Here is a 53,710-nt window from a genome sequence, read left to right on the forward strand (position 1 = left end):
GGATGGGAAAGTTTATATTCCATATGATTAATAGAGATAACATTAAGAGGATTAGCTAAGACTCAAGAAGATAGTAATACAATTCAAAATAATCTTGATAGATTGTAGGAATGGACTGAAAAGAATGAAACTGGGACAAAGTACAAAAGAATTCACTTAGAAAGAGAAATGAAATGCACAGCTAAAGGATGGAAAACAACTAATTTGGCAATATTACTAGTAAGAAAAATCTTGAAATAGTAGTTGCAAAGTAAATTATGAGTCAGCTATGTGTTATGACAACAAAGAGCAATGCATCTAAAGAAGTTCTATATCACTGGAAGTAATAATTTCACTTTATCCTGTGTTGACTAGACCTCCTTTTTAAAGATTGGGTTCAGTTCTGGTCACAATACTTTAAAAAGTATTCAGATGAATTGGAGAAAATTTAGACAGAAAAATAAAAAGTATTGGAGACAAAAAAACCAAAATCTCATAAAGACAAATTCCAGTAGCTGAGGTGAAGAGATTTCACACAGAATAATATCAAGCACTGTTTGCATAAGGCAGAACATGAAATAATGGTTTTAAGATAAGGACAGTCAGATTCCAGACAAATGTTAGGGGAGGAATATCTAAGAGTAACAGGAGTTTGATAGTGCAAGTACACAGAGAAGAGATAGGATCCCCTTCAGTGTATTTATACAAACAAAAGCAGGATGGACAATTGTTCTTTGCTTTGATCTAACTTCTCTATTGAGCAAAGATGGCCTAAATGGTGCCTTTCAACTTTAGGATTATATGATTTATTGGCTAATTTTTTTTGGAAATATTTAAAAGCTGAAAAAATAGCTATCTACTTCCAATATGGGCAAATTTGTTCCTACTGCAGTTATGTATATAGAATTGACAGGTTTGAATCAGCCCTCAATAGCATCCTGTTAAAATGGAGAATTATGGTAACAGCAGTCACAGAGTAGTTCCAATAGAAATGCAAAGGGGAAGACCCATTCACAATACTAAAAAAAAAAAAGTAGAACTCTTCTTACTGTATTGTTTGTGAACGTGTAAATGAGTGGAATGGAACAGAATGGAACGGAACAGAATACAGTAGAAGTTTATTTCTCTTTTGGAGGAATAACAGGAGCAGAATGGACTATGCCTGGCCGTCAAATAGAAGAGAAAATGACAAAAAAACAAGTAAGTCAGAGATATTGTTGATTTATGATAGAAAATTGTTTTATATTTGCTTTATAGACCCAGGAATTTTTTAAGATCTGGTGGAAATGTGCCAGAGAAGATTTATTTTGCCCTTACTCAACAAACTACTACAATAACAAGTAAACACTACAATGGAATACAACAGTGCAGAGCTAGAAATAGCAGCAGGAAACCCAATTCTGTGATATAGAAAAATAGTTGACAGAAAATATGCTGATAAAAATATTTCAGATGGGTAGCAGAAAATAACAAAACCGTATTTGGGTTCTTAAAGACATGTTTTTGGTGAACTAAATTGCTTATGTTGCTCTCCAGATCTGTTAGCCTACCAACCCCATAATCCCCAGACGGGGGCTTTTTATCTAACATAACTGAAGGGTAAAAAGCTGGGGCAGACCAGCAATCTCCTTTTATAAACTTCACTTGTTTTTTTTTTAAAAAAAATATTTATTAAATTATCCAGAAAGAAATCCTTAGCAAACACTGGGAAGAAAAAGCAAAGGGTTCTTTTTACTGAGGAAGCCGCTTTATAAAAATCTACTCCATAGCAGTTACAACTGTACAGCTGGAGGAGCCCACCAACTACAATAACATACCAGTGGAATTTAAATTGGTTCCAGGCACTGTGGTTCCTTCTCTCAAATACATCACCATCTGGAATGCAACAAGCCCTCAAACTGTATTGCTTCTCCAGCTTGGCTCAGAAGGAGATATTGGAGTCTCTAGAGTCACGGAAGTGAGCAGAGCAACATCCAGGGTCGGGGATGGGAATCTTCAAATGAGAGAAGTTAGACTGTGTGTATTTGAGACTTTCTGGAGCTTCAAAGCCTATGGGCAGTAGGTTAAGGATGGAAACAGATTGACTACGTGGCTTGGATGGTCAGTCAGAACTTTCCCAATGTGCAGAAGACAATGATCCCAAACCCCCAAACTCTGCACGCACATGATAACTGCTGCTTTTCTCTGAAAACAGAATCTGGATGAGAGATTGCTTTCAGAGGTCTTTGATACAAAACATTAAATAGCAGTTGCTATAACAGCAAAAGCCATCAAATTATTCTATCACTTCTGAAACTGAATAACAGTGCTACTTCATTAAAAAAAAGTTTCCATGAATATAGAGATGGAAATTCACTCAGATTTGTTTATTCCTCAAATTTCCCATTATTCCTGGGGAATTCTATATTCTCAATTTCCCCTTTTTCCTTATACATTCTATAAACACTTTTGTCTTTGGCTCATGATTCATTTTAGACCATTTTAGATTAGGTCAGATTAGATCTACCATTTTTAACCTAATTCCTGCATCTCTCCAAAGCCATTGAAGAACTATTTAGATGCCCAGCAAAAATCAACACAGCTATTTACTATGCTTTTTACTTGCCTTGAAGAACTGATAGCCTACAAAGGTGTGCCAACATACTTTTTGAAAAAAAATGACTGGGAGAGAAATGACCTGCCCAAATCCATATTTTCATAGGAGCTGAATGACGAAAAACAAATAGGATAGGATAAGCTTATTGCCTGATGGCAGCCTGATTTAAATTTGAAAAGTATTGATTAATGGGAAGATGTGTGTGAGTGTTTTAGTGGTAAAGAGCTTGACTGCTAGTATTTTGTTGAGTTAATGCTGGAGAGATGAATTGTACCCTGGGGACACATACTCAGGACCTGAGCTAGGAAATGTTTATCTGATACAATTCACACACAAAATTATTTGGAACTGATAAGAGTATTTCTCTCTCATAACCTTTCACAACCTTTTACTTCTCCATTTTTAGGTGTATGTGTATGGCATTACAATTATTACCTTGTATAACCCTCTTTTGCTCTGCTACCTATTGTTTAATCCTCTTCTTTGAACACTCCCCAACATTTTCCAGGTTGATTATGATTTAAGGACATTTCCCAACCTGGTGTTCACCAGATATGTTAGGCTGTAGCTCTCAGAATTCCTTCCTGGCCAGGTAGGGGCCCTCCTGGCTGAACATTCTTGGAATTAGCTTCCAATATACCTGAGGATATAGAACTGGGGAAGTCTTGCTTAAAGCAACAGTTTATTCTCAGGATAAAGATCAGGACTGTCAGTTCATGGGGCTAAATAAGATGACTCATCAAAAGATGCGTTCAGGTTCTATGGGACTCCGGATCTTGGTGTAAATATTAATGCACGTTGATGTTTCCACATGCAATAAACCCATGCACTTTAGCCACCTAGCTCCTCTGAGGGATCAGAGCACATGACTCCAGTCTTTGCTTCCCTCAAGGACTAGTCAAAAAGATGAGGAATGAATCACCAGATAAATGACACTCCTGTCATTTATTAGCCTGTATAATAATTAACTTCCAGACTTAATTATCATTGTACAACTTCCTAGATCTTTGGAGTCTAGCAAATTAAAAATTAGCAAACTAGGCTAGAAGCAGGAGTGTAAGGACATGTATAGGCAGTCCAGCTACTAAAATAAGTATTAGCAACCATTATTTCTATGAAGGCATCTATAAAAGTGATTGTGAAAATTAAAACAGTTCATTGGGAATTTGGTGAGGCATCTACTGAAAAGAAGTAGTATTCATCATGTTGGATTTCTCAATAAAGGATTATGATACTGCCTGGCCAAGGCTTGTTAGCATCTGATAATGTCCTGGATATTGTTATTTTTTGTTAGTTTTACTATTGCTTCAGTGTAAGTTTTTATGGTCTCAGCATGATAGGACTTTGCCAAAACTGACTTCCCTCTGATCTTTCTGCTTCTGCTCCTCCTTTTGTTCCTGCCTCTTAATGTGCAGGGAGTAAAACAAAGTAAGAGTGGAAAATGCCCCTGGCTGTGTTTCAGGGCCGCTTTGGCTATCAAATAGCCCAGTTTTCTGGGTTTCCTACATTCCTATATTTTTATCATAGTTGGTCACATAGCCAGCCAGGTGTTTAGACTGGATTTGGCATTTTTTATCCACCTATTGAGCCCTTTCCAAGGATCTGAAATAGGCAAATTATTATTTACTTATTTTATTTAATTTGTATACTGCCCTTCTCCAACAGGACTCAGGGCGTGAACAGCCAAGATAAACATAACATATAAAATTTAAAAGCAGTTTAAAAGACATAAAATAATTTTGGCCCTCAATTTAAAACAACCCAATTAAAACCAATTATAAATTAAAACTGAAAGGATGGGCTCAAGCCAGCCCGGCTAGATGAAATAGATGTGTTTTCAGGGCCCGACGAAAAGTCCGGAGGTCTGGTATCGTGTGTATCTCTGGGGGTAGGTCGTTCCAGAGGGCAGGTGCCGCCACAGAGAAGGGTCTCCCCCTGGGGTCGCCAACCAACATTGTCTGGCCGACGGCACCCTGAGGAGGCCCTCTCTGTGCGAGCTAACTGGCCAGTGGGAGGCTATTGGCAGCAGAAGGCGGTCTCGTAGATACCCCAGCCCTAAGCCATGGAGCGCTTTAAAGGTGGTAAGCAACACCTTGAAGCGCACCCAGAAGACCACCAGAAGCCAGTGCAGCTCGCGCAGGAGAGGTGTCACATGGGAGCGCCCCGTCACTCCTATAATCCCCCACGCGGCCGCATTCTGGACCAACTGGAGACTCCAGGTGCACCCCAAGGGGAGCCCCATGTAGACAGCATTGCAGTAGTCCAGGTGGGAAGTGACGAGTGCCTGAGTGACTGTGCGTAGGGAGTCCCAATCTAGAAAGGGACGCAACTGGCATATCAGGCGAACCTGATAAAAAGCCCCCCTGGCCACAGCCGTCATATGCTCTTCTAAAGACAGCCGTGCATCCAGGAGGACACCCAAGTTGCGAGCCCTTTCCGTGGGGGCCAATGATTCGCCCCCAATAACAAGCGATGGCACCAGCTGGCTATATCGGGACGCCGGAAGCTACAGCCACTCGGTCTTGGAAGGGTTGAGTCGGAGCTTGTTTCTCCTCATCCAGGCCCGCACAGCCTTCAGGCACTGGGACATCACTTCAAGGGCATCGTTGGGGTGGCCTGGGGTGGAGATGTACAGCTGAGTGTCATCAGCATACTGATGGAACTCCACCCCAAAGCCACGGATGATCTCACCCAGTGGCTTTACATAAATGTTGAACAGAAGGGGCGAGAGGACCGACCCTTGCAGCACCCCACAAACAAGGCGCCTCGGGGTCGACCGCTGCCCCCCTGCGAACACAGATTGCGACCAGTCAGAGAGGTAGGAGGAGAACCACTGCAAAACAGTGCCCCCCACCCCCAACCCCTCCAACCGGTGCAACATGATACCATGGTCGATGGTATCAAAAACCGCTGAGAGATCTAAGAGACCAGGATGGAGGAACAACCCCTATCCCAAGTCCTCCAGAGATCATCCACCAACGCGACCAATGCCGTTTCCGTGCTGTGCCCAGGCCTGAAGCTGGACTGGAGCGGATCTAGATAGACAGCTTCATCCAGGTACTGTGGAAGCTGCCACGCCACCACACTCTCAACAACCTTCGCAATAAAACGAAGGTTGGAGATTGGACGATAGTTAGCCAAAACAGCCGGATCCAGAGAGGGCTTCTTGAGGAGGGGCCTCACCACCGCTTCTTTCAAGGCAGCCGATAGGACACCTTGAAAGATGTTGTTTGATGGTGCTAAAGTTATCTTCACAGGATGTAAGCTGTTCCATCACTATTATTATTATTGGTTGCACATTCATCCAGATGTTTAGACTGAATTTGGCATTTTCATCCCACCTATTGAATCCTTTCCAAGGACCTCAGATATTTATTATTATTACTATTAATTAAATTTATATGCCACCCATCTCACTATCAAGTGGCTCTGGGGAATTTACACTGGATTACCCCAATAAACCAAGCCAAAACATGGATAACCAGTTTAGTTTTATATGCATGAGAACTCAACTGCTGATAAATAAGATCTGGAAAGTGGACCCAAGCTGTTAATTAGGGGCAATGAGGAGACAAGTTGGAAGAGACGGAGGAATTCAAAAGAATGCTTATTTTGAAATGTGTATTCAGGGGTTATTTTATCTGTTTGTTTCCTGCCTTATACTTTTTATAAATAAGTCAAAGTGGTGAATACACCTACAATTCCTTCTTCCTCCTATTTTCCCCACAACAACAATCCTGTGAGACAGTTGGGCTGAGAGAAAGTGACTGGCTCAAAGTCACCCAACTGACTTCAATAGTTAAGGTGGGACTAGAATCAGTGGTGAAATCTGAACCGGTTTGCTACCAGTTGCTGGCCGTGCATGCTTGCTGCGCACCAAGCACGCGCTGTGCACATGCATGCACAGTTCACACCAAACATGCGCTGCACACGCATGAGCATTACATGCCAAAAGTAGGCTTGGGAAGGTAAGTAGAACAGTGGGGGGGAATCAACTCTGGTGCACGGTCTTGGGAACCTTTTGAAAAACTTTGTTAAAGCATTTTTTACTATCGGTTCAGGCGAATAGGTAGGAAAAAGTGCTTTAAAAAAGTAGGAAAAAGGTTCCGACGATCACAGCTGTGATCATTCGAGCCTTTTTTTTACTTTTTAAAATAATTTTTTTATTACCTATTCGCCCGAACCGGTAGTAAAAAAAATGCTTAAAAAGTAAAAAAAAAAAAGTTCCAACACTCAGCTAAGCGATGCACGATCATCGGAACTTTTTTTTTTTACTTTTTAAGCATTTTTTTACTACCAGTTCTCTGGAATGCTTTAAAAATGCTTTTAAAAGTTGAAAATGCTTTTAAAAGTAAAAAAAAAAAAGTTCCGACGATCACGCATCACTCAGCTGATCATTGGAATGGTTTTTTTTTTTACCTTTTTTTTACTACCAGTTCGGCGAACCAGTAGCAGATTTTGCTACCGGTTTGGGCAAATCAGCCCGAACCAGTAGCATTTCACCCCTGACTAGAATCTTCTGTTATTTGCTGTTTGGCAGGATTATTTTGCTGCCATAGCAAAGAAGAAGATGGCAAAACAAGATATTTTGCTGCATAGCAAAGAAGAAGATGACATGATACTCACTCACTCCTCCAAATTGCAAGTGGTAACCAAATCAGCTCTGAATGTTTCTTCAACTCTGATAAAGAGATGAAGTTCTCTACCAGAATGCAAACAGCTAGTTAATGGAGCACAGAGTAAATCAGACATCATTCATAACCATTATCTTCCAGCAGAAATGAAGTCATGGAACTCAAGAGGACCCTTCCACCTCCTAACTTTCCCCACCATCTCACACAGCTGACTCACTGGCCTTAAAAACTGAAACCCAAATGAAGGGCAGGGGTGGTTGTTACAAGAGAGAGACAGGGGGCAAGACAAGTACTGTACTTCATCTTTCCAATGCAGGGAGATTGCTATAATTGGTCATACTTTGAATTTTAAGCTGCACAAATACATGGATTCAGAGAAGGGAGAGGTGGGGGAAACAGTTGGAGGCTCGTATGTAGGAAAAAACGGCAGAGATGGAAATGGACAACACCTTTCCCCAGTCTGATGAGTTCTCCCCCCCCAAATGCCCCCCTCCTACCTTCACCAAAACAGAAACAGAGAAGAGGTCCAGAACTGCCTCATAATATAGACTTCTGCTCTGGTTTTGTTCATACAGGCAAGGCAAAATAACAACTGATATAACCCTAACCCTGCACCCTTTCTTAAAAGTTTGTTTTTACATCTCAGATTTACACATTCTACAGATTACAACTCTGAAACCTTTGTTTATAAAATACACTTGCATCATTTTCTCTAACATGGCCTGAGATGTACAGTTCCCCTTATTTTGCTAGGGAAAAGGCAAGACACCCAAGTTCCTTCTTTTAATTGCTGTGTCATCAAAATCCATTGGCAGATTTGAGCCAGAACTTGACAACAGCAGCTGGGCCAAAGTCAGCAAGAATTTGGACTTTTCAAGATCCTGCCCTCCCAAAGTGAAGTTATGGGAAACTCAGAACTTAGGAACATAGAATCTGAACTTCAGAGATCGAGGATCCATGATTCCTTGGTGGAAATATGAATTGTATCTCAAAGTTATTTAGAAAATAACAAGGGTATAGTTGTCAAGAGAAGTGGAGGAAGGGAAGGAGGGAGGGAGGGAGGGAGGGAGGGAGGGAGGGAGGAGAGAGAGAGAGAGAGAGAGAGAGAGAGAGAGAGAGAGAGAGAGAGAGAGAGAGAGAGAATAAAATAAAAACAAAGGCCTTGGAAATAGAAGCTCTTACTACCTCCACTTCTCCTGATCCAGTTCTGAACGTTTACCCAATTGGTTGGAAAGGTTTCGTGAAGAATCCTCCCAAGATCCTTGAAACTAGAGAGGGTATGAAAGAAGAATCACAGCATTATGTCCTAGTCACCATTAATTACCATACTCTCTTGACAAACTAAGACTCTGCAATAGGAAAAAGAGAGATGCTTAGATTTGAATTCTCAAATTGAATTCAGAATTCTCACTTCATCCATAAAGTGCATGGAAAGAACTTAACCCACTCAGTCATAGGCATCACAGTGCGATTAAAAGTTAACTGACAGATAATGAAGGATGGATCTGCACACTGAGGTTCCTGACTTTGTATTGCTTGCAGTCACAGTGCTCCCTGCTAGCCATGTAAAAGTGATCACTTCCAGGATTCCAATTACAATGAGCTCCCTATGGAGTTAGCTTTGCAGAGGAATCTAGCTCTAGTTTTTCTAGGTACTTATATTCTTAAAATACTGTATATAAATGAAAGTAGATAAGAAATGTCCAAGAATTTGCACAGTCTTAAATTGGCCTATTTTTAAGATTAGAGTCAGAGGGCATTTTTGAGATGAGAATAATCAAATGGTTCTTGGAGACATGCTCAGCAAAGGTTTCTAAACATGACCCTCCCAAAACTCTGTGTCTTGCATATGCAAAGGAAGGGGCAAGCATGCAAATCATAGTTCTTTCTCTCCTATTTTATCTTCATAACATCCCTTTAAGTAAGCTGGCAAAATATGGCCAAAATTAATGGGAACCATCTAAACATCAATCTCGTTCAAATCTTCTAATGCAGGGGTATCAAACTCAAGGTCCATGGGCCGTGGCCAGCCTGCCTGCAGGGTGCTTAAATCCAGCCTGCGGGGCCAGCCTGGAAATAGCAAAATACCAGCCTGAGGTGCCTCTAGCAGCTTCCTGCATCCCGTTTTAACCAGCAAAGTGCTGCAGGAGGCCGTCCAGGTCAAAAATGGGGCATGGGGGCACACACAGGTCCTCTGCACCTCATTTTGGCCAGCAGGCTGCTGCAGGAGGAGTCCATCCCGTCTCCCCACCTCCTTCCCCGGCCAGCCCATGGAGAACTACAGGGATGCTGATTCATCCCTCAAAGAGATCCAGTTTGACACCGCTGTTCTAATGCATTTCATTGCACTGGTTTAGACAACCGAAAAAGGAAAGGAAGAGTAGGAAAAAGTTGTCTAGAGGCTGCTAGTGAGATGAGATTAGTTTCATGTTTGAACAAGAACTGATTAGGTGAAATCTCATCAGCCCAGTTCTTGCCTTCTAGTCCTGGCTGCATCCTTATGCAAGGCAGAAATAGGACTTTCTCTCAAGAAATCCATGAAACTCAATAATAGTGCAAAACCCTGCTTTGTTCTATGTGTGAGTTGAATGATAATTCCCAAGTCCCAGCCCAAGTCTTTCTAATACCACTTCAGATGTCAGGTAGGGAATCCCATGCTGACACAGACACAACTGGAAACCTAACATGTATAAAAAAATAATTATCCCATAATGATGCAAAAAGTTGTTTTCTAATGGCTTTTCTTCCAATGAGAAAAGTGGTTTGTGTTTGTTAAGAATTGGTTGAGAATTATAGCCTGCCTTTTATCCAGGACTTCAAAATAACTTAAGACTAGAGATCTCCCTCAACAATAACCCAATGAGACTGGTGAGGCTGAGAGAGTTACTGGCCCAAAATCATCCAATATATTTCCATTGCTGAGTGGACTTAAACTTGACTTTGTCCCTAGTCTTTGTCCAATAAGTTGACCACAATACCACACTCTCATTCAGCTGGTTTGTACTAAAGTACATACAGCTATTTGTGACATATTTAAAATAAATCAAAAGTCTTTCTTGAGCCAACTTTGAGTCTAAAGATTGGCTAACAATTAGACTGCTCTGGGAAATTGAAAAATTATCCTGGAAGAAAGCAAGGCAAGCCACTTCTCTGTTATTGCCAAGAAAACAACAGCAAGGATTGAGTTTGACTTGAATCCAAAACTTTTTATTTAAAATTGTACATTGAATCCACTATCTGGCATGCTTTCTCAGCACTAACAGATTGCCTGTACCATGCAAGATTTCACAAATGGGGCCAAACACAGCAGACAGTTTTACATATCCCAAAAATGGGTATAGTCCACAAGTGAAAGAAAGATTATCAGGCATTCTTGACTGATAATGGTATCCTAGTTACTTATTTCTTATTTGGAAAGACCTCCTGTGAAGAGTAAATCTTTTCAGAGGTAAAAGTTCAACAAGGCAGGAAGATAATGCAAGGAACACAGTCTTCTCTACATCTCTGCATCTGCCAAAGACCAAAAACCTGCAGCTATAATAGAATATCTCCTCTTTCATCTTGGCACTCATTAATTAGGCTGAAACCTATGCTGGTCTCTGGGCGCAGGAGGCACCTAAGAAGGATTCTGCTGCTGAATCAGCTGAAAGGCTTGCCTGCTTCTTCTGGCAAATGGAGCGCAACAGCACCTTCCCACCCTTGTTCCTCTACTAATCTATAGAATTTATCTGAAAACTTCTTAAAGCCATCTGAGTTGGTGGTAATCACAATAGCACTTTTTCTGAAGACACTGCAAATCATAGGCTAGTCTCAGCCTCCGCTAATCTAGGCTGGGTTAAAACCAGTATGCAAGTACCTTTTGCTCTCCACCAATAATCCTATTCTTTTTTTTTAATCTATGAACGGTCTTTGGAGCCCCCTTGTGGTAAAACTTCCCCTTTTCATGTTTAAAATATGGAATAGACTGGAAAGAAGGGATTTCCTGCAGAAAGTTTGGTGGTTTTGTATTCTGAGCAATAATCTTTTGCTTAGTGGAGCATGAACAGGCAACCAAAGGCCGAGGGCTATTTTCAGTCATCTTTGAGCAGAGGATTCCACAGTCTTCACTATCACCACTATCATTTATGTTGGAGTTTTTCAAGCTTGGTAACTTTAAGATGTGAGGAATTCTGGGAGTTGAAGTCCACACATTTTAAAAATACCAAGTTTGAAAAACACTGATTTAGATAGTTCAGTCCCTAGCTACTAAATTTTTAAAACTGTATGAAAGGAAGCAGATTTTGAGCCAAGAGATAGACAAATATAGGTGTTTCAGTTACAGAGAATTTTAAAAAATCCAAACCATTTCAGGTGCATTATGAGAGTCAGCGTGTTTCTGTGAATCTGTTCTATTTATTAGGAATCTATCTCAACACTTGCATGACAATCTCACAACATCAGGCTTGCAACCAGAGGTGGGTTTCAGCAGGTTCTGACCAGTTCTGGAGAACCGATAGCGGAAATTTTGAGTAGTTCGGAGAACTGGTAGTAAAAATTCTGACTGGCCCCACTCCCATCTATTCTCTGCCTCCCAAGTCCCAGCTGATGGGGAGGAAATGGGGATTTTGCAGTAACCTTCCCCTGGATTGGGGGCAGAATGGAGATTTTACAGTATCCTTCCCCTGGAGTGGGGTGGGAATGGAGATTTTACAGTATCCCTCCCCTGCCACGCCCACCAAGCCACGCCCACCAAGCTAAGCCATGCCACCAAGCCACGCCCACAGAACCGGTAGTAAAAAAATTTGAAACCCACCACTGCTTGCAACCTTATTAGTATTGGACATACACTCATTCCTGGAAGCCATGTTTTGTTTGCCTGAGGTGTATTTTGAATTATAACCTGGGAAATTGTTTGAACAAAGGCAGCAATTGAACAAGAAGGTACAAAGGAAGATTTGTACTAATATAGCAAGAATAATAGGTCTGTCACTTTAAAGACTCTGGAAACCTTGAAGGTTTTATCAACTCACAATTTTCCAGCAAGGTCTGAATCTCTCAGGTTCCCTTGACATGTTCACTCCCACAGGAGATCTTTTGCTTTTTTGATAATATTTGATCACTGGTTGTATGTTAATTACTAATTTCAGTAGCAATTTGGTGAATATTTTTTTATTCACTATGCTCTGTTTATTTGCTGTTTGTTCAGCTCATTGTTTGCTCAGATTGATAGCATATTTCTTGTGTCTGGATTGTTTGTCATTTAATGTTGGTGCTTTGAGTGTCTTGAATTTCTAACTGCAAAGGAGAGCTATAAATATTTTGAATACTTTATGGCACTGTGCATCCCATTTCCTGTTCTATTATGAGTACAATGATCATATTTTCTTGGTGAAAAAATAAAGGACGAAGTTGAAAAAGGGAAAATTGAAAGAGTTCATCTAGATAAAAAATAATAATTGTTTATATTTTTAACTTTGCTTCAGAAAGGAAAATTTAAGAGCAAAATCAAGAAAATAAATAAGGAAATTAAATAAACCTAAAGGATAGTTTCTGGAAGAAAAGACTGCCCTTTATAATTAAGAACGTATGGCTGCTGGAACTATGAGTGATTAAAAATATAGTAAAGAATAACAAGAAATATTATAACAGCTCTCATGTAGATTACATTTTATCTACAGACTCTCAGCCACATTTACTCTCAAAAAATTTCAAACACTTTTCAAATTGACAACCAGTTAATGTGTAAACCATTTTCTACACATATATTTCTAAATAATGATATTGTATTATTGATTTACTCAACACTGTATATCCTGCTTCTCAGACAGTTGTCTACACAAAGTGGCATGCCAACAGTAAACGGGGAAGTACAAACATATAAGAAATGATTTAAAAACAACCCAGTTTGAACCAAAGAAATTCATCTAAGATTAAAGTTGCCAAAATGGACAAATACATTCTTCAAACTATTTCTTCATGATTCAATTCCCAGTATTTGATAGTTGTCTTCAAATGTCCTCCATCACCACCAAATTGCTCTACTTGATGTGGGGGTAGGGAATGTCCATTGCATTTGCATCTATTTTTAATTGCTAAATTTCCATGAATCCTCTTTAAAACAAAAAAATCCCTCTGATATTTCTTTTTCTTTCCAATTGCTTGAAACATACTTCCAAAATCACAAAAGTCAGAATGGAAATCATCTTTCCTAATCTAAGGAAAAGTATATCAACATTTTTATATGAGATCAGTCAGCCTTTCTTTTTACACAGGTGCATAGAATTACTTGGTGTAGTTTGTTTTCACATTGCTGACAAAAGCAGCTCCACAACTCCCCATGAGATGGAGCTGAGTTGTGTACCCAGTTGTGTACCTCACTCACTCTTTCAATCTGAATAAAGAGCGATCACAATTTCTTTTTCTCTGGCTGCTTTTCAGTATATCCTTGGGTTTCTTCCAGAAACGTGACTGCTAGCAATAATAGGTGTTGATTCTTCAGTGAAATCTGCAATACTGTATATTATAGACTACAGTGGAAAAGCCCAAATTGCCCCATAAATTTAGAGTTTGTGTTCTGATCACACATTTATCCACAAAGTTGGTTAAGAATTCCCAGATAATTTGTGTCTGGTTCTAATGAAAAACACAAAGATAGCTCATTATGAAAGGATAGTTATGTTAAAATTAGATTGAAGCTAAGAAGAAAGACAAAGGATGAGCTCTATTTTTGCAGATAGTACTAACAATTCATATTACTGTGACAGTTTTGGTTTTCATTTGCTTCAGATCCTGGCCAGATGGTTTTTTGTTTTTGTTTTTTTAATTTGATTTATATGCCGCCCTTCTCCGGAGACTCAGGGCGGCTTACAATGCGTTAAGCAATAGCCTTCATACTTTTGTATATTTTATACAAAGTCAGCTTAGTGCCCCCACAAACTGGGTCCTCAATTTACCTACCTTAGAAAGGATGGAAGGCTGAGTCAACCTTGAGCCTGGTGAGATTCAAATTTAAATCTAAGAAAAGAAGGAGATTTTGGAAAAGCAACTTGTTTGGAGTTACAGGTTCCAGTTGTTTCTTTTCACTCAAGCTTCTTTTGGCAAATATGAACAATCCAAAACATAGGTCTTTAAATTTGTGTGCACTTGATACTGAGGGCAAAAAAAAAATCTCTTTTCCTACTCAGAAATCCTTTAGAAGAAGCTTTGCAATTTCTAATGAATTTCTCAATTTAATCTGATCTGAAAACCCAATCCAGTCAATTTTATAATAACTTAATTTCAAGATACTAGTAGAAAGTCACATATTTCTTTATGCCAGTGCTATGTCCACAACTAAACTAATAATATGCAACTCTGAAACTCACTGTATGCTGCAGCACCCAGAAGTCATGATGATTCTTTAGCCAGTATAAAGAATACATTTTTAAGGAGAAAGAGCAGGGGTGAAATCCAGCAGGTTCTGACAGGTTCTGGAGAACCAGTAGCGGAAATTTTGAACAGTTCAGAGAACCGGTAGCGGAAATTTTGAGTAGTTCGGAGAACCGGTAGTGAAAATTTTGAGTAATTTGGAGAACTGGTAGCGGAAATTTTGAGTAGTTCAGAGAACCGGTAGCAGAAATTTTGAGCAGTTTGGAGAACCGGTAGCAGAAATTTTGAGCAGTTCGGAGAACCGGTAGCGGAAATTTTGAGTAGTTCGGAGAACCGGTAGCGAAAATTTTGAGTAATTCGGAGAACCGGTAGCGAAAATTTTGAGTAATTCGGAGAACTGGCAAATACCACCTCTGCCTGGCCCCAGAGTGGGTTGGGAATGGAGATTTTGCAATATCCTTCCTCTAGGAGTGGGAAGGGAATGGGGATTTTGCAGTATCGTTTCCCTGGAGTGGGGTGGGAATGGAGATTTTGCAGTATCCTTCCCCTGCCACACCCACCAAGCCATGCTCACCAAGCCACACCATGCCCACCAAGCCACACCCACAGAACCGGTAGTAAAAAAAATTGGATTTCACCACTGAGAAAGATCATTAAGAAGATTGGACTACATGTCATATATTATGTTAGTTTGATACTATAATTACAAAGAGACATGTGTAGATCCTTCCATTTGCAAAATAGATTTCTCAAAACCAATTCCTCAAACAGAACTCTATCACATCTTCTCAAACACACTATGAAGAAGATTTACCTTCTATTGGGTAGAAATGGCTGGAAATTGTACAGATATAAAGAGAAACTTTCAAAAAGTATGGTAAGGTTTTAATAGTTGAACAAGCTGCCAAGGTATACTCTTCTTTGCAGAAAGTATTGAACAGTTGTATGAACAGCTGAAGAGTTAATTTAACATAATAGAACCTGCTTTGAACAGCAGATTTTGACTAGATGACTTCTCAGTTCCTCTCCAATGCTACAATTCTATGATTGAGTATATAAAACATTTAACTGAACAAGTGATGTGATAGCACATCAAGATAAGCATGCCCCTGGGTTCAAGATTTTGGAGGCCGCAATGTCCTAGCTCATAGCAAGATATAGTCTGCATCTGTTTGAGTTGAGCTCCATCCAATATGACAAACGCTCTATAAACATCGTGGAAAATTCCCGCCCCACTTAATCCCTGGGGTTTCTTAAAAATGACATTTCAGAAAGATCCAAACAGGAAAGAATTAGTGTGTTAAATGCCTTTCTTCTTGTGGAGGCCACGGCTGTGCCAGGAGTCCGCCAACAGGAGCCGCCTCAGCTGAAGGGCCACCCCGTTTCCCCTCTCCCAGGCTGCTGCCTCTCTAAACACATAAGGCTTACTCAGAAGATTAGGAAAGAGCACAGGAAAAGACCACAGAGTGCCTTTTGTAATGGGAGTGGGATTAAGACACCAGGTGACCAGCTGTGGCTCCCAAGTGGGTTTCAGGCTTCTTAGTGCACCAGGTCACTGTCAGGTTCAATTAGCCACACGCCACAGAGGTGGGAAGAGGTGGAGTGTTAAGCGTGTTGCAAAAGAACCTTTCTGGAATCCACACCAGGCCCATCTTCTCAGCTTTGAAGGACAGGGACGGAAGCTATTGTTGTAAGTAGTTCTTCTGTTGTTGTTCTATGTGGAGAACTTGTTCGATGTTTCTGTGTTTTTTACTTGGGCAAATGTATTTGCGACAGAGGAGAGGAGTACAAACTCTGTTAATCAGCTCATTATTATGAGATGCATGACTTCAGAAATGAATGATTTGAAATGAAGAGAGGAGGAAAGGGGCAGAACAGATCCTGCATTTTTTCAGGATGCATAAAAGAGATGGGAGCTTCAGCAAGGCAAGCCTGTCCTGCTCACACTACTAAAACGACACCTGTCATGCTCATATTCATCCTGCAACCTTGTCTCATTCTGCAACCTTGTATAAAGTGGATCATTTTGGAGTACCTGGTCACCTTACTGAGAATCTACAGTTGTGTTGTTTAATTTTGTTTGATGAATCATTGGCTTTTTCAATTGTTATTAGTGTTCTCCAAAATATAAATATTCTTATTAAACATTTATATTGAATTAATTAAATTAAGAATTATTTTTAACTTTTTGGAGCTGCTTCCTTCTGCACCTAAATAATCATGTTTATAATTGGCTTGGTTCAATAAGATCTATAAAACATTTTGAATCTAACAGCTTCTGTTTGAGATCATGGTTCTTTGCTCCAGACTGCCAAATCTGGGGGGGAAATATCCTATCAGAATATGGTATATATAAAATATTAAACTTAAACAGTCACCATTCCATGTGGAGAATCCACACATGAAATCAGTAGAAAAATCTGTTTTTACCACATTGGTTATATTTAGGAATGTCAATGTAGACGGTACCCTTATAAGTAAAAAAAAAATGAAAGCTTTAAAAGAAGATGGATTTGTGTGGTATAATTTTTGAAGTGAACCCTTCTTTTTTGAAGATTATCTGCCTTGATAAGATAATTCATAGGATTGTTGGTCATAGAATTGGTCACTCCTAATATTTATGAGGAATTTGCCAGGGGAGAGTCTTGCAAAAGAAATCACTACAACTATATGATCTAAGATTGATCTGTCTACCAATCAGCTGAGCAGCCTGCCTTTTTACCTTTAGATAATATCGTGATCATTCCCTCATCAGCTGTCTCTTTCTCACTCCCAATGTCTTTGTGTTGGGAGGAGGAGATCTCGGGCTTTAGCATTGTTCCACAGAAAAGCTATGCATTGGTAATCAAAGGTGCTTCCCATGGTAAAAGGCGAAAGATTTATACGATCTGAAGAGAAACCAGAGTATTTCAGAAGATTTCAGCATATTTAAAAGATTGTTCACAAGAGACTTATGAATGGGAATGGAAAAGGTGGATAGAATATGTTCAGAACAAATATCAAACTAGAAAGTATCAAATAGCTTTTATTTGAAAATAATGTATTGGATATATTTTAATGTAATGAGGTAAAGAGAAAAACTATACAGGGGAGGGAGGGGTTCAAGTTTATATATAAGTGTTATATTAAGGGTTTTTTATGAGTATGAGTATATTATAGGGAAGTCTGGGGGTGGGGAGGGTTAGGGGGGGTTAGGGAGGTTGGGAAGTTTGGGGGGGGAGGTGGGGGGGAAAAAGGGGTGAAAATGTAATTGTAAAACTTTTGCAATAAAAAAAAAAAAAGGTGCTTCCCATGGTGAATTTTTACTATCATAAAGTGGGAATGTAGCCTTTCCTTCCATAACAGATTTTTTTTTGTTCTAAAGAAGGAACTAATGGGAGAAACAGCAGGGTTATCAACGGAAAATGAGGTTTGCCTCTCTGCTTATAAAATTCTATGAATGGAATGGGGCAACTTTGTCCCGAAGTATCTTCTGTCTCTTTTTCTCAGCTCTGCAAGATGCAGTTAAAGGATATCCTATTTGCTAGCAGCCTGAGTTCCAATAAGCTGAAGGAGGTACTGTAGCTCTGCTGCATTACATACAGGAGGCAGTATAGCTTTTGAATCTGTGCTCCCTACTCTGTCCCTAGAAATATCATCTGGCAAAAATTCATGGGCGTTATTCTCACAGACATGATTTGAAGTTTTCCATGTTTGGTAAAAATAAGAATTCTGCATGTGAATTTCATGGCAACAAATTTACCTGCATGCAGTGGAAAAACAAAAGAAATAATAAAATAACTACACAAACCAGTAATATATGTAAATGATTCTCAAGTCTGCATGAAAAGCATTTTTTATCATTACTCTATTATTTATACCTGTACTTTAAGATTCTTCTAGTAAGATTCAATGCATGCAGTATTTCTGACTGTAATAACACTGATATATTTTTCTTAAAATACAGAAAGGCAGTAAAAATATAAAGTACTGTACACAAGAGTTTCTCACCAAATAATGCTGCCAAGACAAAGAGTGTGCGTACAAAGTGTCCAATGCTACACAATTTGTACAATGCCAAGTTACCTGTTATATGATAAGGAGACAACCCTCCAACATTTAAGAACTGAGTAATCTGCATATCTGAAAGATTGTAACAATGCATTTCTATTTGTAATACAGATGCCCTAAACATTATTCTCTTTCTGGGTAAGCAATGATAGACAAAGTGTAAAAAAAAAGGGGTGGGTGGGAAGCAAGAAATACTAATCTGAAGAGATTAAAATATGAGATAAGAAACAGAAGAAAATACAGATACATTTGGTTTGCATCAAAGCATGGATTATACTTTTTGGAAACCTCTTATGGACTTTTTTGCTGAAATTGGAAAAAAATGAATTGATGATTTATGGATTTGCTGATTAAAATGGATTGAATATGGGATAAAGAGGACCATGTTGTAACTTTAAAGAGGGAAGAGAAATAATGAAGTTGTTTATAACTGTTGTAAAGAAAATTGGAAGCTGCTTCTTTATGCCCTATATATCTTTCCTGTTTCCTACCTGAAATGTCTTTTCTACTTCTTCTTTTCTCTCTTCTTCTTTATTAATTTCATTCTATGTAATTTCCTATTTATCTTTTACTTATGTGAAATTTTTTTTAAACTTTCATTATCCTTATCCTTATCATTTTATCTCCAAGGCCATTCTTCCTTAACCTTTCTCATATACTAATTCGTACATTGCCTCTTCTTTAAATTTGGGCTTCTTTTTTTCTTTCTTCTTCACCCTTTTGTTCTATATTTGTTTTGAAATTTGATCCTTGTTCATTCTCAATATAGGCACAAACTCACTTTTCTATTCAGCACCCATTCATTCTTGACACCATCCCTTCTTGTTTTATCACATACACATAACCCATTACTACTGCATTCAATTAACCTAAATATTTCTTGTGATATATCCAATTTTTACTTCCACATAACAATGAACAGTTTGGACAGTTTCAAAAGCATTTTCATACACAACCCTTTTCACTTCTTTTGACAAACATGTATTCTTTACAACAGCAGATCACATTTAAGAAGAGAGAGAGAGAGATACTCCCATCTTTAGTAAATATTTTACCAAGGCATACAAATTCATTTACTTGCTCTAGTTTTCCCCCAATTATATATAATATATCATTTAATATTTCTGGGTGGTGGTCATCATCTCTCTCCAGCAAACTTTAAGATGAAACACAGTATAAACATTAGAACTTTATGAAAAGCATGTAATCCATCATGTTGAGCAACTCCAGGCATGATGCAACTGAGCCAGGAGAGCTGTCTCAAAGGAAAATTATGACACTTACATAATCAAGGGAAAAATGATGTCAAATGTTGTATTCTATTGCATTCTGTCTTAATCATTTGTCCCTTGTTTGTCTCTTTGAGACAGAGAGACAGTGTAGAAATTCTCTCCCATCTCATACTTTATTTTTTTCACTCTGCAACACAGGGTGGACAGAATCACCCACTCCAGTCATTGTTAGCCAAAAACAGTACTTCAGAGCAGTGTTGCTGTTTGCTTGGGGCAATGTAGAAAGGCCCTTTGAGGGATCAACATGCTTTAATCTTGCTTTTAAATCTGTAAACTTTTTCCTGGGCAGCAGTTCCAACCATAGTCATGGTACTGCCTAATAAATGACTTTTTCTGCATTGTCTTTTTTTTTTAATTCTGTGCTTCAATTATGCCCCAATTTGGAGAGGTTTCTCTATAGTGTTACCTCTTTTTTTACTCTTTGCTACAGAATTACTACCTCAGAATTATTCTTAAATTCTTTCCTTGTCTGCAAATAAATGCTCCGGCATTTTTCATGTTTATCTGCCTTTCTCTCTGTGAAATTCTGTTTTTGGTCTCTGAAATTGCCTAAAACACCATGGGCTGATGCATAGGCTAATTGGTTTGCAATTACTTTAAAATACTGTTTAGGTGCCTTTATCATCAGATTTTTTTTTTATTTTCTGGAAAGTACTTTATAATATAAGGAGATATAGAGCTAGTTTTTCTCTCCTCCCCTTTTCTTTTTCCCCTCATTTTGTCCAGAGGTTTGCTGATTTACTCTGACTAGAACTCTTGCCTGATCACTTGCAGATGACTTTTGGAAATAAATTGGGAGTTTATGCAGTTAGACTAGGATTATGGCTGCCCACACTGGATATAAGATTTCTGCAATGCATGGTATATCAGGAAGAATTGAGTTTGACTTAGCCCAAAGTTTGCATTGACCATTATTTGAGATAGTGTACTTGAAGATATATTTATGTATGATGGACTCTGTTTGTTTCATTCTTGAGTTCACGGTGAATTTTTGGGAATGGTGGTAGTCTTTCTATGGGTCTTTCTTCTGGTTTAATTCTTGTCATGCTGCTGTTTGTTTCTAGCAGGCCCTGTGATGACAGTGACCTACACATACCGTGTAGCTGAGGCCCGCCTGGGCACTTTCTCACAGCTTCTGCTACAATGGAAAGGCAGCATTTACAAGCTCCTCTATTGTGAGTTATTAATCTTCGTATCACTTTACTTTGGGATCAGCCTCATCTACAGGTGAGCATTTCCAGTTCTCTAAACCCGAACAGTGTTGTTGTTGGGGGGGGGGATTCTTTGGGGGGGGTTGTGAAAAAGAGATCAGTAGGGTAGCTTTGTTCCTCTTGGTCTGGTTGTTACTTCTGTATCTTCTGAAGATAGTGAGCCAACGCCTCTCAAAAATTGTTTTCCACTCTCCTTTCTGCTCTCCATGCACTTCTTACCAGATAAACTATGTGGTCTAATCTTAAACAACAGTACTTGCTTCTAGGAACACATTTCATTAAAAAAAATCTTTGGAGGGCAATTTATACGATGTAATCTCCCATTCCTTATTTCTGCTTTCTGACTGCTTCTTTAGTCTTTTTTCCCCATACAAATGTTTAAAATATGCTGTAATAGAGTTGAAGGACTTGAAACAATACAATTGCAAAATAATGTAGCCTATTGTGGCAGTTGCAATTCATTGTTATTATTCAGGCATACATTCTCATATATGACCACTTTTTTTAACAGAATCAAAATAGCTAGTTGATGATTGATCAAACAGGGTATCTGATCTGATACAAAAGAACTAATGTGAATCATAATTGGTAACATTCCTATAATAAAACCACAAAGAAATTGCCATATGCAGTAAAAATTACATATCCCTTGGTTTAAAGAATAGTCTTTTGATTGGTTAAAAAAGTGGTACTTTCCTATAGCAAAAGTGCTGCATTAGCACATGTAACCTCTATGGAACAAAGAAAAAAGATTGCAATTTTGTAAAACCGCAATAACAATACTTAATTCCCAGTATGTACAGGAATGCACCTGAGTCTGTATTCATAGAGCAATTAATATTTTGTTTGTTCTCACCAATAAGAAATGTTTTTGCTGTTTTGAGACATCACAATGTGCTTGATTGCAGGTTAATTCTGAATGAGAGTCAAAGGCTGATGTTTGAAAAATTAGCCCTTTACTGCAATAGCTATGCTGAATTGATTCCTGTGTCTTTTGTCTTAGGTAAGATTGCAAAAATGTGAGACAAATGCTATGAATGTGAAGTCTCTCTCTATATGTTAATTAACTGATTTATCTACAACAAGCAGTAGCTTTAACTTTAGTGCTTAGGGCAAAAAATCCAAATGGTGTTTCTGATTTTTCTATGTAACCTTTTAAAAATGAAATTAATTAATTCGTGTTTAATGAAACCACTAAACCAAAGTCCAGTTGAACCGGCTGTCTCTAAGCTTATTTATAGTCCATTATCTCCAGTGGGTTCAACTCACTTCATTCTCAACAGAGGCAAAATAGAGATTGAAAGATGAAGCCATTTGTGTTGAGATCATGTCCTGGTGACTTCAGGGACAGAGCCTTCATTTTTATATTGATAACATTATGGAAGCAGGTTATTGTTTTCTTTTTTCTTTTTCCTTTTTTTTTTTTGCTTTCCCCAAAATGTGTAATGTAGCCCTTAGGTTTTATTGCTCTTTTTAAAAAGATCATAAGAACTGCGGAAGATGGGAGAAAGATGAATTATACTATTATTATTTTTAATTTATAGCACATGAGATGATTTACAACCTTTCCCTATTGCAGAATGTTACTGCAAGACAATTTTACAGTGCCTTTTTATTTATGGCCAGTATTTTTATCTCCAGGTGATCAAAAAGTTGAAAAACGAATGATAGTTCTTAGCAAGAGTTTAATTGAAGCATTACTGATATCATTCTGCCATTCAGGCAGTTATTTCTCCCAACACAAATTCTTTAGGATAATAATTTTGATTATTATTATTATATATTCTGAAAAGAAATGTGGGGCTTTCATCAAAGCCTTGGTTTTGTTACCATAGAAAAGCATGTATTTTCTGGACAATCAAATACAAAAAAATTGGATTCTATCCACAGAGAACTGGCTGATTTTGAGCTGTGTCTCGCTGTCCTTGTTCCTTTCTAGGTTTTTATGTAACTTTAGTGGTATCTCGCTGGTGGGGACAGTACGAGAGTATCCCATGGCCTGATCGCATTATGAATCTGGTTTCAAGTGGTGTGGATGGGAAGGACGAGTATGGGCGTCTTCTGCGGCGCACACTCATGCGCTACATTAATCTACTGAGTGTGCTGATCTTGCGCTCAGTCAGCACTGCAGTCTTCAAGCGGTTTCCCAGCATGGAACATGTAGTGACAGCAGGTAGGCATTGCCAAGACAACTCAGCAGAGGCTAACTAGGATAAAATGCCATGGAAGTTGGTGCACCTAATGATACTTCTGGGAGCTCTGAAGTTGATTGAATTATTTCCAACAGTAAGTCCTTCAGACTGTAACTCATGCCAGATCTTCTAGGAGGAGATGATGGAAGTTATATTCCAATACATCTGGGGATACATGATTAGGGAGAAATGGCTTACCAAGATGCAGACGGGAAGAATAAATAAATAATGTTTATTCATTACAGTCCCATCCTATTTGCCTTTTGTCCAAAGGATTCACAGCATCATACGTAGTTTTCTCTCTTTATTTTATTCTACAAAATAGCTTAGAAAGAAAGATAATGCTTGCCAAATAAGGCCACTCCATGAGTTATAGGACTGACAATCTAAAATGATCTTTGCCTGATAACCCCTTCCTAACACTGCCTCTCAGTATCACATTCAATCTATGGAGGGTTCAGTCCCTTGGAACAGTTGCAACTGTTGTTTACAGCACATCTCATATCATAAGTAACTGGGTTTGATTTTCTTTGGGAGAATATTACTGAGTCCTTGTGAGGTTTATAACAGTCAGCCCCCCTTGAATACTACCATTTAAAAACCCAAGTGCTTAACATTCCCTAGTCAAGACCAAGATTCTAGCCACATACCCACATAGATAATCCTATGAATATCCATTCATTTTATTGCAGTACTGGGTGATATACTCAGTCAAATGAGGATGGCTATGCAGACTCAAATGATCACTAATTGTGTAAAGGCATTCTTTTAAAAAGGATTATTCCAAGTAGCTTCGGCAGTTTTCCCAGATCATTAAGACTCCAGTCCTTTTGGCTTCCTTTAGGTTATTTTACCCTCCCTCCCCCTCCCCATCCAATTGTGTCTGATTGTCAGAGACTGCCTGGACAAGTCCCTGCAATTTTTTTGACAAGGTTTTTCATAAGTAGTTTGCCATTGCCTCCTTCCCAGAGCTGAAAGAAAGTGACTGGCCCAAGGTCACCCATCAGCTGTGTGCCCAAGGTGAAACTTGAAGTCAGGGTCTCCCACTTTCTGGATTAATGTGTTAACCACTTCACAAACTAGCTCTGTATAATTATTTGATAAACAGTCTTCTCTGTGATAATCCCTTTACCGGCTTGACTGTTTCTGTCCTACAGTACTATTTTTAAAAAAACAATAAAAGTAATTAGAGTAAGATCCATTCAGTTCTGAAATCAGATCCTAGATTTAACAAGGAATCGTTCTCAGTGAAGATTCTCAATCATCTAGTCAGACATGTCTAACAATTGTCTGAAGTTGTCTGAAGGTTGAATCATTGCAACCGGACTAATGTTTAGTTTCAGAGATGTTTCACTGCCCATCCAAGCAGCATTCTCAGTCAGCGCAAGGCAGTTAGGCAGAGAGTCGTTGGAATGTACCAACCCCTGCCACACCCACCTGAGGGGATTCCAACATCTCTGAAACTAGAAATTAGTTCAGCTGCAATGATTCCACTTTTAGATAATTTCAGACAATCTTCAGACATCTCTGTCTGGATGACTGAGAATCTTCATCAACATTTTGCAATGCATTTTGGGGAAGAATCCCCTGAGGTTGGTGTGGCAGGAGTTGGTACATCCCAACAACTCTGCCTAACTCTCTGCCTTGCACAGACTGAGGAAGCTGCCTGGATGGGCAGTGAAATTACTAATTACTAAAAATTAGTCCAGCTGCAATTATTCAACCTTCTGACAACCTTCAAACAAGGAATCTTGTAATCCAGTAACATGTAACCAGGTGGATGCATTGCTTCATCCCTAGATCTACAGGCAAGCGTGAAAGTTGGAGGCTGTTTTGAGAGGTTGTTTAAGCAGCAAAGCCATGCATTAACCAAAGGATTAGTTGTATCAGCTCAAAGACTGATGGATCTCATGGAGGCCACTCTGGGGTATCTAAAGGCAGCTTTTTCCAACCAAGAGAACATTTTATGTCAGGAATTTCTGCAATCAATCACTATGGGAAGGAAAACCAGCAGCAGTTTTCTATGATAACCAAACCACACCCTTACTGTCAGTCTCTACTTGACTAATAGGGCCAAGTAGAAATAATAGCAGCAAACTATCCTATGCCTTCCAACAATCAGCTTGGGTGGGTACAAAATGGGATTTTAAATTTCAGTTGCAATGTTTTATTTCTTTTGGCTTTTGTCTGTTGTTCTAATGTTTCCATTTTTCCTCATTCTGTTATACTCTGTATTTTTATTGTTCTGAGATTGACTGAAAAAGTTTTACACTGATGAGCTTTATGAAAATGTTATTAATAAATCAATCCAAGAGATGCTACCACTGCAGTCCAATATTTCTGTTCTGGAGAATAAATCAAGTTAAATTCTCTATAGCTAATTCTGAATAAGAACAGTTAGTTGGACCTGATGGCCTAAATGACCCCTTCTAACTATACAATTTTTGTGTAAATGGATGTGAGGTATAACCTAAAACTACTCAAACTCAGCTCTGCATTGCCCAGGGGAAAAAAAATCTGTTGGACTCATATTCAATTCATATATTGAAAAATGTTCTCCTCCCCTCTCCCTCACCCCAGAAGTGATTATTCATACAAGTGGAAGATATAGAAATGAATTCCATATTCATTTCAGTTCAAGGTTTGTTCTTTGAACTATCCCTGATGTGTCCGAGAGGGGTTAGCTCTCCAATGCAACTTCCATTCCAATCAATACTGCAGATTGCTCCATTTTCAGCATTGTTCCATAAAGCTGGTGCCTTTCCATGGCCCTTCTTGCTTTCATTTCTCAGCTGAAAGCTTATTGCCTACTTCCTTGGGAAAGTAGCAGACTCTCAGAACTATCTAGAACTGGCCTTAGTCTGAGTAGACCTAATGATTTCATGAGAGGGCTTCTTCAGTTGACCTTTCAGTTTCTGTTAGGCAGGCCCTGCTGGTTTGAGTCCCTCCTGCTTACTCTGCAGAAAGATGCTTTGGCTCTCAGTCCCCAAATCTTTGCTTGATGGCACCACTATCTTTGTCTTTCTGTATTCATTTTTGTCATTTTTTTAATTCCTCCCTGCAGGCCAATAACTCTTCTTACTTCATAAATTCTAAGTTGTCTTTAAAATGTTGAATAACCTTAGTTGTTGGGTCCCCTGCAAACTTATATTTAACTATAGACTGACTTCCCAGCTAAACTTAAGAGTTGCACCCAACACTCAAAAGTATCTCCTAATAAATAATGTTGCTATATAATTTTAATAATAAGCTGATTCACCACAGGATGGTTTTGTAGCAGAGGTGGGTTTCAGCAGGTTCTGACCAGTTCTGGAGAACCAGTAGTGGAAATTTTGAGGAGTTCGGAGAATCGGTAGTAAAAATTCTGACTGGCCCCGCCCCCATCTATTCTCTGCCTCCCAGGTCCCATTTCCGGGAGGAAATGGGGATTTTGCAGTAATCTTCCCCTGGATTGGGGACGGAGTGGAGATTTTACAGTATCCTTCCCCTGCCACCCCCACCAAGCCATGCCATGCCATGCCACGCCCGCCAAGCCACACCCACAGAACCAGTAGTAAAAAAATTTGAAACCCACCACTGTTTTGTTGTCCCCTTAAGCATGAAACCTATGTATGATAAGTCCTTCAGATGAGCTATAGCTCATAAAGTGAATTGTTCTATCTCATGAGGTATAACCTGTTTCAGTTGGCTGTTCAGCTTCATAAACACTTTAGAAGTGAGGAAACAAATCTACATCTCTGCTTCATTGTCAGAATGGGAATTTAATTAGACTTCCTGGTCTCATGAATTCCAATGAAGTGAAACATCTTTTGAAAGATCAGCACAGCCCCAATAAAGATGGATCAATGAGCATCAGAGTAACAAGCGAAAGCGAAATTTTCTCTATATGTGTGTCTTTCTCCAATACCATTTGTAGTAATGAGGCACTATCTAGAGGCCATTCTTCACTCTACTTCTGCCTTTTATTTTCCATTGCTGTGATCGCCCCCTCTTTGGCTTAGAAACATTTATTTTTTTTAAAAAAAATATTTTTTCAACAGTGCACAAGAGTGTGACATATGAAAGAGCAATTGACTCTTTTTTTAGAGTTGAAATCTGAAAATATCATTTGTTACTAAGGAAACAGAAACTTCATAATAAAATTCAATTTTAGCATAAAAATAAATATATAACTTTAAAAAATAGTAAGACTGTTTAAGTTTTTTTCCCTTTGAGATTCAGTCAATGGAGTCCAGTTTCATAGGGGTAAATGAGGCAATTGGGAGTACTGTAACTGGCTTTTTTCTTCCACTCAGTGGGAGTATAAAGGTAGAGATAAAGCAGGAGTAAGAGTCCCATTTACCTCCAAGTACTATGGTTATAGATCCTAATTCTCTGTGTGTAGAGCCATAGTTTGTGCTAAGCCACAATGTGAATTTGGTTGTGAATCCTTGTTGAAAAAGGTGTAAATGCAACCATTTATTAGTTTATTCAGTTTATTCAGCAAATCACAAGACTTAGAAAAATGTCTGAACTTGAATATGTGGGAATGAAGGCTTAAGACACCAGGAAGAGCCACAGTCACAGGAATGGTAGAATAAGAGGTAGCTTAGCCTATGAGACAGGAATATGGGCATGGCAAACATTTCGGAAAGGACCATTTCTAGTTTCTTGAGCTGTAAAGGTCAGAAGAGAGAGATGTACATATTTACAAACTTACAAGACTTGTTTAATGTAATTTTACAATAAATATAATTGATGCATCTGGGAGTGCTTCCTGTCTGGACTATCTTGCAGGGCTGACAGAACTTAGGTATTTGTTTTAACCAGAGATTGTTGAACAAGCTAAAGTGATCTGGTTCATATATAACACTAAGCCATAAATCATTAATTTACAAGCCATAGTAGCTGGACTCATATCTCTTGGTAAGCCAAAACAAGCAGATCCTATTGTGGTGTAATAGAATGAATCAAACTAATAGTGCAATCTGTGCAATTAGACTACAAAACTAATCTGATCAACATTTATTTTGATTTTAGATTTTGAAAAAACATTTAAATTTTTTGATGAAGGAAAGGAAAAATTCAATGAAATTATCATAGAGTGAGGATTTTGTGCCTAAAAGATAAACAAGGGATGTGTACGAATATTTTGTTTTTCATTGATTATCACCTATCTAATAGATGGATGGTTTCAGTTGTATCCCAAAGGAAGTTGTATCCCAAAGGAACTGAAGTCTCCTCTCAGGAGATTTTCTACAATCAGGAAATATGATTAAGTATAGCTGATGGAGAGATGAGTGAAGAGAAAAACAAATTGCCCAGTCTCATTACCCTACAATAATAAAATCAACATATAAATATACTATTAAAAATTTGAAAGATACCTAAAACACCTTGAGAATGATATAGAAAGAAGTCAAGATCATTTTTAAAATGGAAGATCAGAGTTTGACTAAGCATTGAATTACTGGTGTTCTATGTTTCATACAGATTTATTTATTCAATTTCTATAGCTGCCCATCTCAAACAAATTACTCCGGGCAGTGAACAATTATGAACTCAATTAATACAAAAAAAAAAAAATTCAAGGCTCAAATTGTAAATAAAGAGCAGAATTAGTAGAAGGTTGAGAATTCTGTACCCTGCATTCATTGTCAAAAATAAAGTACTGCTTCTGTCTAGATTGTAGTATTAATTTTTACCATATCTTTCTGGTGAATTTAAACTTGATTTGAGCAAGGTTCTAGTGAAGAAGCTCTTTTTAACTTTAATAGCAAGTATCCAAGGATACAGCATACCCAGTTTACCAGCTGAGCCAAGTAATAGACTACACAGATGCAAATAGAACAAGAGGCACAACAGACTGTGAGTTTACAGCTGGACAACTGCTCCTCAATGGAAATGGGCCAATCAGTTAGCGAAGCTGAAAGCGGTCAGTTGATGCTCTGCCATCCACAGAAGTGGAATACACATCAGCAACACAAGTGTGATAAGAAACTGTGTGGCTACATAAATTGTTAATGGGCTATGGAATAGATATACCAAAGCCAAGAGTATTGACTGAACACAATAAGGAATGCATTCACGATGAACACAAATAAATCCAGGACAAAGCACAAAGGCACACATGTGCAACACACAAGAAAGGGGACATGGACCTGAAATACTGCCCATTGGCAGAGATGATGGCAGATGAATTCACTAAGCTTTTATTCAGAGATTGACTCAGACCACTTTGAGAGATGATGGGAGTGGTAAATTATTGCATGAGTTGAGAAGGAACATTGCAAGTGTGACTTTAGTTGTACTAACTCTTAGCACCTCACAATCTATCGCCCACTTAGATGCATTGGGGTATAAATAGATAGTTTAACATTTCCTCTGTGTTCTTTCTTTAGCTCTTACTGCACTTTTCTCATGAGTTTTCAAACTTCTTCCTGCCTGTTTCTCAAGCATAGTTGCTCGCTTGATTCTCACTTGAAAGAATATAGTTAGTTGAAGTTAGCCTGTCCTCCATGTATTTCCTACAGTAAATTTCTACCATCTCTATCTATGTAGGCCTGATGACACCAGAAGAGCACAAGAAGTTTGACAGTTTAAATTCAGCCCATAACAAGTTTTGGATCCCATGTGTCTGGTTCTCAAACTTGGCAGTGAAGGCACGTAATGAGGGGCGAATCCGTGACAGTGTACTCCTTCAAGGCATCTTGAATGTGAGTCAGATATACATACATTGCATGTGTCAAGCTTTGAATTCATTATCTGACATTTTTAGTATTTTAGCAGAGGAGACGCTCCAGCAAAACAGTTGTTATAGTTCAGCATGCTGGAAGGCCTACTATTATCAGATAGGGCTGTACAGCAATTTAGAAGGGAAAAGGTAATTTGGTTTATTTGTGGACACTGACAGAGCAATTGCCAGTGGTCCCTTAAAGAAGCTGTATCTTTTTGTGAGTTTGCATTGCTGCCCTCCAGAATTCACTCCTGGGAAAAGACAAATTGGGTTTAAGGAAAAGTTCTGAACCTCCATTAAATCTAGATCTCTAGATCTCTCTCATATTGCAACATTCATCATTTCAACTATTGGACCTGCTAACTATAGGCTGTGGAGGAGCTAATAGCTCGATAGCACCATGGTGGGAATAGTTGCCATAAATCAGTGTTTCTCAACTTCAGACAAGATCTCAACAACTTTTAGATGTGTGAACTTCAACTCCCAGAATTCCTCAGGCAGTATACTGATGCTGGCTAGGAAATTCTGGGAGTCAAGACCACACACCTTAAAGCTCCTGAGGTTGAGAAACTGTTGTACACAATTCAGAATGGGTAGCATGACAGGAAACCTAGAATCAAAGAGGCCTTTGGTACAAAGGAAAGTGGAGGATTAATATAGAGAAGTTATCAAGTTCTTACAATTCTACTACTTGTACAACAAGACCTTTTGACTGTGCTCACTGTTATACTCTCCTAGCGGCAAAATACCCTGGTCTAAATAAAAACACTTTAGTAACACACTTTTCAGAGATTGCTGACAGAGACATGGATAACAAAATACACATTGAAATCCTGAACTGAAAGTCCTATGGTGAAATTTTATTTCCTCTAATGGTACTTTTCCTTCTTTCCAACAGGAAATGAACACATTGCGCAGCCAGTGTGGGCGTCTCTATGGATATGATTGGATTAGTATTCCCTTGGTCTACACACAGGTGAGAATTGTACTTCCACTGTATTTTTGTCTGACTGAAGCCAAAATTACAGTACATTCCATTTATAAGAAAATAGATCTCATATGTGCTTCATATTAAGGCTTTCTTATAATTTAGTTAAACTCTTATCTGACTTTCCTATAGGGTTGGTATGTTCCAGATATTTTTAATTAAACAATGTCATCTATTCAGACCTTAGACATGTACCTTCTCTGTAGTAGCACAGTCTTCTGGGACAAGGTTCCCTCCCAAGATCCAGATAGTCTCCATTTTGCTGTTGTTTAGAAGGGCCTTTAAGATTTATCTCTTAACTTGACAAGAGAGAATGAGATCCCTTCCTTCCTTGTGTTTGCCAATTTTTAATTGATTTTGTTATAATTACTTTTGTTGTGAGCCACTCAGAATTATTGAGAGTCGGGCAGCATACAAGTTTCATATGAAATGTTCTGTTCCCATTACAGATCCCATGGCTTGTTCCCATTGATCTTATTTGCCTCTGTTTCTGATCACTGCCACTCTGCTGATTATCTTGCAAGGGAAAGGATATAAAACCTCACATTTTGAAATATGCTTGGATGGTGGTGGAATAAGGAGAACTACTTTTAACACTAACAATATCCCTAAGCCAGCTTCAGTTATGGGCTGGGGATGAGATAAAGCCAATATCAGAAAGTTTGAGCAGAAAAATAAACTAAATAAACATGTTTGTGCTACAGTTAAGAATAAATGGGGAATGACCACTATGTACGGTTACATGTGTGCTATGTACCAACTGTCACAAAGCAAGGACACTTTTTTCTGTATCTATGCTTTCCTTAGGACAAACAGGAAGCTTTGCATGACTTTCCATGAGGTCATGTTTTTTCTGGAGTCTTAAGGGCAGTTTCTCAGCTATTGGCAAACATTCTATGGCCTTTAATGATAGCAGCCTGCATGCAGAACACACTTTTATCTTCTTCAAGCACCAAGCAGATTAGTTGTTCAGCTCCACCCAAACCCCAGCCTACTGTTCAGATAATGAACTTAAACTCTATGGGGTGGGAGCAGAATCCATTCCTTGTGGACCAATAAGTATAATGGGAAATTCATACTCAGCACAGCTAGGTCTCCTACAAATCACATTCAAAGTAGATGAAACCAAGATCTAATGCCCAATTTGCTTGGTCACAGCAAGTCAAAGCTGGAAGCCTTTATGGAAGCCAGCCACAGTGTCTTTGTTGCTAGAAACAGAATTGAGTAGAGTGATTGAAAGGCAGCTTGTGTTTTGCATGACGTCTTTACATTCATGTTCTTTTGAATATAAGGCAGCACTTGCTTCTTCTACCCATTTCACCTCTATCCCTTTGTTTATGCGCTTTTCTCACTGGCTGGGTTGTGCCCCTGGAATCCTGTTTGCTTTTTCAGGTGGAGTAAAAAGTAAAACAGCAGAAGCTGTTGCTTTAAACTATCTGCTTAAAGAAACATGTAATTAGGCAACAAGGCAGCCTTAATTAACAAGTCTATTAGTGCAATATAGAACAATAATAAATTTTGCCACATTTTACTAGCACACACTCCAAATAATGGTTTTATTTCTAGTGGTCTACAAATCTCTTATTGCAGGATGGCATTTGAGTTTAAGTTGCTAACAAAAAAATTATTAAAAGAGATTAGCACATAGTCACATGTAGCTTCTAGCCAAGGTTCAAATTGTGGAGTTCTTCTGGACTGCAACAGAATGGGTAATATAATGTCTGCAAACAAACAACCAAGCTTAGAGAGCACCAAAGGCTCCACAGTTCAACCCATATATTTTATTTTATTTGTTTATATCTTGCCCTATATTATTTTTTTTACAAATAACTCAAGGCACCAAACATATACAATGTATCTTCCTCCTCCTACTTTCTCCACAAAAACAGTCCTGTGAGGTGGGTTTGTCTGAGAGAGAGACTGACTGGACCAAAGTCACCAGCTGGCTTTCATGGCTAAAGTGGACTCTTGGCTAAGGTGGGATTTGAACTCATGGTCTCTAGCCAAGTGCTTTCATCACTAGACCAAACTGGCTTTGAAAACCAAAACAGGTTGTTGATGTAGAATTTATATGGAATATTAGCACTGGTAGCCTAGGAATGTGTCATCTGGGATGTGAAACTATAGAACAGCGTACAAATTGTAGTGTATTTTAAAATCTGGATTAAGCAGAAAACCTCCTCACAAAAACGGGATGTAGCTCTTCAAAATCTTTATAGCTTTCCAAGGAATTTTTTTCCCTCCAGACAGCAATTCTATTTCATTTTATTACCTTAGTAGTCCTAGCTGTACCATGAAAGATCTTTATTTCCCCATAAAGAAAGGGAGTGAATCAGGTAAATACAGGAAGATATAAATTTAAGGCTGTAAATGGAATGAAATATGCATTAAGATACTGCAGAAAGTAGGCAATATTGGGAAAAGGTTTCATGAAATGAGTTTAAATGAACATGGTTTAAATAAGCAAAAGTGAGGCCTACATCATGTGGCTGCAGCAGACATTTAGATATCTGTGGCTCAGAGGTGACAGGACTTTTGCAAAGCACACACAACAAAAGAGATATGAGAAGCTGTGCTTGTCGAGGATATTGAATTGTTGAACTAGTGACTGGAGTGTAAATCAGGAGTGGGCAACTATGGCCTCTTTACAACCTGTGGACTTCAGTTCAACACCCAGAATTCCTGAGGCACACAGGGACCTTAATTGCCCACTCCTGATGTAGATAATAGTATTTCTGCTCCTATAGAAGCATGTTTTGGAATGATTCCTAGTTCAATACTGCTCCTCAATAGAAACCTATCTTAGTAAATCAGGGTTTTTAAAGAGTTCCTAACAATGTTTCTTTCTCCAAGGTTGTGACGGTAGCTGTTTACAGTTTCTTCCTTGCATGTTTAATTGGTCGGCAGTTCCTGGATCCAGCCAAGGGATATCCTGGCCATGAAATGGACCTCTATGTGCCCATTTTCACATTCTTGCAGTTTTTCTTCTATGCTGGCTGGCTAAAGGTCAGTTTAACATGGAATTGTCCTCCAGAGAATTTCTGTTCGTTGGGATAATATTCTGGAGTTCGTTCTTGAATTTCAAGTGCCAAAACTATGTTCTACATTAGGTAGGACCAGCTCAAAATTTAATGAGAATCAAATAACATGTAATAGTGGTACAGCTATGGTTTTTTAATATATATGATGAAGTAAATGATGAAAGGAAGGTGATGTAGCCACCTCATCTACTCTTCTTTTACCTCAGCAATCCTTAACTCCAGCGATATTTTTTCCAAGCAGTTTCTAAATTCAGAAGTGAGACTGATAAAAAATTGATGAAGATAGGAAATCTGCAAGGTCTTTAATAAATACAAATATATTGTTGCTTCCTTTTCTAAGAGTCTTAGATTACCCTACCCTATTCTACTAATCTTACTCCTTTTTCCACTAACAGGTAATGTCACTTTAAATATAAGAGTGCAATATATTTTGCTGGACCACCACTGATGTTTTTTTCTGATCTTCTCCTTATTCCTATTTCACAGGTAGCAGAACAGCTCATCAATCCATTTGGGGAGGATGATGATGACTTTGAAACTAATTGGCTTATTGATAGGAATCTGCAGGTGAATTGAAGAGCTTAGGATATATCCTGCGATGTCACAAAAAAATTCTGTCATGTAACTTTAAAATGAAGAAATGATAGCACAAATTAGAACTTAATTTATCTTCTTTCTCAGCAATGCAATAGATAATATTCAAAAGAAATATGGCTGTGAAAAGTTTTATGTTAAGCTCCTCTTCTTTGAGTATATTACTTGTCAGATATGTTACTTTGTCATAAAAACCTAAGTGACTGGCGTAAGATCAGCTACTAAAAACCTGCATTTTCATCTTTTACATGTAGTAATTTTCAACATATATTCTTTTACTTGCTTTCTGTGGGTGGATGATTTCTGAAAACGTGAAATTTAAACTCTCCCATAGAGAGTTCTGACCAAGCATTAAAAGAATAATAGAATGGCAAAGTTGGAAGGAACCTTGGAGGTATTCTGGTCCAACTCCCTGCTCAAGCAGGAATCTCTATACTGTTTCATACCATTTTCGACAAATGGTTGTCCAATCTTCATTAATGCTTTCTTGCCTGTTACTCATTCGTATTAATCATGAAGTCATATTTTTTTCTAAATGCAAAAGGACCAATAGCCTAAGTGCTTAGAAAGAGCTGCACAGTCTATGGAACATCTAACTATGAAGTGAACCTTTTGGGTTTAACAGGCCTCCTTGTTTTGCTGCCAGCTTGGGGCTTGGGGCCTTATCAAGCCATAATTCATTCTTATCTTCATGCAGAACCTATTATCATAAGCTATCCAGTTACTAAATGGCAGCAAGTCCATAATTGTTTCTTAGATTGCAGCTGTCCCTAAATTATTAGAAATGGGTGCTTTCTCAGAAATGGAGAAATAAAGAACAAACACCTTCAACTACTGCGGCTGAGATAGTGTGCCATATCTTGGCAGGTCTCCCTTATGGCTGTGGATGAAATGCACCAGGACTTACCAGCATTGCAGAAGGATCCATATTGGAATGAATCAGACCCCCAGCCACCTTATACTGCAGCAACAGCAGAATATAAGAGGACATCGTTCCTTGGATCAACTTTTGACATCAGGCGAGTGAAGCTACAGAAAATAGCTTCTATGACAAGAAAGGGATCCCTTTCTTGTCATAGAATATACATCTGCAGTAGACTCTCCCCTGTGGAACAGCAAGACTCTCTAGTTTTGTAGGAGGACTTATATACAACTCTGCAGTATGATTGCACCTGTTCAGGGTTTCAGCCAGCCATGCCAAGCTTGGATATTACTGCTTCTTCTCCCTCCCTAACTTCAATAGTCAGAAATAATTCCACATTATTAGCATGCACATTAAACATGCTCATTTATCATTTGACTATCCCAAAGGTGCTTTTTTTCCCCCTCAAAAGGCAACTGGACTTCCTTAGTTTTTTTCTTTGAAAATGTTTTGCTTCTCATCCAAGGAGCTTCAGAACATCGTTCTTTGTCACTAATTTCTTGTTTTTCTTTTGTTGGTGAGTGCCACCACTTTATCTACAGTAGGATTCACTCTCAGTAAATATATATCAGATTGACACACACCTCTATTTTACATCAGATTAGCAACCCAAATTGTTTCACTTGACTAGTTTAAGACTTGAAGCTTTTTGATACGATACCCATTACAACTTTATTCATCCCAACACAATTTTGTGAAGCTGATTTTGTCAAATTACCAGAGCAAATTGTTTCCTTTAGCCCTGTGCAGTTTTCTCCCTGAACACTTCATAAAACAAATATTGTTAACCAAATATATCAGGTTATTGATATGAGGGGAATGGGTGCTTAAGAAATAAGAAATCTAAAGAAACAAACAAAATATCACAACATTATATCTAAAAGGATTACGTTACTATGCTCTGAGGGATGAGATTATCAGGACATATCACCACATTCAGCTTTTCTTGGTGTGATATTTAATTGTTCATGGGGTTATTTTTTAAGCATCTACAATATTGCTCATAGTTAAACTATTCAAACCAGGATTACCCCTATATAAGTAGGCAGAATCAGGCAGTCACCTCACATAAGTAATTTGGTATAACATGAAAGGAAAGCAAATTATTACACTCTTCTACTATAGCAATAACAGAAATAATGTTCCTGCTTGGAGTTGGCAGGGGTGGGTGGGTGGGTAGTTGGGAAGTTGTGAGCTTCTCTACCTAAGTGCTAAAATAACTTGGCCAACCATAGATGCAATGCATTTTGAATGGATTTTATAAAATGCACAGTATTGTGATATGCATTTGATGGAGTTAGTTTATATATATTGCATGGATTTTACAACTGGAAAGCCCTTCACTTAGTTAAAAAAAGTAGGGGGATACATAAATACACATTGATATACATATACACACTCATTAGATTGGGAGTACTTTGTTGTTCTGCCAAAATGTCTTAGGCAATCAAGAATGATGAATGTAGGCATATTAATATTAACAAGCACAGACAGCATTGGCCTTAGGAGTTGGCATGGACAGGCACACTTGTGAGCTTCTTGGGCCTGCTTCATCTCCTTCCTCCCCACTTTTCCCCTATCTTCTCCTCTATCATTCTCCTCTCTAAGAGGAAAATGTAAAGGGAACATCAATGACAGAGAGGAGGAGCAGGAGGAGGAAGAAGAGGAGGAGAAAGAGGAGTTGCATTCAGCTATTTTTCCTCATTGGGTCTCAGGTGATAAGCAACAATGAGCAATAATAGGGAGGGATAAGTAAAAGCAACTGCCTTGAGAAAGAGGTGGACTCTTTGAGCTACATAGGCAATGCTGAAGGACAGGGGGACCACTGAACCTGGAGACGGTGCTGCTGAGAGTCATCATGGCCTTTGAAGGATTTTAAGAAGGTTGGGAACAGAATGTTCATATAACATTCCCTTCCCTTCCTTGTATATCTTTTGTTGATATCATTTTCATTTCTTCATTGTAGTTTGATCATTGGAGTCAATGATTCAGTAAACAAAAGTATATGGAGAAATCTGAAGCATTGGAATGATTCTTGGGGTTTATATTTGCACTTGTCACTTCCCCTCCCTTGAATGAAAAGTGTTGATATGTCTGTCATATCAAGTGCAGAGTCCCAGGTGCATCCTCCCCAACCCCCAAAGTTTCCCCTGCAGACTTTTGATTTCAATTCTCTTTTTCAATACATCATTGTATTCTACTATCTGTTTCCTTTCTACAGCATGCAGAAAGAAGAGATGGAATTCCAACCCCTGGAAAAGATCAAAGAGAATGAGGAAGCAAATCACTCAACACCATTGCTGGGGCACATAAGCCGCTTTCTGAATGTACAATCCCCCAATTTTACCAGGTCACCAAAAATGAGCCTGATACGTCGGAGGAATGAAAATGTCTCTCCTTCTTGTTATGCTTATATGGATGGGGTTAAGCCTGGGAACCTCCAAAGTATTAACCAGCTAAGGGGAGACAGCTCCCCAGTAGGCATCGGTTCTCAAGATCAATGGGACACTGCCGCCAGTAAACTAAGAGAATTTGATGCCTTCACATCAAGCCCTTTCTATGAAAGACCTGGATTCTACAGTGCTCCTCAGACACCCATCAGCTCAGTCCCAATGATCTTGCCATCCCAGCGTCAAAACCGGAAAAAACCTCCTGCTCTCTCCAATATTGCTGCCTGTCCCACTTTTCCGAAGGACAATACTACCAGCCAGTCTCCTTGCAAAGCCAGTGATTTGGATAGGAGTGAGAACTTGGTTGGTTCAAAATCAAAGGAGTCTTTTCCGTGGCCAGCTGAAAAAAGCCATGTTTCAGATTCATTAATCATACCAGTTAAAGAAGATACAAAAAACATAAGTTGGTCAAAAGAAACATCTCCTCTTGGAAGCCCAGAAGGACCTCTGTCCTCAGGGGATTCTGTAAATACCAAGTTCCCCTTTGTGGAGTGCACGGGCCCTGAGATACAAACCAGTTTCAAAAGCTTGAATAACCTGAAAAGCCACCAGCAACTTCCAGATAACGTATCTCCAGACCATTCCAGCTTCCTTTATACTCATAACATCAAGACTGCTAATAGCAATGGTCCTGCTACTTTCTTTCCCTTCACCTCTTTGACTCCCCCAGGGGCTGAGCCATCTCATTGGAGCAAAGGGAATGCTGTTGTTGTCCCTAGTTCAGAAGCTTCTCCTGGAGTTACAAAGCAAGATAGTTCAGCTGCTTCTGAAGCTGCAAACGATCCAGGAAGTATTTATTACACTGAGGAGCAGAGAAAGCCCACCAACTCTTCACCTAATGACTCTGGCATCTCCCTAGCAGAAAGAGACTTTGTGGGATTAATGGAAGTGATCATGGAAATAAGTGAGAACACAAGTGATGAAGGGAAGGGAGAGAAGGGACAGTTCAGTTAAGAAGGCTCAAAGTCTTTTCATGTAGATGTGATGGGAGGGATTGCTTTATTATATTTAACATTATTATTCAACTTTTTAAGAGTAGCAAAAGCCCACACTACAGACTACAAAACAAGTGGAAATCAACATTTAGGCTGGGCAGCTGATTCCATAAATGCGTAAGTGCTGTCACTAACAAGCAAGTTAAGGGCCACTCATGGAATTTCGGCACCACACAACTAAGGAAATAACTTTAATTTCAGCAGAGTTACTTTGGTTCCATGTTTAATCTTTTGTTTGCTATTTTATTTGAAAGTACCAAAGAATGGGACCTTGCTGCCAGTGTTGCAAATACACATCCAACTTCAGGGAGAGACAATTTAATTGGGATAAATCATATACCCAGTTGTATGGTCATTGCCCAAGGACACAATGACTTCTTTTCCCCATCCTCCAATTACTTACAAAGGGGATTTTTTTTCCTCTTGTGAATATTACCAGTTCGCTTAGCCAAACTATATTTATTAGATCCTAGAAGGATTCTGTTACACAAGATCATACTTCATGTGGATATTATCAGACAATAATTACAGATGAAGATTTGATAGTGGCATAGTACACTCCATTCGAATTGGGCAACAGCAATATGACTCAACTCAGCCAGTCAGTTTATAGCACCAAACTTTCCAACCCAAACCCTAACATTTTTTAAAATAGAAGTTAATATGGCCTTGGTATTAAGGACGTGATGGCATGGCCTGTACTCCAGATGGCAGGAGAGGATGCAAATATTGGGGGCCTTTCTGTTGCCTTACAGTACAATTCTACCTTGACTGACTGAGGAAAAAAGAAGTTGAGATGTCAGAGGACAATATTATTTGGTCACTTTAGCAAACAAGATGCCTACTGAAGGTCAATTGGAAAATATGTAGGAGATGTATTGCTAGTTTCAATACGTTAAAAATGGGCCAGTGTTTCAACAGTTTGAGAAATGTTGTTTTACTTGTATAAGACAACTTGAAAATAAATGGAGAAGTAGAAAATTGGAAGCTTCTTCTCTGATAAAGTTTGAAGGGTTTACATTGGGCTAAATCAGTGGTAGAATGCAAAACAGTGTTGTTGTCTGGCAGCTTGTTCATTTTAAATACTAATTAGATATTGTATTCTTTTTCTGGGCAAAGGATTAGCAAGAAAAAGTCATTTTTTCATGCATGTTTGTTTATAATCTATTGGTAAAAAGCAGGTGACAGTAACACCTGAAACCAACTGAAGAAAAGGTTTCAGTTCCTCCTAACATAAACTGCAGAGATAGAAAGCAGACAGTAGTATCAAACCGATTGTGCCATTAATAGATATAATCAAACTTCTGCTAGGTGAGTGGGATAGGTGCCAGAATAACTGCAGTCAAGAGAAATATGAAAAATCACTATCTGGGATTGGCAGACTGAAGAGAGTTCTCATTCTCTCTCCCTCTCTCCCTCTCTCTCTCTCTCTCTCGTTCTCTCTTTCCCTCTCCCTCCCTTTCTCCCTCCATCTCACCTTCAAGTCAGTCTGGATTCCTAGCAATGCCTAGGCAGGACTCTATAGTATTCCTGGCAACATTTTCCTTTTTCTTGCCTGCCTGTTTTGTGCCCAAGGACTAGAACTCGTGTCTCCTGGTTTCTAGTGGGCTGCCTTAACCATTACACTAGTGGCTATGTTTGTCATGTTAGAAACCTTGAAAGATGCTTCATAGTTCTCTAGAGACTCAGTGGAAATGTCCCCAACATTCAAATCTTTGCTTATCCTTCCTTTTGGTCTCTCCTTTAACCTTGTGGTCTTCAGATGTAATATACTTCATTTCCTCTGCCTATGATGGCTAGGGACGCTAAGAACTATGGTAGAACATTCCAGAGATCATAGTGGAAAGTTGGCCTAGCAGGTTATGAAATAAAAACAATGCATTTCAGACTTGAGGACTTTCATTGTCCTTGTTTAATGAAATGCAAAGGAGAATATCTTTTCTGTATAGCAAGTCTGTTCTGTAAACAATTTCTTTGCTCTTTAGATTTCTATCTCACCATTCTCCAGGGTCTCAAGGCAAGCTTACAGAATGGGACAGTCCCTTTATTTCATCTTCATAGTATAATCCTGCAGGATAGGTAAGTGTCTGGCCAAAAATTAGCTACTAAAAATATGGTGAAGGCTGAGCCTGAATCTTGGTCTTCAGTTTTTTAATCCAACATTTTAACATTGTTTCTCCTTTAAGCAAGATACCAAAATAAATAGCACAATCAAAAACATGCCAATTACATGGTATTTCATCATACTATAGACCAGATTTCAAAGAATGCATTAACTGAGAATAAAAAGGCTTTAGATGGTCTTGAGGTAGAGACATCACTGATTATATCACAAAAGCAATGCTATCAATAGAATTTGAAGAACATTGAATTTCTTTTCTGGGGAAAGGAGAAACCTCAAACGGGGGCTATGAGTAAGTAGAGTTCCATCAGTTAGCGATTCCAATTCGATATTCAGACTATTGTGCTAACAGAACAGTCTATAGTGAAGAGATCTTATCCTGTCTTGCAATGTCTTAAAAGTCTATTTCCGAAAATATTCTGTAAACATATTTGGCATATGAGAGTAAAACAGGACAATCTCAAGTGAATTATTGATTTAAAAAAAAATGCTGGAGAAAAAGAACCATTTTATGGCAGATAGTTAGTCTCTACTGCTATTATAAAATCAAGCCAAACTGTTTTAGGAACAAATGACACTTTGTCAGAATGTGGGTTGGCCAAGGTTGTAATTTTCCATTGTTACTTTAGCTTTTGATCTAGAGAGATAAGCAATGTGAGGCTTCATGTCACATGTCATATTTAGCTCTCTATTTGGAACCCAAAAGCCTCTTTAACAAAAAACTGATAGTATGGCTTATTATGTTGGTGCAGCGTATGAGACTTGTTTTGTAAAGCAGGTTTGGTTACAAAACAAAAACAAAATCTACAAGCACAGGAAAACTCTGGCTGCACCCAAGCATGCCTAATATTGCTTGACTCACTTTGCATCACTGCCCCACCCTTGCAGACTTCTCAAAAACACTTCTCACAGAAACGATGCCCTGTGGCTCTACAGCATTTTTCCCACTGAGGTTCCCATTCCTTATTATGGCTGAGCAACAGAATACAGCCCATCATAATCCAGCAAAGAATAAGTGTGACATGTAGACTGTACATGGTCAGTATTCAGATGACTTCCAACATGGGGCCACTAAGTGACACGCAGCATCACTTAGAAACCTAATCCCTCTTCAACATCCCAAACTGTGTCCCATTTAATACACCACACATTCAATGTTATTAAATCTTGCTGGGTATCCAGGCAACAGGTTTTAAACTTTTCTGCATATAAAATCCAACAAACAGTTTAAACCCCATAATTTGTTTTTAAAGTAAGCATCTTTATTTTAACTTAAACTTGCTCCAAAAGCTAGATTAGTTAGTTCTCCAGTGATGCAAAGCACTGAGAAATTTATTGTCCTAAAATGTAGACCAAGTTTGAGAAAGTATGCCACATAGTATAGCTTAATTTCTATTGAAGGTGGGTTTGTGCTCTTTATATGGAAGCAACTTCTTACTCACGATTATACAGATCCTACAGGTCAAACACAGAGCTGTCTGGACATGGCATTAACACTTTCTTATCCACATTCATTGAAGTGCCATCAATTTCAATGTTTACTCCTAAGTAAATATAATAGCCCAAGCTGTGCTGCATATTTCCTAGTATAAAAATAGGGAGTTTTATAAGTTGCAGCCCATACAATTGAATAGCTGACTGAACAAGCTTAATATTAATCAGATGCTCAGAAGTTGGGCAGCATTGTAACCGGGAATTACAAACATGGGCTGAGAGAGTGCAAATTAATAGGAATGAGCTACCCTTTGGATCCACGTCCAAAAAGTGTTTTGCTATTTGGCACATTGTTAATGCCTCCTTAAAGGAACCAAATCCACAACCATTCTGAAGCACATTTTTACCTTTGGATTGAGACCACAGCCATAACTTCATTTATAGGAAAACTCTTCTTGCATTGTGTGTTTTATTTTTTTTAAATTCAAAACATACTGCAGCACAACTGGAAATAAGTAGACCTAGTCATTTTATTGGGGGTGAGATATAACACATAAGAAGTAATTTTTTTTTACAATTATGGAAATATTAGAGATAAACCAAAGAAGCATGCACAAGTGTTGAGGATAAGAGTCTCTTTGCAACATTCATGGGTGTTTTTTAGTTCTCACTGTCACTTTCTCCCAGAGTGTGCTTGTCAAAAAGATATTCTGCCATTCCAGATTTTGGTGCTCCCATCTTACGTAAGTTGGTCACGTGGTCACCCAGCTCTTTGATGGATTTAACTTGTTCATCCAAGTAGTGAGTTTCAATGAAGTCACATAACTAGAAGACAAAATCAATATTACAAATCTATTCTCTCTTCCTAGAGGAGTAAAAGTTTTTTTTTGCAACTAAGAGAAACACAAATTAAAAAACATGAGTTACTAAACTCAATCAATGCTATTTAAAAGTTCCACTTCTGGCAAGCCGAAAAAAACCAAATTTGCCTAGAAAATATACATCTGGATGCATGGGCAGCAAAACAGTAGAACCTGATCCTTCAAAGTATGAAAGCAAAAATTAAATCTATTATTTATATGACCCTAGGACACCGTGAAGATCCATTACTTCCATATTCTAATTCTTTAGTGAAATTTGAAACAGTAATTTGCATCTTGCTCTGTATTTAAAGAAATACAAGTAGTCCTTGACTTGTATCCATTTGTTTAGTGACTGTTCAAACTTACCACAGCACTGAAAAAAGTGACTTATGACCATTTTTCATACTTACAACTGCAGCATCCCCTTGGTCACATGATCAAAATTCAGACATTTTGCATGTATGAGTTAGTGTGCCCAGGGTCATGTGATCACCTTTTGCAACCTTCTGACAAGCAAAGACAATGGGGAAGCCAAATTCACTTAAACTGTGTTACTAAATTAACGACTGTAGTGATTCACTTAACTATGGCAAAAAAGGTCATAAAATGAAGCAAAGCTCACTTAACTATCTTGCTTAGCATTGGAAATTTTGAGCTCAATTGTGGTTGTAAGTCAAGTAGTCAAGGACTATCTATAATTACAAGAAAGTCAACACCAGCCACATTACATAGAGTAAGTATGACTTACGTGAGGGTCATTTTTGTCAGTTGCTAGCTTGTGTAGATCCAGAAGTGATTGATTTACATTCTTTTCCAAGTGCAAAGCACACTCCATGGCTGTCAGTCCATTCTCCCAGTCATCACGATCCGGTTTCTAAAAAAAAAAAAATTTTTTAAACTGAACCATTGGAATCAGAATGATTACAACACCATGATATTTCAGAACAACTGGTTGATATAGTGAAAGATGGACTACTCAAGCCAGCACCTTTTATCTTTAGCACTTGTTTTCCAAGTTGCAAGACCAAATGTTTTAAGGGCACAATTTTTCCAGTCTCTGAACCTGGAATGAAACAGGGTTTCATGAAATAACTTTACAAAGCAAGCATCCATGAACTTGCTACCAACTGCTGCTATCTTTCCACCCCTCCTCTAACTTAGAACCTAACAACTTGAGGAGTAAAAGAAATCAACTGGCTTAGTAATGTCTGAAAGAGTCAATGATGCTAGTTTGATTCTAAATGTTGCTCAGTTACAATTTCTAGCAATCTTTGTTGGCCCACCAACTGGACTACAATTCAATTACAATTGAATTCCTATTGTTTGAAGATATTCTCACTTAGGTTTCTTTTAATAAAATAGCTCTTTCAGCTTCACCTGTTGCCCACAAACATAAGGTGGGTTTTGCCTTTAAGACATAGGCAATCTAATCTTTGTAGGTTTATTAAATAGGTTATTTGTCCTGTGCAAACACTATAGAATCAGCTAAAACAAAAACATTCTTGTACATTTTAGCCTTGTTATCAGTTCAGAGGAGACAGCAATAGCAATAAGACTTATATACCGCTTCACAGTGCTTTACAGCCCTAAGTGGTTTACAGAGTCAGCATATTGCCCCCAACAATATGGGTTCTCATTTTACCAACCTCGGAAGGATGGAAGGCTGAGTCAACCTTGAGCCTGGTGAGATCTGATCTGCCAAACTGCTGGCAGGCAGTGATCAGCAGAAGTAGCCTGCAATACTGTACTCTAACCACTGCGCCACCACCACAAGACAACACATGAATCCATGCTTTTCCCAGCGGTTTTCAAGATTACTATCTAGAACAGGGCTGTCAAACTCCCAGCCCATGGGTGTGGTGGCTCCGTTACCTGAGCCTGTGTCATCGGCAGGAGAGGACTCCGAGAGTGAAGGAGAGGAGTTGGCAAGGCCTCCCTCTCCAGGACCCTCCTCTTTGGCAATGCCTTCGGTGTCCGCCGAAGGGCAAGAGATAGGGCCGGGGCCAAGCACGTCCACACAGCCACAGGTGGACAGTGATGAGAGTAATGAGTCTTGGCTGGATCCTCGACAGTGTCGCAGAGATAAGCGCGCGCAGCAGAAGAAAAGGCGTGCCCGAGATTAGGCTGAGTCACTGGACCACATCCCACAGGGTATAAAAGGGAGCGTGGTGGCCAGTCAAACCTTATGACGAACAAAGCTGAAAGCTTCCACGCCATTCTGCATTGCCGGACTTTTGCTATAGACTTTGCTGGATTATATTTGGACTTGATTTACTCTAATTATTGAACATTTACTTTGATGTACCAGAAGCGGAGAGACGTTATCTCTTCCCTTCATAAGTAGTAAACTCTTGGCAGGCAGCCACTAGGTTGCTGCCAAGTTCCGTTATCATAAGGAAAAGGATTTTGTCGGCTGGTTTGGTTTTTAACTCTTGGACGTCTGTTGGTGTGTGTGCGTGTGGGACGGGGACAGAACAATGGGCTGGATGCATCGTACACTGGCCACTCCCACAGCTCGTTTAGCGAAGAGGAAAAAGTCCCAATATGCTGCCGTGAGTTTGACACCCCTGATTTAGAAAGAACTCTGTACACATCAGTATATCAGTCAAGAGCCTCTGCAAATTCTAAAGGCTATGGGGACATATCACAGCCTGTATAGGAGTCTCATAGAGACTCTTGATCTATGTAACCTGATCATGGGCAGAGATAAACCATGGGGGGTAAGCTTTTTTGTCATTTATCAGGGAGCTGTGCTAATGCCCTATTCTGGGGAATAATAAGGCTTCTCAAAACCATGGTGATCAAGGCAAGATAGGCTCAACAGCCACACACAGTAAGTATAACATCTGAACAGAGCCACTTTAGATCAACATTTTCAGCAGAGAACAAATTCAGAGTTTCTATGAGAACTTCTTGCACCCCAAAAGCATTTCAGGTAAAGCAATAGTTCTTGCCATTTTTTCCACAGCTGTTCTGATCACAACATGAAACACTTTGCTTATACAACCTCCTGAACTAATTTAAGTCATATCTGTTAATTATGTGCAGTTTCTTGTATTGAAATCTAGATTCATGATACATCATTCTCAATTTCTCTATAGAACCCTAAGCAGAAAGCAGCAATATTTCACTTATCATATTCCTGCCATCTCATCTCCCCTGTTAAACCTACCTTGATATCATGTAAGAAGATGCGGCCACCTCTCTTGTTCTGCAGCTTCATGAGTTTCTCTGCATGTTCACGCTCCTCACGAGACTGGTGCAAGAAGTACTTGGCAAAATTCTTCAAGGCCACATCATCACGGTCAAAATAATAAGACTGAAAATCAAAATAAAACTCTTGCATTAGGATAGTCATCTATTCATGCTTAATCCACCAGTTTGCATTTTCCTAAGATAACTAACAGCTAGCAGAATCCATGGGACATATGACATAAATTCCATTGCTTTGGGGCATGCAATGGCACACACAGGTGGGAAAAAAGGCAGAGCTTGCATTATTTCTGATGCAATCTAACTCCCTTGCCTCCCTGCAGATGTTGCTTATTACTAGACAATTAAGACAGCCCAAGGTGTTATACAATATGAAGTGCTCATACTTGTGTGGAACTGGCATTTAAGATCAAATCATCAAACGTTCTCTATATCCTACAGCAAGAACAGGACCTGAAAACTATTTCCAAATCAAGGTAGCTAGTTCATTGCAACAAAGAACTTACTCTTTGCAAAATTAGACCACGTAAGAACAGGAAACAATTATTTGGATAAATATTGGCAAATATAGCTTGTCAAAAAATTATACAAGATTTTTAAATTAGATAAAATACCAACGAGAATTTTTTTTTAAACAATTCTGATCCAATTCCTCTATGATTGAATTATAAGTTCAGTCACGTAGCAAGCTTCAAGGAAGGCTTTAAAAACCCCTTCGATTTTAAAAGGCAGCAGCCGCTGCCAGAGTTAACATGCATGGTTATCGACAAGAGTCTTTCCCAACTTGCTGCCCTCTTGGACTTCAACATCAATACCAAACAATGTTATCAAATGCCTTTTACTAGAATCAAACAGTAGTTTCCCAGCACAGGGCGGAAATCCACACTTATCGAATTCGTAGAAAAAAGTACAAAGTCAAATAAAGCGCAATCACAATTTTTTTTTTTTAATCCGAGCAGGCACTGCTCATAAACAAGTTGCGTCACTTCTCCAGCAACCCGGAGGCATAAAAATCAGGCCCAAGAGGGATTCCTCCGCCCTCCCTCCTCGGCACAGTCAAGCCTACAATCCTTTAAGTCAAACAATACGGCTGTTAAACCACCACCACCACACAAAAATACAGGCGCCTTGGCTTCCATTTCTAGGTATGGAACTGTGAGGCTCAGCCGAGCATTACAAATTTTTTGGGGGGGAAAAAGCAAGGTAGCCTAGGCCTAAAGGGAAACGTCTTCTGACTAGCACCGATGATGTTACCTAGTTTGGTGTATGAAACGTCTGCAAGAAAAGAAGCAAGCTCAGAGAGCACCAAGGACCTCACAATTCAACCCCGAGCTACAAATATTCTCCTTTATTAGGAACCTCTTCGTATAATGCAGGAGCCACGCGGGTTGATCGAAGATCGAGGGGCTCGGAGCTTTCTTCCACGGAAAAGCCACGCACGAGAGCAACCCACGTGGAGAGAAGCCCCAAAACCAGCGACAGGGCAAAGTCCGAGATATGAGAGCCTGTTTTGGAAGCGGATCGGTTCTTCACTCCTCCCCTCCCCGCCGGGAAGCGGAGAAAACCTTTCGTGTTTTTTTGTTTTTTCTTACGAGGGATAAAACCCGCAGGAGGATTATATATCGCTCGCATAGGAGACAGACCTCGCTCGCGGCTCAAGGACGCTCGAGGGAAAAAGTGGCGTAAACACCCGAAGCTGCGGCGCGGAGGATTATTTCCAAATGTCTTCCAGGATTTGGAGGGGGGGGGTTTCCAGCGCTCTCCCTCCCTTCTCCCGCCCCTCTCCAAGAGACTCGGTTACTGACCATGCTGAGATACACGTAAGAAGCGTACAGCTCCAGGTTGATCTGTCGATTGATGGCTGCTTCGCAATCCTGATGGTAGTTCTGGCGCACCTGAGAAGGGGAGGAAGCCATGGCAGCGAGGGGTCTACTGTGTTGAATGTAGAGAAGTCGATAAGGCCCAAGCACGGTGGGTCGGTCGGTGGGTGGGTGGGTCGGTTCCGTCCAATCACTGTTGAAGCAGGAACCACCTTACGCCGCCGGCTCTCTCAAACGTTCTAAGCTCGGCCGCCTGACGTAGCATCTATATATATGGAGAGAGAGCGAGAGAGCGACGTGCCGAAGTCACGTCACAATTGGACACAAAGAGGCCACGCCCTCCGTAAACTGAGAAGGTGGGAGAGTCTTTCTCAGAACTCTCCCTCCGTTTTTTTTTTTTTTGTTTTTTTTTTTTTGTTTTTTTTGATGCACGCGCGTCTGGAGTAAGCGTGACTCAGCCGTTTCTTGAGCCCCGCTGCTCGTTTGGCTCGGAAGGCTTTGTTTGGACCGGAAGGCGTTCAGGGTGGGAGGGATGATGATTCCAAGAAACTGCTGAGTAGCCGCCGTGCTTACATGTCAAAAGAACACGTTAAAAGGGGGGGGGGGAACCCCTGGAGAGGAACCCGATCCTTTCCAAACTGAGGCAATTCTGACCGTGCTGAGTGAGGCAAGGCGCGCGCAACGCAGTGTCTCGGAGAAAAGCCAGTTGTGCAAGATGCATAGCTCATATATTTTTCCGTACCGCATACATAATATGCATGTGATCAGATCTCCGTTTTTATAAACGCGAAAACAAGAATCCGATGTTCATCTGGTTTTAAAAGATAGCGCATTGTTTGGATTTTCAGCGGAAAGGTTGCCTAACAGGCTGCTGCTATTCAGCATTCGACAGAATCTAGCTTAACTGTACAAAGTTATTCCAGAAATCTAAAGCTAGATCAGATTTACTAGCTTTCCTGAAGAGAAATCCCAGGGCTACCGTTGGAAAAATATTCCAGGAAAGTCATCGAAATAATTGCTATCAAAAAAAGCTACATGGACAATCAGGAGCTAAACTTGACCCAAAGGAGTATTTACTGTGCCTTACTTTTACTACAAATAATGGAAATTTTTCCATTAATTTATAAATATAAATATTTTCCTAAATATATAAATAAAGTCCTCTGCTAAAGCAGATCAAACTACAAGCCACATGAGGAATAAAACTCCTACCTGAAGGCTGAAAAAAACTGATAAAACAGAATAAGCTTTTTTTTCTCTTTAGATGGGAGTCATACCAGTTGATCTTTAGCAAATTGGGTTGTACAGTGAATTTATTGATCCCTAGTGGGTAAGGATCTTGTTGGCCCAAAATCAGAGCACCAACTCACTTTCCACTATATGAACAGTGCAGTGGTGGGTTGCCCCGAATGGGGTGAACTGGTAGCGGTGGCCACCTGAGGCTCCGCCCACCTGCCTGGACATTTCTGCGCATTCACAGAAGTGTTGCACGCGTGCCCACGAGCGAACCAGTAGTGAACGAAATTGAAACCCATTACTGGAACAATGTATAACTACCGGTATATATTTTGACAGTTCCTGGTAAAAGTTTGCTACTCAGCTTTGAGATGTATGTTTGCAGACATAACAAAAGCGCCCATTTAAAAGTTCTTTTTGTTTAACAATATTTTTCCATCATGTTTCTGGAGATTTGTAATCCCTTCCAGAAATTCAAAGAAATTCAATTAAAATTTATTCATTTTGAATCATGTAATTATTATTAGAAATGTTTATTTTTAAAAGGGAACTGACGTTCTTCCAAATAAATTGCGGGGGCTTATGAAAAAATAAGTTGAAAGCTTTTTAAAAAGGATTTTTTACACTGCAGAAGAAAACTACAAACACTATCCTCATTGTATGCATGGTAAACAGCAAGCCAAAATAAATGAAGTCTGAGTTCTGGAACAAGCTCTACCAAGTTTTTTTCTTGTAAAATATGCATTCCCATATTTCCTTACAAGAGACAGAAACACATTTTTATTCTAGAGTGTATCGAGCTTTTTTTTTTTTAAAGCATTGCACATCGTCCTCAATATCCCTACAATTTGAGCATTTTGAAATGCAGAACATTTCAATGAAGTTGTGAAATTAGTTCTATGTCAGCTGAATTGATTCAGTCAGTTGAAAAGATGCATAACGTATGAATTTAGAATACCAACAGAGGCAATAGAAGAGATTTAGGCATATAATGTATATATTTATTTTCAGTAAAGAATGAAACCATTATGGAAGAAGAAAATCTTAAAACCAAAATGTCACTTGAATTCTAAAGCCTCTAGTAAATGTACTTCAGAACACAGTACTCTACAGTCTGAAATATAAATCTGTATTCTGGTATTTCCAAATATTTAGGTAATTGTTCTACCAACATTTGAACTTCTGTCTGGAATTATCTCAGCCATGATTTCAGAATTCTTAGATGGACCTAGAGCAATGTCTCAAGTTTGTACTTCCAAGTATTTCTCAAAAGAGAAATATGCTAATCCTTTTGAAGTTGAAGATTTCAGATACATACTCTAGCTGTAAAGCCATTTGTTATTAGGCTTTGAACATCCAAATTGATTGGGAATGTTAGATAAAATTGCTTACATTTACAGGACCACAATGGAATAAACTGAATGAAGAGTGTGGAGGGTCAGAGTTGCAGGAACTGGACAATAAAAATAAGTTAAGAAACAAGCAAAGGATGGGAGATCAGTGAAATGCCTTAGTGAGACTCTCTTTGTGCATACAACACACGTCAGTAATATATAGGATCCTGTGTGCTGAATGCACACTAATAGGCTTTGATCTTAAGTGTTTTGAATGGGAATATAATCAAGCAGAATGCCAGGTAGTATCTTAAACTCCCTGAATGTTTAAGAGATTTACTCTGTAATATTCAGCTTCCACCTTTATACTATAAACCTGTTCACCCTTGCATCCATCATGCTTTCTACCAGCCAAGAAAGGGTTCTCTATGTGCCTCAATTGATATTAGCATGTCAGCAATGTGGTGGGAAAACATCTTACTCTTTTATGTGAAGAATCTTGACAATGTATATGAGTAAACACCAAAGTCCCTATTAGCCTTCATACTAGGATTCAGTTTCAGCAGTATGTCATGGCTCATGAGTGATGTCTAATCCCTTATTCAGGATTCAACTAGTTTTGGCAGCCTCAAATTGTATGTGGAACAGAATGAAGCCACTGACAGAGGCGATTCATCTTCACAGCAGAACAAGAAATTCAGGGTCAAATATATTTATGCCTCAGTGCTTAACACCTTGCTTTTTTCCTCTCACATTTCTGAGCCAATGACCCTTGCCTTTTCTCTTGATGGCCCTGAGAAGTAATTGGGAGACAGTTTCACAGTTGTCCTTCTGGCCAGGGAATTGCTGGTTAGAGCCTCACCAGTTTCAACCCTTCGTATCTGAGCCGGATGAACAGAAGACGGGATGTGGTCATCCATGAACTAGCCGTAGGAAACTCTTGTGATCCTCCTCTCCCATAATGTAAAAGAAGAGCTAGTGGGCTGAAAGGCAGGGATAATCCAAAATTTGAAATATAGGTGTGGGTAAAATGGATAAGAAATACATTCTGAGTAACACTTTGGGATATAATATAATTATTTAAATTAACTAGGCAAATCAGGGTGTAATCCTTTAAGATAAATACAAATGTTCTAACTATATATATATATATATATATATATATATATATATATATATATATATATATATATATATATATTTAACAACTTGTTTTGAGCCTGGCAATGTGTTACTCAGGCAATAGACGTAGAAATTCTATTGAGCAAATACTAAGATACCAAGCTGTTGCTTTTAAGTGTAATTGTAACAGGGAGTGACTAGATACTGAAACTATGTGTTAAGCTATGGAGGGATTTTTTCAAAATGAAGAAAAACAACAACACAAAATTCATAAGATGAGATGACTAAGGGTTTAAGATAGCATAATCTGTGCTTAAAACAGGTGTTCAGGTAAATTAATCCACAATAATATCCAGCATCTTGTTACAGCCAATTAGAGAACTGAACAGTAAAACAAACAAAGAAGTTACCCAGAGCAGGAATCAAGACTGGAGAAACACACACTATTGCTAGAAAAAGCCAATGGCGCTGAGATATTTATTTGGTCAATTATTCATTTTGCATGACACACACAGATTTTCGTAACTATATGTGGGTTATTGTACAAATCCTTTGACGTAGGCCAAGGCTAAGAAAGTTAATTCCTGCCACAACCATGGCAGGAAATAGGAAGCTATTTTGATGCCAGTTCATGTTGTGACATTGCACGAAGTGCTACCATTGCATACTTGCATCCTGGTGTCTGACCCAAGTACTGAGATCATTTATGAGCATTTATGTAATGAAAGCTTATACATGCTGTTGTTTAGCCTTGTTATTTATGGTACTTCGTAAGTCCCTGTATATGAATTACAGTACTATATATGTCAGGTCACCACTGAGGACAATTTATCACAAATGAAAAAGATGTAAAGAAGGAGCCAGTTTGATCTAGTCGAGTGGGGTAGAAAGCAGGAGACTGAGTTCAAGTCTTATCTTAGACATGAAAGCCAGCTGAGTGACTATGGGCCAGTCACTCTTTCTCAGCCCAACTCCCCTCATAGGGTTGTTGTGTGGAAAATAGGAGGAAGATATGTGGATAATAAAAGTATAGTACAAATAAATAATAAAATAAAAATGTATCAAGACTGTAATTTTCAAAATCCTTATTTTATGACATACTAAGCCAATGCGAGGGCTGAAATCTCTATTAAGCAAACAATTGACTACCGTATTTTTCGGAGTATAAGGCGCACCTTAATTTTGGGGGAGGAAAATAAGAAAAAAAGAATTCTGCCTCTGCCTACCAGCATCAGGATCAGCGACCTCCTCACTTCCATTTGGATTTTGATAACATGTAGCACAGATCTTTTTATCAGTTTAAAACAAATCCTATCTATTTAACTTGACTGGGTAGGGTGGGGTGGGGGATGATTTTCATGGGGGCAGTTATCTCAGAAGGTTAAGGAGAAGTCTGCTGCTATAGGGGGTGGGGATTTCCAGTCCACACACAAGTTATGAAGGCAGCCTTCAGAACTGCTGGAGCTGCTTCCAGGCAGATCCTGGGAGAAGGGTTAAAGGGGAAGAAGAAAACTCTGGGCACGTTGAGAACACACACATTCTTGTTGCTGGAAGAAGGGA

At 39.0% G+C, this 53,710-nt stretch overlaps 2 protein-coding genes across 2 annotated transcripts; one reads left to right on the forward strand and one right to left on the reverse strand.

Moving 5' to 3' along the window:
• Positions 1–20,673: 20,673 nt before the first annotated feature.
• LOC139327499 (bestrophin-1-like) lies at positions 20,674–39,173 on the forward strand. The gene is made up of 10 exons (XM_070957337.1): positions 20,674–20,759; positions 20,963–21,125; positions 22,018–22,112; positions 23,049–23,282; positions 29,842–29,996; positions 30,915–30,992; positions 33,858–34,010; positions 34,532–34,612; positions 35,507–35,658; positions 37,783–39,173. The coding sequence occupies exons 1-10, from the start codon at positions 20,720–20,722 to the stop codon at positions 38,963–38,965; spliced, it is 2,334 nt and encodes a 777-aa protein (XP_070813438.1). The 5' UTR covers positions 20,674–20,719; the 3' UTR covers positions 38,966–39,173.
• Positions 39,174–43,074: 3,901 nt separating this feature from the next.
• LOC139308520 (ferritin heavy chain) lies at positions 43,075–48,708 on the reverse strand. Its single transcript, XM_070932105.1, has 4 exons — positions 48,444–48,708; positions 46,598–46,744; positions 44,174–44,299; positions 43,075–43,387 (listed from the first exon to the last, which is right to left on the reverse strand). Exons 1-4 carry the CDS (start codon positions 48,552–48,554, stop codon positions 43,223–43,225), a joined length of 549 nt encoding a protein of 182 aa, XP_070788206.1. The 5' UTR covers positions 48,555–48,708; the 3' UTR covers positions 43,075–43,222.
• Between the last annotated feature and the right edge of the window lie 5,002 nt (positions 48,709–53,710).

The sequence above is a fragment of the Pituophis catenifer genome, unplaced genomic scaffold, assembly GCF_029215685.1.
Source record: "Pituophis catenifer annectens isolate HBS135680 unplaced genomic scaffold, rPitCat1.0.hap2 SCAF_1, whole genome shotgun sequence".
Classification (NCBI taxonomy): domain Eukaryota; kingdom Metazoa; phylum Chordata; class Lepidosauria; order Squamata; family Colubridae; genus Pituophis; species Pituophis catenifer.

Excerpts from the sequence above, each read along its gene's own strand:
- LOC139327499 (XM_070957337.1), top strand. The coding sequence starts at position 20,720 with ATGGCTGCCCACACTGGATATAAGATTTCTGCAATGCATG. Across the intron at positions 20,760-20,962 it reads TAAGATTTCTGCAATGCATG|CAGGCCCTGTGATGACAGTG; the intron begins GTATATCAGGAA and ends GTTTGTTTCTAG. Across the intron at positions 34,011-34,531 it reads TCTATGCTGGCTGGCTAAAG|GTAGCAGAACAGCTCATCAA; the intron begins GTCAGTTTAACA and ends CCTATTTCACAG.
- LOC139308520 (XM_070932105.1), bottom strand. The coding sequence starts at position 48,554 with ATGGCTTCCTCCCCTTCTCAGGTGCGCCAGAACTACCATCAGGATTGC. Across the intron at positions 44,300-46,597 it reads TCTTCTTACATGATATCAAG|AAACCGGATCGTGATGACTG; the intron begins GTAGGTTTAACA and ends TTTTTTTTTTAG. Across the intron at positions 43,388-44,173 it reads CTGACAAAAATGACCCTCAC|TTATGTGACTTCATTGAAAC; the intron begins GTAAGTCATACT and ends TTTGTCTTCTAG.